Source organism: Vigna unguiculata, chromosome 1, assembly GCF_037176805.1.
Source record: "Vigna unguiculata cultivar grain cowpea cultivar isolate G323 ecotype 2 chromosome 1, ASM3717680v1, whole genome shotgun sequence".
Classification (NCBI taxonomy): Eukaryota; Viridiplantae; Streptophyta; class Magnoliopsida; order Fabales; family Fabaceae; genus Vigna; species Vigna unguiculata.
The window spans coordinates 38,777,887-38,833,404 of record NC_140792.1 but is presented as its reverse complement, the minus strand read 5'-3'; the positions used below and the strand labels follow the sequence as shown (position 1 = coordinate 38,833,404).

Here is a 55,518-nt window from a genome sequence, read left to right as displayed (position 1 = left end):
ATTGAAATTCATTCATTTTTAAAAATTTGATACATTTTGGTTTTTAAATTTTTTAAACTTTAAAAATAAATAAATATAATTCTTCTAACGTAATTGCGTTCAAAATTTTTATGTGTCAAATACATTTTAAGATTACATTTGAGTTATTTAAAAGAATTTTATATTCATTATTTTTTAAATATAAAAATCAAAATATTTCAAAATTTGAAAGAAAAACGCATTGAAAAATCGTATTCAAGTTTAAGAAATAAAATCATGTTTAATTCTTAATATTATATAGAGACATGTTATATCTCAAACATATTTCTAGTAAAAACTAAATATAGTAAAAAGAATATGTAGACATACAAAATATTTACTGCTAACAACCTAGTTTTAATTATTTTAAAAAATTATGATAACAAATTTTTTTAATTCCCATGTATAAACAAATTCTTCTACCAAACAATTTTTTTTTATACGAACTCTCGTTAATCATGTACCTAATCTACATAAAGCATATTCACTTTGGCTATTATTAGTTTAGAATTTATGCGTATACGTATACCATCTATTCAACTTTATATGAGAACGTTTTCCCTTGTAGTTAGGTTTTTAGTTGATTCATTGTCAATTCGAAGTTAAATATTTAAGTTGGGTAGTCCATGTCTTCTTTTAAAGAAATTAATGTTTGCCTTTATTATTTTTAATCTTTATATCAACTACTCATTTGTGCACATTTTTTTTATTACAGCTGGTTTCATATCTGTATTACATCAGTATTATAATATATATTATTTAAATAAATAAATAAATACTTTATACAACAACAGTCTAGGTCGTCGTCTTAGATTGACTGTTTTGATCGTTCAGTCAACGTATGAAACAGGTCAAATAGGATCAAAACGATAGTTGAGACGAACTGGGTCAAATGTTAAGACAGTTCAAGCAAACAGTCCAGAATACCGAACTTACGACCGAGATGGACCGACGAGGCATGACTTACTCGTCTCAACTGGTTCGTCTTGGCCATCGTCTAACCTGTCTCGGTTGTCGGCATGGTCAAGCCCAACCTATCTCAACCAACGTCTTGGCACGTGCCGACATACGATGCGACCACGATTGACAGGCTAGACGAGTCGTCTCAGGTCAACGACCAAGATAGGTCAGTCCGAGTCGACGGTCTACGTAGTGCGACCTGGGCTGACAGTAGAGACAGGTCGGGTCAACAACCAAGACGTGTCGATGGTCGAGATAGGTCAGCACGAGGCGAAGGCCGAGATGGTCCAGCTTAAGTAGGGATGACAACAGGGTGGCGACGAGTTTCACTATTCCATGCCTATCTCCATAGAAAAAATGCATTCATATCCCCATGCCTAATCCCAACGGGTATCAAACTTTTGTCTTATTCCCATTCCCACCGGATAACAGGTATATTCTCATACTCATACCCATACTCATTTTCTTACTATTTCAATATTAGTTAATTATTTTTTATAAAATAATAAAAAATTATGGCAAAGGAAACATAATATATCAAATATTCAATATTAAAAGATGGTTGTTTCTTTGATATAAAATATTTAGAAACAAATTATAATTGCATACATTTCGAATTAGAATACCAAATAAAATTCCATGAAAACCAAAACATTTATTAAATTTGAAAATATTAATGAAACATAGTTGATAAAATTTTAAAATAATTTTAAAAAAATATAAAAGGAAAACAAATATTCAAATTAAAATATATTTTAAATGTCTCTTTACTTAAATTTTTTAAATTTTAATGAATCTTTTTTTGTATACTAACAAAAATTATAATACATCACTTGATCAAAATCACACAAAGAACAACTATTAAACTAATAATAACAAAATTTTAACATAGATCTTATATATTTTGAAATTCAATATGTGTTGGATGGTGATAAAAAAAATTCAGGAAAATTACATTAAATTTTTATATTAGAGTAAATAAAATTTATTTATACAATTATAGTGACAAAATTACATCATGATTATAATGAGTTAGAAATTAAAAAATAATTATATAAAATATATCAAAATAATATTCTACATGATAAAAATTAAAAAATTAAAAAATTAAAAAATTAAAAAATTAAAAAATTAAAAAATTAAAAAATTAAAAAATTAAAAAATTAAAAAATTAAAAAATTAAAAAATTAAAAAATTAAAAAATTAAAAAATTAAAAAATTAAAAAATTAAAAAATTAAAAAATTATTAAATGTGTGTCTTAGAAACAATTTGAAAGACTATTGAATGAAATTGCACAAAGAAAAATAAATGTATAATTAAGGGTATGATAAGATGAAAAATACCTTAGAGATATAAGAAAACTTCAAATATCAACATAGTTAATGGTTGAGAAATAACGAAAATTATTTTAACGAAACAAAAAGGTTCTTCAAATGAAACAAAAATTAATAATAATAGAGTAAATAAGATAAATTTTTTATATTACCTAATAAAGGAAAGATTTATGCTATTAAACACTTAAATTGAGAGTCTTAAATATATATATATATATATATATATATATATATATATATATATATATATATATTGGAGATGCGAATGAATTTAATGACAAACGAAACAATTAGAAAAAATAAAAAAATAGAAAGTGTGCAGTAATATAAAAAACGAATTAGTTATTTTTTATCAATTAGTTTTGAAAAAATCAATTCTTTGTAATATGTCATTCAACACTATTTAAATGGGTTATTTGAATTTTGTTTAAAATTTATGAATATTATATGTTGTATTTTATTTAAAGTTACGATTAAAATATGTTGTTAAATATTTGTTTTTATTTTTTATAAATACCTGCGAGTATCCGTGGATATTAAAAACTTATATGGCCGCATAACGGATACCCGACAGATATGAGTACGAGTACAGAACGAATATTTATCTAACGAATAGGGTATAAAGGAGCTACTACCGCCCCATTAACATCTCTACCAGTAATAGTTAGGGATGGCAACGGGACGGGGCAGGGACGGGTTTCATTATCCCATACTCATCCCCGCATAAAAAATTCATCCCCATACCCAAACCCAACGGGTATCAAACTTTTGTCTCATCCCCATCCCCAACGGGTAACGGGTATAATCTCGTACCCATACCCGTACCCGTGTTCTAATTATTTCAATATTAATTTTTATAAAAAAAATTACGGTAAAGAAAAAATAATATTATCAAATATTCAATATTAGGAGGATGATTATTTCTTCCATATCAAATACTTTGAAATAAATTATAATTGTCTACATTTTAGATTAGAATACCAAATAAAATTTCATGAGAACCAAAACATTTATTAAATTTGCAAACTACAACATTGATGAAACTTAGTTGATAAAATTAAAAAATATTTCAAAAAAATATAAAAGGAAAACAAATATTCAAATTAAAATATATTTTAAATGTTTGTTTACTTCAATCTTTTAAATTCTAATGAATCTCTTTTTTATAGACTAATAAAAGTTATAATACATCACTTGATCAAAATGACACAAAGAACAAATAATAAACATAATAATAAATTTTTGACATGGATTTTGTATCTTTTGAACTTCAATATATGTTGGATAGTGACAAATAAATATTCATAGCAATTACATTAAATTTTTATATTGTAGTAAATAAAATTTATTTATACAATTAAAGTGAAAAAATTACAGTATGGTTAATAATGAGTTATAAAATAACAAATAATTAGATAGAATATATCGAAATATTATTTTACATGATGAAAATAAACAATAAATAAAAATATTAAAAAACTAACAAATGTGTGTTTTAGAAACAATTTGACAGACTATCGAAAGAAATTACACAAAGGAAATAAAATGTATAACTAAGGTATGATAAGATGAAAAATACCTTAGAGAACTAATTATTAAATTATGTTTGAAGTGGTTAAAATTAAATAGAAATATCATTAGTGACAAAAAAATTTGTCATTAAATTACAAATAAATTAGTAATTAAATTGGTCACTAAATCAAGTACCGATTCGATCATTAAATCGGTCACTAATTTAATCACTGATTCAGACAATAAATCAATTACTACCACCAACGACGAAAAATATTGACTGATATGGGTTAATGACTAAATCAGTCACTATTTCATGTTTTTCTTGTAGTGAATTATCATATATTATTCCTAAATATCATTATATATATATATATATATATATATATATATATATAACTTTAACCACTTCAAACATAATTTAAAGTGAAAAAACTACAGTATGATTAATAATGAATTATAAAATAAAAAATAATTAGATAGAATATATCAAAATATTTTTTTTACATGATGAAAATAAACAATAAATAAAAATATTAAAAAACTAACAAATGTGTGTTTTAGAAATAATTTGAGAGACTATCGAAAGAAATCGCACAAAGGAAATCAAATGTATAATTAAAGTATGATAAGATGAAAAATATCTTAGAGAACTAAAAAAACTTTTCAAATATCAACATATATACTCAATAGTTGAAAAATAACGAAAATTATTTTAATGAAACAAAAGAGTTATTCAGATTAAACAAAAATTAATAATAATAATAATAAGTAAATCATTTTTGTTATATTACCTTAAATTGAGAGTATAAACATTCTCATGTGAAAAAAATATATATAATAAATAAAAATATTAAAAAATAATAAAAATATTCAAATGTGAGGCATAATTTTTTTTTAATTAACATACATCATTTTAACATAATTACATAAAGGTTATGATAAGATCAAAAATATATTGGAGATGCAAATGAGTTTCATGACAAACCAAATAATTAAAAGAAATAAAAAATAGAATATATATATATATATATATATATATATATATATATATATATATATATATAGGGTTACTTCATTAATTGTGAATATTTTAATAATTTAAACGAGAATGGAGATATGGCGGGAACATGTATTATGACGGGGATATGTACATCCCCATACCCATCCCCATACCCAACTGAAAAAGTCGGGGATTCCCATACCCATACTCAGTCAATGCGGGGATTCCCCGTCAAAACGGGGACAGGTTCGGACAATACCTACGGGGACGGGTTTATTTGCCATCTCTATAATAGTTATATAAAACTTTCCTGTTTATTTAATCTATAATTATATGATATTGTAAGAATATTTCTATGCAAATCATTTTTGCTATTTTTAATATAGTTGAGGAGAATAAATATCATAAATTATTTTTTCACGTCAATATAAATGGTGTTAAATATCAATTTAAAAGTAGTCAATAATTATTTCCCGTAATACTTCTGCACTTTATATTTTGAAATATTAGAATTATGATGTTAAATTAAAATTTCCAATCATTTTTAAGAAGAATACATTTGATTAAATATAAGAAGAATATATTTATGTTTAATTTAGTATTATCATTTAACACAGAAATGCCATACCTTTCTTGACAAACAAATGCTATGCGAGGCCCCAAATATATAATGGGTTTAGCTAAAGGGTTTTTTTTCCTGCACCCCCAATTTTTCTTCCTACACCCCCAACATTTTTATAATTCCACTACCATTCTTTTGGTTTGTAGTTACCGACGTTGAGAAGCCGGAGTCACAGGCTTTCAGAAGCCGGAGTTACCGGCTTTCAGAACTCGGTGTTACCAGCTTTCAGAACCGGTGTTATCAATTTTCAGAATCCGATTTTATCGATTTTCAAGATAGAAACAATGGCAAAACATGAATATAAATTTTAGGAGTGCCAAATTTAATTTTTTTTTATATAAATTAATTTTCTAGTTAAATAAAAATTTATTCATTTTCTTTACTTAAACCATTTTTATACAGTGATTCACGTATGCACTTTTCAATTTCTAATATTTCTAAATCATTGAATTCACGCAACAAAGGTATTCTAATTTCTATTCCAAATCAAGGTTATCCAACTAATTCATTATGTGTAGCAGAATTTGTAATGCAACCCAATATATATCCATAAATTTTACCATTTCAGCAAAAAACACAACAACCTTTAAATTTCATAATTTAAGACTGTACTAATTTGGGTGAAAGTAGAATTAAGGTTCATGCCAATCTGATCAAAAAATTCCTAAAATCATAATTAGGGTTCATACTAATTTGGGTAAAACTTAATTTGGAATAAACATCATAGGAGAATCATAAATTTAAGATACATAAACCATACTAAAATATTAATGATTTATAACAAATATTGAGATAATCATTTATCTCTTCATTTTTCTTTTTTACTTTAATACTTTCTTGATAACTTATTGAGAAATAATTTTATTATGACCAGAGATAGAACTTTAATCGCTTTTATCAACCAACATCCATTAAATTAATTTTTATTTTTAAACAATAAAGATATACAACTAAATGATATATAAATAAAATTATTAGAAATTTTCTTAAACTTAATATATATAATATAATTATATATAAATATAATTTTAAAATATATAAAAATATATATAAAAAAAATTAAAAACAAAAATTGAGGTTACCGACTTTTAGAAACCGATGTTACCGGCTTTCAGAAACCGGTGTTACCGACTTTCAAAAACTGAAGTACCGAATTTCATTCTTGGGAGTACGAGCTGCGAAGATATTTAATTTATAATTTATTTTTATTTTTTTAAGGATATAATGGTCTTCACAGTTAAATGTGGAGCAGGAAGAAAAATTGGGGGTGCAGGAAGAAAAACCCTTAGCTAAATGACCCCACCATTAACTTCAAGACTATTATTGCTTCCTGCATCTTACCGTTACTAATTGCACCCTATAATAAAAGAAAAAGACTTCAACATCCTTCACTACTGTTGTAGAGAAAGAGTAAGAAGGGGAACACCGCAGAGAGGAAGAAGAAAGAAAGAAAATGCTGAAAAAGAAAACTTATTTGAGAAAAACCAAAGAAAAGCTATTTCCAGAACATATTTTATTTGATTTGGGTGTTCCTGTAAGACTAATTGGGAGAATCATTCCAGAAGATATCTGAGTTTCGGAATTTTCTTTTTAGAAATTTTATTTTGAAATAGATTACATATGTTTTATAAATTTTATTTCAAAAATAACTCTTAATAAGTAATAAATTTTAAATTCAATTGTATATTACACATTTACATTATTTATAATTGACGTGTGATATTTAATACATTTTATTTATATTGAGTTAAATGTGAAATTAAATATTAACTAATAGTTTGATAATAATTCGATAATAAATTACATGATAAGCCTAATAAATAATAAATGCCATTGAAACAAACTTTAAATGATTATAATATTAAGAAAAAATTTTAAATCTAACTTAATCTTAAAATCAACTAACTAATTTATAAGTTGTGGTTTTTGTCCATTAATACGTTACAAATTTATCTTACTTTTAGAATCCATCGCATTTCAAAAATTTTATTATAGAAATTATTTTTCACAAACTTTGTTTTAGAACATAATTTTGAAATTTTCAAAAAAAATTATTTCTGAAAATTTCTAAAATTATATAATTCAAAAGTCACTTTTCAAAATGATAAAATGGTAATTTTTGGAAATTTTAGGAGGTGAAGAAATTGTGGGGTGCAGAAGTAAAAGCGCAACCTTAATTCCTCATCGTCATCCAAGAGACCCAATAACATCATAAAATATTAAGGCAAGGATTTCCTGCACATATCAAATTTCTTGATGCAATCTATCAAATTGTTTTCATAATAAAGTGGGCTCACAAGAAAAAACTTTTGAATTTGTTTTAATATGTTACGGAAAATAGAATTGGGAATGATATGGTGTAGCCATATGGTGGGGGAATTATTAGCCAAATATTAAACTGGTGATTATCACAATAAATAAAATTTTGAGGTATTCGACTTGATTCATTTAACTTGTACTAATGAATAGACAAAAATAATGTTTTTTTTTTCATAAAACAAATAGTTTAACTGTGACCTCTAATTATTTTATCTTATATCTCTATCTTTTTTTTCTTTTGAAATATTCATTTTGTCCCTTTCTGATTTAAATCCCAAAACTCCATTTAGTATTTGCAAAATCTAAAACCTACCCAAAATTAAAATAATTGTTGATTGAAGGATTTGTTATATTTTAAATTATACCATCCAAAAATCATTTATCAATCAATTCAAAATCACCCTAATTAGTAAGGAAACTAATGTAAAAATAGGAGGAACTTGACAGATATGTATGAACAAAAATAAAAGAAAAATTTTATATTGTACCACTAAAAAAGGTGGCCGCAAAAAGTGACTTATTAATTTTATATTTTATTTAAGAGGTCATTTTACCTTTTACCACATCACATAATTAAGATGTAGAAAACAGTTATATAAACTTAGAAATAGAGGCACTCTAACCTAATTATATAAGTTTCTCGTAATCAATAAAATATACAATTCATCATACTAACTAAATCTACACCAATTTAAAGACTTTATTAATTGACTTATACTATGGAGGGCGGGGATTTCGTTGTTAAATAGAGGAGTTTATTCTTCCAAATTGTTTTTACATAAACAAAAGTTAGCATGTAAATACAAATATTTTATTCTAATTTTATTAAATTTTATATTTCTGGCTTCTTCAAATTTATATGCATGTTGTAATGTCCCATTTAATCAATAATCCTAATTAAAGGAAACATCACACAGGATAACATAGTAACGCGGTATTGGAACATAAGCATAACTCCTTACAACCCAAGGCACACCATGATGCCCAAAAAGAAACAGGTTATACAATTTAATGGAATCATATAGAAATATAAAAAGATGGACAAGTACATGGGTCATAGCCCTAAAGAAAAGCCCAAGAAAAACATGAAGTTCAGTCCAAGTATACTATGCAGCAGAATCATCTCTCCCCTGTTGATCACGAGTACCTCTCGCATCTGCTTCCATCAATAAATTGATGATCATCGCAAAGTTAAAAGAGCAACATACAAAGCAATCAAACAAGAAAAGGGTAAGATAGAGCCAAAAAGATTTTATCATACAATCAAATATACTTTCACAGTCCGATATACATACATCATCTAAGCATGTTATGACCTTCCAATCAATACACTAAGACTCGACTCGACTCATCTGGATACATATAATCTTGGTCGGATTCAGCGGATGCTTTCACACACCAGGTTAGCCCTTAATGAGTTGCTACTCTCACCACAGGAGTCAATCCGCTCTGAGTGAGACTAACTGACTCCTTAGAGTGTCAGGATGCAATCCTTACCTTGAATCCTTACCAAGTTATATAGATGGGACACCACCATAGACTCCTACTAACAGGGGCCATGGAATTACGTCCCGACCACTGAAGCACCACCAGGAAGTCTCACCTAGAGACTCATGGATTTACATACTGACAACATACCAATCACATTCCAAACAAACAAATAATATTGATCATGCATTTAACACCTCACACCATCCTTTGTAACCCATCCTCATTCATATTCCATGTTGATTTCATACCATCCCATTCTTCCCAATTCAGGGATATAGAACTTCACCTCATACCAATACCATGCCAATGTAACATTATTGTTCATACCGAATTCATGACCATATATATAACCAACCATTTCATTGAAATCGCATGCCAAGATTTATCCAAGTTTATCATTCACAATCCATGAATCACATCACCCATGCAAATTCATTCATCTCATACTTTATAAATGCATACCAAGACATACATATATCACAAAATAGTATTCATCCCAAATAAATGAGTGCCAACATTTAAGTACTTGCAATTCCATGCAATCAAGCATAGCCCACAACCATAATTCTTACACCAAAATTCTCAAGAAAATTTATTATCACAAAACCAAAATCATTGCAGTAATGTGTGACACATTTTTCAAGCTACAGACATCTAATCGACGATCCAACCGGTCAAACCATAAAATAGCATGTTATGAACCACATGTCAAAATTTGAGCTCAATTCAACAGTTAATGAGTCGGGAAAGTCAATTTTACTAAAACTGCGCATATAAGAAAAACACACAATTGCCCAGCGATCCAGGGCAGTCACCCAACGACTGTGCGACGCCATCAGAATACGAGAAATAACGTCAAATATCACAGTTTCATGAATATTTGAACCCCTAACTCAGAAATATACAAAAAACTAACGTTTCCCCCAATCTTTTCTCATATTTCACAAAACATTAACTGCATAAAATAGAAATAACGTGAAACCCTAGCTTCCCTTACCTGAAAAAGGGCTAATATTGGACTTTGACTCTTAAGCCAACGAAACTAGTAGCTCTAAGGACAGATCTATGAACTGAAACAGTGGCACGACAAAGGAGATTGAATTCACAGAGTGAGTCCCGACATAAACCACGAAAACAACGTAGAAAGACTAGGTTCGAGAACTAACTTACGTGAACGGGAGACAGAGGTTGAGCTCACTTGAACTTGGGTAGATCTCCAAACCCTAGCGGAGGTTCTGTGGAGAGAAAATGGGTGAGTTAGGACACTTATTTTTTAGAATGACTTGCAATTGAGGGACCTTGGCTGCTTTAGGGGCCTTGACACCCTATGGACCAGCCCTTTAGGCCCAACAGTGTGGCAGCCCTTAACATTAGGTCACTCAATAAAAGTGGGCCTTACACATGTATAAAAGAAAGTTTAGCTCTTTCAATGTATCTTCTCAACATTCGTCATTAATTATGTATAATCTATTGTTGAGTTAGGGACGGTTTGAATAAATTGATTACTCTATTCACTAAAAAATAAAATAAAAGGTTAGTAATAACTTTTTTTAATTAAATTTAATGTAAATCACTCTCTTAAATTGAGAGTTAGATTAATTTGATCAATATTTCAAAATACTTTCTTTAATAGAAAAATATAATTTTTAAGTATCAACCTAATTAAAAATAACACAAAATTTATAAAAATTGATTTAAATCTTGAATTGAGTCAATAAGTTAAGTGATAACAAATTTGTAAAAAACTAATTCAAAACATAAAAAGAAAATATTTGCATAATTCAAGTATTAGAGTGAGTCTTGGATTGAGTTTTAGATTACTCATACTACACTTATTCTCAAACTCAAATAAAACTGAACTAGTTTGGATTTTCTTGATTTTGACTCTATGTCGAATGAAATTTTGTTCAATTTAATTAGGTTGGACAACATGGTTCAATTGTTTTTTGAATGGCCATATATTCAATTTCAATTACCACAAGTTGATCATAATGGGTTGATCTAATTAAAACTAATTTTAAGTATATAGTTTTAAATATCACAAGTTTTTTTTTTTAAATAATAAAGTTAAGAACGTATACTTGTAGTCTAATTAGTGGCCAAATTGATTTAAATACTTGGTGTTTTCTTTATCTTAAATTGCAATACTAAGAACTAAACAAATAAAAAATTAGTGTTTTATTTATGAATAAATATAAAAGATAATGCACCTATTATCTGAAATTTTCAAAATAAAACGAACATGTTATCGGATTAAGCACAAACATTGATGTTCATATCTCACACTCATAAAGTTGACAACGAAAAACACAGAAAAAAAAAACATTAAAAAAAAAAAAAACTACATTGAGAAACATTATGTCGACCACCATTGACTGCCCCTAGCTATCACCCAACGGATGCTATTGATTTAGTGTAAATAGTGACCATTAAGGAAGCACTATGAGTGGTTGTGCCTTTAGGTTTAACATATTTTCATCGTACACAAATACCACCTTCCTACCTACGAAACCTTTTTAGTAAAATTGGGAAAACACAATAGTAATTTGTAAGAAAATAATATTTCAAATCGAAAATAATTTTATGAACTGTAATATTGATTTAAATATTTATTTGTTGAAGACATGATAAAATATACAGAGATTTGGCTGCACATGGTGCTGATATTTGACAATCGAGAGTCAAATCTTCTTTCATCTTTTTAACTAGAATGAAAACATCATGGTCTATCATCTTAATTATTTGTTTATTTATAGAAAATATAAAATTAGTCACGTATTTTCAAAACTAATAAATCAGATTTAATATAATTAAATTAATATTATTATTATAGTAAGTGTTTAAAGTAGTACATCATATTTTTTAAGGGCATAAGTACTCATATTACAGACTATATGTTGAGTTAACTTTAGGGTGAGTCCCTTGTTTTCATATGATATATTTTCTTTCAGGTGTATAAGTGATCCTTTTTTGTTATGGTTATGAGGTTAGTCATATCTTTTTCATATATATGATTTATAGTTATAGAGAGATTGTGATTCCATATAGTTATATGACATTAGTCTTACACATATAAGGCCTTTGACACCACTTTAATTCCAAAACCTTAAGACAATTGTGTTATGGATATTTATTCTTATATAGTGTTTAAATTTGTCTATTCTATCCAATATGAGACTTTGACTCACACTTAAAATATTCCTAACATTATACATGCAAATCGCCAACTTGAGCGTTGAAATATAAGAACCACTCGTCTTTAAATCATTGTTAAATTTCAACTTCATTCAACAGTGAACAATTTTGCAATTGAAAATTTATGGTGAATATCAAGTGTATGCATTTGAGTTGATATATCCTATTGGACAAGAAATTAGTGATATAAGTGGTCCGAACCAGTTACTGGATTAGAGATGTGATCGAATCAGAATAATTAACTTCGTATGAATAGACCAATTTTCTTATTAAATTGATAAATTGGTGTGGTTGAAACTGAATCATGATAATATACATTTTAAAAGAATGAAAAAGCAAAAGGAATTAAAAAGATTCTAGATATAATGGGTTTTCAATTTTTGAAGCTAGTTTTTCAACTACTGTGAGACACTTTAAATTTTTGAAAGCTTTTATAGACTGATATTCTAATGTTTAAGATATAATTTTTTACCTTAACTCAAGATTCTTCCAACTTGAAAAATACTCAATATGATTCAGTTCCTTGTGGAAAATAAATTGTTTACATTAAAAATTAATTACCATAGGCATGGAAATCTGTGAGATTGTTACCTTAACTAACAGTCACCAAAACCATGAAAAGAAGGGAAGACGTTGTTGACAACAATCTTCCAAATAAAATTATGAGAACCTCTTTATCAGAACAAAACATTAATTATATCTAAACAGATATTTTTAATTTTTCATTTCCATCATTTTCTATAAATCAAGTCTTTACCAAAACTTAGTCACAATATTACCCTTTTAAAACTAAGATGTGTTAGCAATTTGAGTGTTATATATATACAAAATTGGGTTTAAATAATGTTTTTGGTCTCTTAACTTTTACTTTTAGAATTAATTTCGTTTCGAAACTTTGAGCTAGTTTATTCTTTTACCTTTAAAATGCATGGATTAGTCATTTTAACCTTTTAATCATAGATTCAGTCATTTTAAGTAAATTTTTGTTAAGTTTATTTGACGTTTCAAACATGATTCTCAGTTAACATTGAAGTGAAAATTGTTAAACGGTATAAACAATTCAAATGTTATCATGAAACACATTTGAAACGTCAAATAAACTTAACAAACTTTGATTACAATGACTAAATCCACACATTTCTATAATTGAGAGACTAAATTAGACAAATTTTCGAAGATGGACTAGTTCAAATTTTTTCTAAACGTTAAGGGATCAAAAAAACATATATTTAATCCTATAAAATTAGATGTGTTAAGATCATTTTATTGTTAGTCAAAGTATTAAAGTGATCTAATTAATTAAATTTATGATTGAGAACATATATGTCATGAAATATTAAGTGTATACCATACAATATTCTAATTTGACGGGCCAAATTAGAAATATTGTTTTTTAGGAAAAAGTAACCGACAAAGAAAATCAAGACAAATTAGGTTACATAAAGAGTTTATGATACATACAAATATTTTTGTTTCTTTCTATTCATTCTCAATAGAAGAGAAAATCAAGAGAAAACTTAATTGCTCGATTAGATACCAATACTTTATCAACATTATTTTTAATGGTCAAGCCAAGTACACTTATTCTTAATATAATTTAAATAGTTTATTATGACAAATTTTTATTGCTCATCAATAATTGATCTGGTTCTGGTGCATAATCTGTTTCTAACAGTCACAATATTACCCTTTTAACACTAAGATGTCCCTCCATAATGTTCTTGCATTACTTTAATTATGACACTCTATCACACTAAAGATTGCACCACATGTTCCCTTGTCAACTCAAAGCCTATAGTATGTAGGATTTGGGGTTGCATAAATGAATTTTTCAATTCTTTACAACAAGCTTTCCTTCAACTCTCTGTGCTAATAAATTTCATAAATTGAATGATGAAAAAAGCTTTTAACTTTGGACCACTCAGTTTGAAGAGAAGAATAATATAAGTAATGGTGACGTAGGGCACAGTTTGTGCATGTTATAGAAGATGATTTTAGTGGGGGGTCCTTCAAAAAGCATGCGTTGCCATAACCTTATAACTCAATTATTGATCTAAATGGATTTCAGCCACAACACAGGGTCCCAGCTGCAGCAACATTGGAGCTATGATACAGTGCCCTCATATGATCCTTAGTCAATGTGTTACATTCTCATAACCGCCTAAGTTTATGTTCTTCTGCTATGTCTAGCTATACTATTTATAGCAAATTGGAAATTTATGTCGGTGCCATTATCATTACATGCATTTCTATGTTACCCAAAACTAGTCAAGCAATAATAATGCTGACAAAGGGAATCAAATCCATGTTCATCAAGTCAACGCCCACCTTTATTTGCACCCATACCTCACAGTGCAATGTATGTTTCTATGAAAAATCAAACAGACAAAAGTAACTTAGTTTTGGAAAAAAATTGATGAAATTAGTCATTTTTCACCACAAGTAAATCTAATTTGTATAACATGTTACGAGATTAACATCTAATCTAAAGTTGTCATCATTATATTACGACTTGTAAGATATTGTAGTGAAATCTAAAGTCATTACCATAGACAACTTTAATGTGCGTACCTAGATGAAACTTAAAGTCGTTTTTCACTTTATGTTTCCACCTTGCCCTAAAGTCTTGTTGACTTGACTTCTTTTACTGTGCAAGGCCACATGAGTCATGTCATATGTAACAAAACTTGCATAGGATTCCACTGGTTTTATCGTCTTCCCCTATAAAAACTCCTCATCCCTTCGATGTACCTCTACATTGATTCTTTTGACTGTGGAAATGTATAAGGATCAAAACTATATTGATTACATTACAAAGTTGTGTCATGCACATATAATATCGACTCTCTGCATGCAAACTTCAATCATGTGTGTGCAAAAGATTTCCTTCACAAATTGCACCAAAATTATTACCTGCCACATGAATTTGTTAATCTATGCACTGTGATAGAATTTACCAAATCTATGTTCGTGAGAAACAAAAAGTACCTCTTTGTACAGTAATTTGATGAAATTGGTCATTTGGAAAAAAAAATATGAAGGATCTTTCGAGATAGGTTATCGGAGATAAATAATTTTAATAAAAGCTATGTGTCAATTGATAAATAAAAGATTGAAACTATTTTTAATTTAAAATTTTAAGACAATTTATAAATGTTTATTTTTACTTAATACGAGACTTTTAAGTAAAAGGAGTAACGAACAAGAGAGTGATTTGCGATTTGTACATTGATTCATAAGTCTACATGGGCAGAAACTGAACCATATAAAGTGGTGGCCCAAACCCACCACACCGTTGAATTGGATTAATCCACAACCTCAACATTCACAAACTGCCTTTAGGAAACAAGGATTTGGTACGACATAGTATCACACAAGAGATGCCATTCTAGTTACAATTTTTTTGTGATTAAAACAAAAGTGGCACATTGCTAATCGAAGTTTTTTGGAGAAGAAATAGATACACATTTCGTGTCGGTGCAGATAGATTCTCCCAATCGAGTCAGGTTTTGTTGCCACTCATTATTTTCAAAAGCCTATCATACCATCCTAAACCAATTCTTCTCACACCAAAAGTCGATTCAGCTCAACGTCCAAAGTATAAAATAATTTGTATCATCATAGATAGTCAACCATATAACTTTTAAGATAATTAATGTGAAGATCTATACATTTATCACCCATATACATTATTTGTGATTAAAAGGCAATGCAAATCTCTTTTACACTATTATTACATAATTTATTCTCTCTTCGTTATATGGGTTTACTGAAATGAATTATTAAATTAAATGTGGTTATACTTACGAATTTGAGCTAAATTAGGTTAGAAAAAATTTAATTGTATTTAAGTGTGAGTTAAATTAAATCCAATTTATTTAATTTACCAGTTAAATGAGTTTACTAAGATCTAACAACAACCATTTATATTATTTATATTATTTTATTATATAATTATTTATTACTTTTCTAACCATTTGGTTGACAATTTTTTTATTTTAGTTTAAGAATATAATATTTTTAATAATTTTAAATAATTTTAATGCTTAATTTATTTATTTACATGATAAATACTTTGATTATATTAATACATTTTAATATAATAACAACATTTATTTAACAAAACTTGTTAAATTTATGGCATTGTTGACTATTAATTGATATATTATATTGGAAATGTGCCTATATATATAGAGAGAGGCTCAATTATATTAAAAAAGGTTCAAACTCACTTCACTTATTATAATAACAACATTTATTTAACAAAACTCTGTCTCCTCAATCCAAACAATTCACTTTCTTACTCTCCCTGAAACAGAAGCTGAACTATGGCCATTGCAAAATCCCCCTCCTGTGTAAGTAAAAGACTTCGAACCTCTGTCTGTTCTCTTTTACAGTTCTATAGTGTGGGTTTTGTCTTGAGGTCTTCCTTAGAACCTCATTTCGTTTATTAGTGTTTTTGTTTTCAGCTTTTTAAGTTGTTCCGGGTCTTGGTATTCATTCCATTTAAGGCCTTTTTCCCTCACAAGTAGTAGCGTTTTCGAGGTAAGGGAAGCTAGGGTTCAAAGTTTTTTTAAGAGTATTGCGTGTTTTTGGGTTCTGAATCATGTTTACAATGCATGTTTGATGTTTGTGTTGTATGGAAATGAGTTGGGTGTTGTTTTGCTTGTGTTTCTAGGTTCTAGGTTTGCATGCGTGAGTAGGTGAGGAACTTGCTATTCTCGCATAAGTAAGCAGCTATTGTCTAAGCAAGAATAGCAGAAACTCACATTTGTCTTTGTTCGAGTTGTTACTCAAGCGAGGAGCTTCCGTTTAAAGCGAAGAGCAATCTCGCTCAAGTGAGAAGCTCTCGCTTAAGTAAGAACTCGCAGAATCTCACAATGCTCACTTTTTGAGCTCTTGCCCAAGCGAGAATGCCTAGGTTAAGCGGGAGAACTTCTGTCGCTTAAGTGAAGACTTCTAGCTTAAGCGAGATTGGTTCATGGAAGTGTTTCATTATGTGATTTCTTCTATGATTGGTTATGTTACTTCTCAAGAGTATGATGTATGATGTTGTGCATGTATGATGTGGTGATTTAAGACTGTATTTCATATGATTAACATGGGATGATAATGTTCTAAGATAACATGCGGACTTGGTGTGGGAATTTCATGGAGAAATCCCTTTTGATGATAAAGTAGTGTGTGTAGTAACTTAAGAATTCAAGTAAGGTTGTATCCTGACACTCTAATGAACTAGTCAGAGTCATATAGAGTAGACTGGTTCATGTGGTGAGAGTAGTAAAAGGTCCTAGTCTTTGACAACATAATAGCCTTAGATGATCATAGACCAACCTTGTGTGGTAGGGTGAAACCCATTGGCAACGGTTCTGCAGAGCCATAGAGGTCACCACAAGTACAAGCAACTAGTGAATCTGATTTCATTACACGTATTCAGATAATTGATTTAGATGATTTGTTATGGTTGCTATCACATATTGCTTGTGTTTAATAATTTGCTTGCTCATTTATATGTTAAAATTATTTTTCTCTAGCTTACCCTTTTCCTTTTTGTGCTATGTTTTCTTGTGGTGTTTTTCTTTTTGCAATGATCACCAAGGTTGGTGTGAGCAGACATGGAGACTTGCTTGTAATCGTTCCGATAGTGAAGATGCAACTCTTTAGACTAAGTTTGTTATTGCTCTTTGGATCACCTTTTGAAAAATTGGTCTTATGTATTCCTTACTTTGTGAGCAATCTTTTGTAAACTGTTTCATGTTTAAGTTGTTTGTGGATTTTAGGATGTTGTTTTGTGCCTATAATATTTTTAGTTCAGTATATTTTGGATAATTGTAATGGTTAATTCTTACACACTTTATGTTACGTACTCTATCTTATTATAATATGTGATGTTTTGTTTATTAAAATTTATCTATTAAATGGGATGTCACGTTTTTATTATATATATGTATTATATATATAAACAAAAGTGAGTGTAAAAAAAATTGTAAAATTGGAATATGTTTAACATTTTTTTTAATAGTTATTATATTAATGTTTTAACTTAATTAATATCAAATTTTGTAAAATGAAAGTTCTGGGTACAAATTAGTTAAAGAATGTTACCTATTAAAATCAATAACTCATTTAAACTATACACTGAACAGAAAAAGACAAATGTAAAGAAAAAAGGCAAATATATGTTGTTTTGAAGATACTTTGAAGGATTACATTATAGAGTTATCTGCGATGAAGGTGACAGTGTTAGGAGTTTGAAATATCTAAATGTGATTAATTAAATCTTCTCCCATTAACACATGCATTTGGCATCTATTAGATGTGAGTTTCCATACACCCACAAATTCCAGCTAAGTAACCTATTTAGATCTGTCAATTTTGCTCACGATCTGAGAGACTTCGTTCTTATTACTATATATTGTTTTTTTAAATTAAGTTTCAGATTTTTTTCTTATTTTTAAATAACAATAGTATTAAATATTTAACAATTTTTTTGTTTTCATAGAGACATTGATTTGATCCAACCCTCTTATATTCCTCCCTATCCTCCCCTCTTTGTCGTAATGATCGTCTTATCCATTACAATAATTTAAACATACTCATTGTACCTTAAGCGCGTACTATTACACTGCATTCTAGGCTCCTAATTAATAATTGTTAATTTTAAATAATGATACGATTCTGAGAAAAAAATATATTAATTTTAATCTATCATCAAATTACTGTTTTTTTTTTCATAATTGCATTAACAGCATATTTAAAGTAATGTTTGGATATTGTAAAAATTTACATTATACAATTTATGAGAAATGCAAAATACTAGAAGAAATAAACAATGTAATTGCAATTAAATATGACGAAAAACTATAAGTGTATTATTATTTTTCGTTATTTTTTCTTCATTTGTAGATAAATTCCTCCTTATACTCGTCACTTTTGTTAACGCTATTAACTTTAAGAGTTAACATTGTATTTTTTTTTTTGTGTGGAATTTAAGATATTAAAAATCTATTTTTTTCTTGAATATTTATTACAAATTTCATCTTGAAAAACAGAATTAGTTACGTTTAAAAAGTTAATTAATTTTTTTTATCACATATGGACCGTTGATAAGACCTGTAAGTCAAGTCACGGGTACAAGATGTAACGAAGTCAACTTGAAGCTCGACTCTTTTCAAGATTAAAGATAAATAAATAAAATTAGATCTGTCACCTAGTTTCCATTTTATAACTTTTAATTTTTTATTTTTCAAATCAACATTTAAAATGTTGATAAATAAATCCTTGGTCTAATATAAAATGAGTGATATTTTAAAAAGAAAAGAAATCAAGTTAAAGTATTATTAATTATGATGGTAATTTAACTCTATTGTGCATGCATGTAGCTTAACAATTTGCATATACCATATAGTTAAGTGCAATTGTTAACTCCATGCAGCTAAAGTAATTCTATTTAATTAAAAGGGTATATCCGATAATATTGCATATTACAACACAGAGAGAAATTTTAATCATATGAAATTAATTAATCGTTCCTTTTATATTACACAGTGACGGTGTGAATCACGGAATTTGTTTCGTAAACTCTGCAATGAATGAGGTCACGTATTCACATTGCCCAAGTCTAATTAAAAAAATTATCATTATTTCATCAATTATTTCAACACTAGTTTTTCAGTTTTCCTTTTCCTTCGCATTACAAACTTAAATCACCAATTCCATCCAAATAACAACTTCTATAATTATTCATTTTTTTTCTTCAACTTGTCATGTTGGTCACGTGATCTTCTTGTATTAGTTTTCTGATCAAAACTGGTAGTGGAATTGTCTTACAATCAAACTAAATTTAATTGAAATGAATGTAAAGTACTTTCAATCCAAATACTATAATAAACACAACAGTTACTGAAATGTGTATTTAATACGGGCAATGGATTAACAAAGTAGTCATAGACAACTGTTTTGTTTAGTTATACAGAAAAAAGTTAAATTATTTCTTTAGTTTTTATATTCATATAATTCTTGTTTTAAAATACAGATAAAAGAATAGAAAATAAAATCATTCACGCACACATGTAAACTATATATATTACACAGTACCTCGATCCCGCTAGTATTAATAAATATAATAGTTAATTTACAAAAATACTATAATAATTCCTATGCATATATCGTTTCCTTTTAAATTTCTAATTGTCTAGTAATATTATGTTTTTTTTCACATAAATATTTTTTTAAGAATTAATGTTGAAAGTCTCAAATCAACCGAAATAAAATTAATTTAGAGTACTAATGCAAATTTTACCTTACAAGTTAAATTTGTAGAAAGTTTAAAATTTATTGTTAATATGATATTCATGTCATGAATTAGAATTGATTCTAACAAAATTTATTGTTCCATATATTATTTCATATATGATATTGAACCATCCATTAATTTTAATATCCTGTTTTATAAATGAATTCTGTAAGATTCAATTAAGCATATTTATCTGTATAAAGTGAAATTATACGTGTGCATGAAAAAACTTCTAACGCTTTAATCTCTGCCAAGAAAAACTGGAGTATGTATATTTAACTAAAAATAAATAAGATTATCTTCTTAAAGTTTAAGACAAGTTTGATTTTTATCAGCAGTAAAAAGCGACAAAATGTAGGGTAGCTGAAGCTATGAGAAGTGAAAAAGAAAAAAAGAAGAAGATAATGATATTGGTAACACGATCCTGGTGAGAAGGAAAAAAGGTAGATTCAATGATCTTAGTGTCGAGAGTATCTGAAGATGAGATAGGGAGTGAAGTCATAAGTCATTACCCATAAGAAGAAGATGCGTTTGAGCTTCCTTCCTTTTTCTTCTAACATGTGTTAGACAAAAATCACTAATGCACCTGGTGGTGCCCAACTTCAGCTAACACATAACATTAATTAATATTTTTCTCACACCTTAATGCTCGATTAGCATGTCGCCCTTCTCAACTGTTCACTGGGTCTCTTTCAACTTCTGAACATATCTCACAGTGAATTGCCAGTGAGAGAGTTAACTATATAGATATTTTTTATACACCAGAAGAGTTAAGTATATTGTACTAGATATGTTCCCATATAGTAGTGGTTAGAAAAAAGAAGAAAAAGTAGAAACAATATTAGAAGTGAAAGAAAGAACACACCTCAGCATTCCATCCCCGACCACACACATGACCAACATAACTGCCCTTAACTCTCTTTATATAAACCCATATCATTCACAAACTTCTACCACCAAACCTCACCCTTACCTCTTCTTCTTTCTTATATCATCCCCTCCTCAAAAACCTTACTCTAATGGGTAACGCAGACTATGAATACCCGAACGTGGAGAGTGTGCAACGAGTGGCTATTCCACCCCCTCAACCATTCTTCAAGTCTCTCAAGTACTCCTTGAAAGAGACCTTTTTCCCAGATGACCCGTTTAGGAAGTTCAAGAACCAAACATCCTCAGTCAAGTTCGTCCTCGGACTTCAGTACTTCTTCCCCATCTTTGAATGGGCACCCAAATACACCCTCCAGTTCTTGAAATCAGACCTCATATCTGGCATCACCATTGCCAGTTTGGCCATTCCTCAAGGCATCAGCTACGCCAAGCTCGCCAACCTCCCTCCAATTCTCGGACTTTGTCAGTACTCTCTCTCTCATCATGTCTTTTACTATCTTTTCCTCTTCATAACAACCTTTGCAGACATTAATACTCAAGAGAACATGTCTTCGTAACCAGACCAATAACATATTAAGATATAAACTATTTTAATTTCATAAAACTTGCCCTCAACTTCTTCTGCTCTGCAATATATACCGAGTTCTTTCAAGTTTTGACCTACTTAAAAACATGAAATTTAACAAAAGTGTTTCATGGTATATATCTTGTTTTGTTTGAATGGGGGAACACATATGAAAAAGGAATGAATGAATGCAGATTCGAGCTTCATACCCCCACTGATTTATGCTATGATGGGAAGCTCAAAGGATTTGGCGGTGGGAACTGTGGCGGTTGGATCACTTCTGATGGCTTCTATGTTGGGTCGAGTGGTGAACTACGTCGAGAATCCCAACCTTTTTCTCCATCTAGCTTTCACTGCTACATTCTTTGCTGGAGTTTTGCAGGCATCGCTGGGCTTCTTCAGGTAATATTATATTATTATACTATATACACTTCTACTTGTCCTATGTTTGAAAACATGTTCAAAAGAGAAAAATCATGTTTTGGAAAGTAGAACACATTTTATGCTCTAATTAACATACTGGTTTTTATTTCAAATAATAAGAACTTAATTATTAAATAAATACTTTAAGCTAGATGTAAGTTAAAATGCGAACAAAATGAAAGTGAGCCCAGCATGTTCTTGTCACTTGTCAGTGAGTAGTATAGTATACCTTTTATCTTTTAAAAATCTTAATTTAGAAGCAGCAAACTTGCGTATTTAAAAGGAAAAGTGAAAATATTGTGGGGAATGTTGTGTAGTTCGCTATGGGCTGGAGTTTTTTGTCTTTTGGCCATGATTTGTCTCGTGAAACCATTTTGTGTTTTGCAATTATGAGATTCAACACCACCCACCCCCATTCCCTAAAGCATATACATATTATTATTATTATTATAATAATAAAATGTTGAATTCTGGAATCAGCTCGGGCAGTGCGATTGGCTAGTATTGGCTACTGCATTCCCTTTCATGAATACTGGTTTGTATTGGATGGAGCATTTCTGTTTCAATAATGCCAACTTTTTTTAATTCAATTTTCACCCAAATACCATTGGATTTGAATAATTGCACTATTGAAAACTACAATTTTCGTTTCTTAAAATAATAACAATAAGAAAAAATGTGAGTTGATACACATGATTTGTGCTGTAATTTAAAGTGAGGACAAATGATTGAGTAGGAGAATTGGATTTTTTGCATAAAATATCATTTGTGGATTTTGTTGTTGTTGTGAGCAAGTGGAATGGTTGAGGAGTGCAGGTTAGGGTTCATCGTGGATTTTCTGTCACATGCAACCATAGTAGGGTTCATGGGGGGAGCAGCCACAGTGGTTTGTCTGCAACAGCTAAAATCAATTCTTGGTCTTGAACATTTTACTCACGAGGCTGATATAGTGTCAGTGATGCGCTCTGTTTTCAGCCAAACTCACCAGGTAATTACAAATTCAACACTTTCTCATATTTCTTCTGTATTTTTTTATCCGACACCGCACACGACAACACATTATTCACACCCAAACGCGCACTATCATCCACCACACCATCTATACACCTCCATGTTATCATTGCTCCATTTTTGTATTATTTAGTTAAATCCAAATCTTCAGTTTAATCAACTCAAATTTTACTTTAAAACACGTGCTTTTTCAATTGTTCAAAAATATAAGTTATTTATCTATTAACATATTTTTCGTTAGGCATAGCTTCATTAGTATTTGCTAATATTGCAGACTAACACTACTACCAAATTCGTGGAAGATTTTCTGAAATTAAAAAAAAGAAGAAAAGAATCTTCTCTTTCTCACTTGAAGTTATTGTTGGGTTGATGTTAGCATGATTTTGTTTTTCTTATTTGTTTATGCATATGCAGTGGAGGTGGGAAAGCGCTGTGTTGGGTTGTTGCTTTATTTTCTTTCTCCTTGTCACAAGATACTTCGTAAGTGATACCTAACCCTTACCTTAATTATTCTCCACATATGCTACATCCCACGTTTCACATATTGTGTTGCATTATTTGGTAGGTAAAAGTTTATATGTTACATTTAATCCTTCATTTTCTTTTGTTTTTGTTTTTATTCCTGAAGTAAGGTTGTAAAGTAAACCAAACAAAGAAAAAAGAAAAATACCCAAATGTTATTATACTAAGACCCATGACTTTAACTGTCAAGTGTCAATGGAAAACATCCTAATCCCTATATTAGTGGTCCTTTTTTTTCTAGGGTTCAGATTCTAAAAGGATCAACTTATTCTCTCGATAAACCTATTTTCAATCCTAACCTACCTTCCCCCTTTGATCCCTTATTGAAATTAGATAACAAGTTTTTCAGAGGTAATTGACTTATATATAATTTTTTTTATGTTCCCAACTACAGCCATGATCTTAATATTCGTTTTTTCTATTATGCTATTAGTTTTATAATACTATTGCAGTCAAACAAATCAAACTTGTTTCCATTCGATTCCCACTTCGGAGTTAATATTCGATGAACCTGACGGAAAAGGACATCAATCCCCTTCACAATTCTATTCCAATATAATATAATATAATATAATATAATATTTAAAAATAATGTGCAGTCAAAATATTAGGGCCTGTTTGTTTGATTTACCCTTTTAATTAAAGCTACACGCTTTAATAACTACTGCATGTTTATAAGTTTAAAAGTAGTTTTACGTTTAAAATAATTAACTATTATTTCTTTAGTTTGTAATTCAGAATTTGTAAATATTTATTGAAATTCTGAAAAATAAGCTATCAACTTTTATCCATTGATAACCTTTGCATCATGTGATGACAGAGCAAACGACAACCAAAGTTCTTCTGGGTGTCAGCAATGGCACCATTGACGTCGGTCATACTTGGAAGTCTACTGGTTTATCTCACACACGCTGAGAAACATGGAGTTCAAGTGGTGAGTGTTGCAACAAATTTATTATGCAAAAATATTCACTAATGTTATTAAATTATTTATGCATCAATAATACAATTTATAAATTTACGTACATATATTTAAAATAGACAAAAAAACAACAATAAATAACTAATAAATACGCATTTAAACTAGTAATACATTTAAATTTATTCCAAATCCAAGAATATAAAGACCCCATTTCGTGACGCACTACTATTCACCTTGGCACTCAAGCAAACACGGCACTAGTAGCTGCCTGATAGGGAATAGGACAGACACTGAGGCTCACATGTATTAAGGCCTTTTGGGTTCTTATCAATGGCCCAATCCCAAATTATTGTCCTACCCTACCACACAACCACCACTTGTGGGACCCATTTACACACCTTCACTATTGGGCCCCATTCACTTTAAACATCGGCCCGTTTAGTGAATAGCGGTTTCTTTCTAGTGATCCATATTCAAATTGTCTGATTGAGAAAACTGGGAGCTAGTTAAGGCTTTATTTTGTGATGTGAAGTGATAGTAATGTAATTTATTTAAATGTTGTTTCAGATAGGAAAATTGAAGAAGGGGCTGAATCCACCTTCCGTGACGAATTTGGTGTTGGTGTCACCTTACATGGGAACTGCCATAAAAACTGGACTTGTCACTGGCATTATAGCACTTGCGGTTAAGTATCTCTCTCTGTCTCATTTCCTTTGCTAGAGGGTAACCTTCGCCATGGTCCATCACTTAATGTCTGATTTGACCAAATCTCAACTCAAATAATTGATCACACCCTAATAATAAATGTTTGGACAAAATGTCAGACAAAAAATGTTTCAACTTCTACCGAGAAATACCATAAAAACTTGTATCATGTTGTTTCTTTGAGCATGTATAAATTAAGAGATAGTTTAGTTAAATAGTTGCTCAATATTTTGTATGAAATGAAAAAAAAAAAGCAAGTAATCAATCACATTGTCCTTCTTTCCTCATTTGATGAATTCGTTTTTGGTCTTTGAAAAACACTGTTCGTGACCAAGCACAATAATATACAGTCACATCAGATCACTTTCTTCTTTTCTTGTTGTCTATCTCTGGTCTCTGCTTTCTTCAATTGTCCTGATAAGATCATGTTCCAAATATCTTTTGTACTAAAATAATATGCTTCAACTAGGTTTTTAAATTTATTTTTTAATGGTACTATATAGTATATAGCCTTTGGAAAATAGATAAAAACTGGACGAAACATAACATTTGAAATCTGTTTTATATTAGGTTTATTTTGAAAGAAAACGAACAACATAATTGAACATTTTAGTCCAGTTTATAAAGAGTATTGAGAATAAATATGATTGATGATTGTGCAGGAAGGAATAGCAGTGGGTAGAAGCTTTGCAATGTTTAAAAATTATCATATTGATGGGAACAAAGAGATGATAGCTATTGGAACCATGAATATTTTTGGTTCCTTCACCTCCTGCTATCTCACCACAGGTAAAAAAAAAACCTTGATCCAGAAGAAAAATCACAGACTATAATCAAACAATTGCTAACAAAATGATGTTTGTTTCAGGACCATTTTCACGTTCAGCTGTGAACTATAATGCGGGGTGCAAGACTGCAGCATCAAACATTGTGATGGCAATAGCAGTGATGTTAACATTGTTATTCTTAACACCCTTGTTCCATTTCACTCCCCTGGTGGTGTTATCAGCCATAATTGTGTCAGCAATGCTCGGTCTCATTGATTATGAAGCAGCCATTCATTTGTGGAAAATCGACAAATTTGATTTCTTTGTGTGCTTCAGTGCTTATGTTGGCGTAGTCTTTGGCAGTGTTGAAATTGGCCTAGTCATAGCAGTATGTATCATCCACCTCCTAACTGTTTCTCATGGATATTCTTTGAAAAAATTGTTAAATTTAGCTTATTATTTAATTCATACAAGTTCCTTTTCTTCTTAAGAAGGGTTTTTCAAACAAAGGTCAAGGAAATTAATGTGTTGTTTTCTGTGAATATTCAGGTTGCAGTATCTCTACTTCGAGTACTTCTTTTTATTGCAAGGCCAAGAACATTTCTCTTAGGCAACATTCCAAATTCCACAGTATACAGAAACGTGGAACAATATCCAAATGCAAATCATGTTCCTGGAATCCTAATTCTAGAAATTGATGCTCCCATTTACTTTGCCAATGCAAGCTATTTACGAGAAAGGTAACAATCCACCAGTGATTTTGTTCCTCTTTGCATGCATGAAACTGTAAACTCACCTCAAAATTTTATTCTTAGAATCACAAGGTGGATAGATGAAGAGGAAGATAGGATAAAAGCTTCAGACCAAACCAGTTTACAGTATGTTATAATGAATATGACTGGTAAGTTTATTGATTAAAGAAATAAAGTAAATTTGATGACAATGTGATTAAAAGATCATTAATCAAATAACTTGCAACGTGATTTCATTGGCAGCTGTTGCAAACATTGATACAAGTGGAATAAGCATGCTTGAAGAGTGCAAGAAAACTGCTGACAGAAGAGGGTTACAAGTAATTATTTCTTTCTCCTCTTTTGAATTTTTGGGTAGGTAGTCTTACGTGTAAAAACACTTAATTTATGTATTAGTAATGATTCCTTTATCTGTGTTTAGCTTGTTTTGGTAAATCCTGGAAGCGAGGTGATGAAGAAGCTGAACAAATCGAAGTTCCTTGATGAACTAGGGCATAAATGGGTGTATCTGACAGTTGAAGAAGCTGTTGGTGCATGCAATTTCATGCTCAACTCATACAAACCGAACCCCATGAAGGATGATTCAGAACCTGATAAAAGCATTGTTTAGATATTAACCCTAAAGTATGTGCCATGAGAATCATGCTGCACAAGATTTAGAGTCATATGGGTATTTAAATTTCTCAAGATAATTAGTTGGAAGAAAGTTTTCAACATGAGCTGTGCTTAATTAATAATCTATCAAATAGAAAGTGGCTGCAATGGAATTGAGTTCCATGGAAATGTTATAGAGCTGATCAGTGACCATTGCAAAATTATAAATAAATATTTAGTTTCCTTCATATCTCTATCATTTTCACTTATTGAGTTCTGGTTTTTCGTTGTTATCAATTAAAATACATTAAAAATGCTGACCAAGGAGATTGTAGTTTTATGTCTAACTGGGTTGGTGCTATCAACAAGTGAGGTTGTGGTGTAAATCTGATGAACTTTTCTGAATTAAAAATGATTTCAAAACTTTATGCAGTTTCTTCATTATGCTATAGAAGGCATTATTGGGAGGGGTGGGGTCAAAGGCTGTTTAGTCAAAGTTAAATTAGGAAAAAGGTTATAGAGAAGAGGAAAAGAGAAAAAGAAAAGAAAAGCATAAACAGTTAGATGTTGTTATGTCTAAGAAATTTTTTAATAATTTAACTAAGTAAAAAAAATATATAATGTTTAGAAATTTTGAATACCATTCAAAATCCATACCAAGAAACTCTATTTTTTGTCGTTGGTAACACCAATTTTATATATCAAAAGAGAGGTATGACATACCATTTTTCATCACTTTTTTCCCTTAATTATATTCTTCAACATCCAACTTGGCCATATAAAATTTATACACGTGTCCATAACATTGAAGTCCCTTGTAAGTGTCATAGTTTTGTTAATTTGTGTTGACTCTAATAATAAGATTTTAAATGTAACAACAATCACCTTCTATTATTGATTAGAAATAATGTTACATTTTAATATATATTATTGATTAGAAATAACTTTACATTCAATATTTATATAGATACAATATCCCTCTTGTGTTTTTACCACATAAGGCTTTATCCTCTAAACTCCCAGTCCATTTTGTCGTGACGTAACAAAGAAGTGGGCTTAAGGCCCAAAGGGCCGATTATGTCATTCCACTCTCCTTGCTCCATCTTTTTCCACAAAAAAGAAAATATGACTCATGCACAATATATTTGTCCATGTTTTATTACTATTTATAAAAATACACAGGCTATCAGCATCTTGGTATTTACATTTTAAAAAATTTAAAAGATAATTTGAATCATTATTATCAGATATTGTAATTAAAATGTTATAAAACGATACATTATTTAAAATATATTTCAGTTTTTTTTTTTATTGTTCGATTTAAAAGATATTAAAGAAGAAAAATTGAATGAGGTGATGACAAGCAATTATATGATTTATTGCTAGAGAAAGTAATTAAATTAAAAAATAATTTTTGAAAAAGATGATGTATAAAAGAATCTCTTTTAAATATTATTATAGATTACATATGCTATAACTCTTGAAAACATGACCATCTAAATACATATTTGACACCAATTTTTTTCTTTTTATAGTTGGTACCCTCCTCCACTTGTCAATAAAGATCTTGCTATTGATACCTTTTGTGTATCTTCTATGTGTTTGAGAAAATAATTCTCTATATTATATTTTTCAGAATATCCCCTTTATTGGATTCCTCTAAAAACTAAGTAAAAGAGCTTTTTTTTTTTACTATAAAAATTCCTTGGTCTTGGTCATGGTCAGAACTTAGTATGACAACTGTGTTTTATTTTTAATTCATTGGAAAAGTATGAAATGTGCTTGTTCGCTATGGAAAGGAAATTTACAAAGAAGATTTTCAATTAATTTGTCCAAATTTTGAAAGGGTTTTGTTCTTCTGGGTATAGAAGCCCAAAGTTGCCATTTTTAAGAAATATAAAATCTTGAATTGGACAACAAAATTAAGTACCGAAGACAAAGATAGCGTGTACGCTTCCGAGTAACTTTCAGTTTCACTTCACTCTCTGTACTCTCCACTTCTTCTATCTCACCAAATAATCCTCCACACTTCTAAGTAAGGTTCTCCTGTCACTTGAAACAGTGAATTATTCGTCCTGTTGTTAATGTTCAATGGCACCCTTCCAGAAAAAATCCAAGACCAAAAAGAAGACTAAGAAGTTCAAAAAACACAAACAGGTGAGTCTTGTACCTGTTGAGCCCAGAACCAGTGAGACCGATTGGTGGGACTCTTTCTGGCACAAGAATTCTACTACCCCAGGTATCTTCTCCTTTCCCATAATTCCATTCCCCTTCAAAGTTTCGAACTTTAATGGTTTATCATTGATGTTGTTCTGGAATGAAACCCTTCAAAGTCATGCATGTTTTTCTCTAGTGTTATCACCTGATCAATTGTCAACAATTTTGTTGTTTATGTCTTGTTGGTAAAGAAATAAGGGGGTTTCCCCGCGTGGGTTTTCTTCCCACATCCTATTGTTTGAGGTGGTGATCTCATTCAAATTGCTTTGCTGTTTTTGGTGGTGTTACGGATATGATTGATTTGATTTGAAATTTTTTTATTTGAATGGGTATGCTTGATGAAATGTGCAGGATACTCTGTACCTATTGATGAGGCAGAAGGGTTTAAGTATTTCTTCAGGGTTTCAAAGAGTTCTTTTGAATACATATGTTCCCTTGTGAGGGAGGATCTCATATCAAGGCCTCCATCAGGGCTCATCAACATAGAGGGAAGGCTTCTGAGTGTTGAGAAGCAGGTTGCAATTGCCCTTAGAAGGTTGGCATCTGGTGAGTCTCAAGTCTCAGTTGGAGCTGCCTTTGGGGTTGGGCAATCAACAGTGTCTCAAGTGACTTGGAGATTCATAGAGGCACTTGAGGAACGTGCTAAACATCACCTCAATTGGCCAGATTTCAATAGAATACAGGAAATCAAGCGTGGTTTTGAAGCATCCTATGGGTTGCCTAATTGCTGTGGAGCCATTGATGCAACACACATCATGATGACCCTTCCGGCTGTCCAAACCTCAGATGACTGGTGTGATCAGGAGAAGAACTACAGCATGTTGTTGCAGGGAATTGTGGATCATGAAATGAGATTTATTGACATTATGACTGGTTTGCCTGGTGGCATGTCATTTTCCAGATTGTTGAAGTGTTCAGCATTTTTCAAGCTATCAGAGAATGGTGAGCGTTTAAACGGAAGTGTGAAAGCTTTGGCTGGAGATGTTATAAGAGAATATGTGGTTGGTGGGTGCAGTTATCCTCTTCTTCAATGGCTCATGACTCCTTATGAAACTAATGGAGCTAATGCCATATCAGTTTCACAGTCTACATTCAATCAGAAACATGGAGCTGGAAAGGTTCTTGCTGTGAAGGCATTCTCGTTGTTAAAGGGAAGTTGGAGAATCCTGAGTAAGGTTATGTGGAGACCTGATAAGAGGAAATTGCCCAGCATTATCTTGACATGCTGTTTGCTCCATAACATAATCATTGACTGTGGAGACTCCTTTCAACCAGACGTTGCCTTGTCTGGTCATCATGATTCTGGATATCAAGAACAGCATTGCAAGCAAGTTGACCCTTTGGGGAGGACCATGCGAGATATTTTGGCCAAGCATTTACAGCAATAATGTACTTAGATGTTCATGATACTTCTGATGTTACCTTTGTACATCTGATCTACAATTTGACTTTTGACCGCGGCATTCTGTCTTTGAAATTAAGAAACTGAGTTTTCTCTCCCCTTTGGTTGGGAATTGTGATTTATCCCCTTGATTTTGTTTAATGTTAATTATTCTCGAAATATATGTTGCTGAACAGTTAGCTAGATTTTTATTAGCCTTCAGTCTTGTAGGATAATTTGTCCATGAGCCACTGTATCGCAGTAACTAGTCCTATTCTCTCTTGTAACAAATGAAATGATGCTTAAGACGCAAACATGACAGAAAAAAGTTCCATCATAGCTTCTTCTGAGAGAACATTACATAAATTTACAGCAGGATCTCTACACTACAAGAACCGTAGATCCTCTATATTGAAAAACAAGTACGGTCTTGAACCATCTCTAGATTACAAAGAAAAAAGGTAAACGTCTAATGTAATTTAAACTAAGTTAAAAATCCGGCTGACTTAATCTCCCTTAGTGGGAGGCTGCATGCATGCACAAAAGGGTGCTTTCTTCTTCTTTTTCTGGTAGTTTCTTCTCGTCCCATCATAGAGATAGTCTCGCAAAAGGACTTTTGAATTTCGTTCATCTATCATTGTCTTTCCTTTGCCTTCTTTTTCATCATTCAACTTCAGAAGTAAAAATTGCAGTCTTTGCACCTCCAACTGCAGCCGACCTATCTTTTCAGACCCTCTCCGAGCCTGTTCTGAAACTCTCCTCCTGCTGGCACTTCCACTCTCATTTGATTCTGCTGTATACTTCGCAGCAAAGGATGAAGTACCCTCTTCTACATTCTTCTTCAACTTGTCGTTGGCATCAAACAACTTTGTGATGGCTTCCTGGGTAGTTTCAAGCTGCCCTTTCACCGTATCCAACTCAATACCTTTTCCCTTTGTGGTCTCAGTAATTTCTAGCTTGCTCATCAAATCTTGCACGGTAATTTCAAGGTTGGTCAACTTTTGAGCATCAGAATCTAGTCTTTCTAAAATCTTCCTCCTGTTGCCTTCTTCATGTGAATGTGGCAGTGTCAATCTTCTTGAGATCTCTAATTTGTCCACACTCAACTCCTTCTCAATCAAGGACTCTACGGATGGATATTTGTTTCTCAGTTCCTTGGTTGCTCTCTTTTGTTGGTATCCAGTAGGCACAATGGCTGTCTTCTGCGCCTTTCCAACTGTCAGTCCAATAACGCCATCCTTGTTAGCAGTTTCCCACAATTCGAGCATCTGATCATCAGTCTCAAGAGTTCCTCTCCTACCTATCCCATATGAACATTCAGACGTTTGATCAAGCATGATGTCTTTTGGCAGAACTTCAATTTCTGCTACAGGGACATCTGACACTGATCTCTTTGATTTCAGTTCATCAGAAGGTCCACCCCGATGCCCCTTCGTATCATGCATTTCAGTAGCATACTTACTTGCTTGAATATTTCCTTGGCGCCAGCTGAATCCAGATTTTAACACTTGAATCTCTCTCATTTCATCCTTAGTTTTGAAACTTTCATTCATCTGTTTAACAGCCGTTTCAATTACGTTGATTCTTTTCTGCATGTCTTGGAAATCTGGAAGTGCATCTATTGCCGCAGCATTCTGATGTTCACCTGTTTGTTGACCACCTTCATTGTACTTGTGAAACGCCAAACCTTTAACCTGGAAACAATGATTTAAAAAAAAAAAAAAAAAACTTCATTTTGTCAATGTAACCAATGCAATAGTAGCTGGTTCCCAGTTGAAGATAGCATGTAAATTACCTTTGATACTTTGTCTTCATGTGGTTTTGCATGCCCAAGTGTTTGCATCTCCAAGGATGTTATGCAGTCATTCAGAGCACTGGCAGCAGGGACATAAGCAGCCAACTGAACCCGAAGCTTCCCGTTTTCACCTTCCAACTTGCAAACTCTTTCTTTCAGCATTTCACTTTCCATATCTTTGAAGTTCCTTCTGCGTTCAAGATCTTCACATGCATGAGCTAGCTCGCGCACCTTCTCTTCAAATAATGTTTCATTGACGGCAGAAATCTGCAGTCTAGTATAGAGTGTGGCTGCCTGAGTTTCCCATTGTTTAATCTCATTTGTTCCCTTGAGTAGTTCATGACTTAGCTTCTCTTCCCTCACTTTAATTTCTCCAAGTTCTTGGCGCAGGTGCTTCATTTCTGCCTCCAACTTCTGATTCACTTCACCAAGGCATCCAAGCTCTTCATTTTGTCGATCCTTGTCGGAGGATAATTTTAAAATTTGACTAGCTTGTTCTTCAAGTATCACCCTGGCTTCATCATACTTACTCTTCAGAACTTCCACCAATCTTTGTAATTCTGTTTTCTCATCATGTAAAGTGCTAAGCATCTCTGCTGCTTCCAAAAACTCATTTTCCTTTTGAGACAACAATTGTTTTCCATTCCTAATCTGACAATTTAACTGATCATTGACCGATTGAACCAATTTTAGTTCAATGCTTGACGCTGCAAAGGACTCTCTAAGATCGGAATTTTCCATTTGTACATCTTCTATTTTGTTCATCAGTATTTTTAGTTTCTCCTCGATGTTGGTATTTACAGAACAAAGTCTATCGAGATTGTTGCTTAGCTCTTTAAGTGCCAGGAGTTTTTCGAAGACAATGTTCTGGTAGACCAGCGAGAGATTAGATTGTGTGATTGTCTCATGAATCATAATGCAGATTTCATCTTCCATCTTACTTTTCTCTTCACCCAGGTCCATAAATCTTCTCATCAAGGAATTTTTCTCTTCAAAGGTTTTGCAACTTTCTTCCTTTATGTTTTGGTGATCCTCTTTCAAATCTAACAGCTGTTTGCATAAATTGTCTATTTCAGTAGCCATTACTTCCATTTTTTCTTCTCCTTTCCTTATTGTCAACTTCAACTCCTGATTCTTCTCCATTATCTTTTGTACTTCTGCCTGCATTGTCAAGAACTGTGTAGACTGGGTTCTCAACTCCTTGTCTAGGGAATTTCTTTCCGTCAAAAGATTTTCAGCCTCTAATTTCAACTGGCCAAGGAATGTAACAAGAACTGAATTTTCAATGGCCACTTGCTGGCTTTCATTGAAAATTGTGACAAAAGAACTTTGTGTCTCTTGAATTTTGCCATGTACGTGGTTCAGAAGCTCCTGGTCCTTTTCAATCATATTTTCACACCAAGGCTCGCTGTTAACATCAAGAGCCTTCAACACCTGAAGGAGCCCGATCCTGAGTATTTTAATTTTCTCAGACAATGAATTAACATCAACTTGCTTCTGAGTGTTGTCATTCTCCAATTTAGATATCAATCTATCAGACAGTTTGGAAGCCTCCAAGAGTCCCTGACACTCAACTAGAAGGGAGAAGTTCTTTTGCTCCAAATCCTGGATACATCTCTGCAAGATGAATATTTCCATTTGAGCATGTACAGATCTGTCCATTTCCTCTTCATACTCTTTTGTCTGGTAATCTGCATCTTCTTGGAGAACAAAGATTTGTAATTCCTTCTCAGCCAAGTGACATTCATGCAATTGCACAATTCTGGAATGTTCTTCCCTCTCAGCATATAAGGAAACAAGTAGCTCTTCCAACTTTAGAAGTGCAGATTCCCTTTCTGCTTTCAGTTCAGAATGCTTCAGTTCCAATTCACTGTGTTGTTTCCCAAGATCTTTCAGAGTTTGATGAGTGATGTTGAATTGTGAAACCAAGGTTTCTTTGTCAGAGTTTAGACTGGACTTCTCATGATCTAGCAACATACAAGAGTCTTCTAAAATCTTTGACTTTATCCTTAATCCTTCGAGCTCAGCATTCACGTCACATAGTGAATTTTCTAAAAGGTTGTTTTTTTCTGAGAGCTTCTCCAGCTGCTTAGCTGTGGTTTGTAACTGAGAAAACAGGGTGGCTTTCTCAGCAGCAAGAGTGGCTTGCTCCCCAAGAAAAGATTCGCAAGTTTGTTCCAATACCTTTACCCTTCCTCTAGCATTCTCAAGCTCCACAGTCAAATCTGAAAGAGACCTCTCCAAAACAGCATTCTTCTCTAAAAGATTCTCCATGGTCTCCACTTTTTCCTTTAGATCTGCTTTCTCATCTTTGTAGGTTTCACATCTTTCCTTCAGCTTCGAGTTCTCATCTTGCAAGTTCTTCACAGAAGAGGCAAAGCACTGCGGATCTAAGTCAGTTGATCTGACATCCTCCATCATGGATTCATGTATTTTCTTCACATCATTAAGCTCTTCTTTAAGATGGTAAATTTCTTGCTGGAGAGCATTTCTTTCATCTACCTGCAGTCCAACCTCCAGTTCAAGTTTCTTTATTATCTCCCTCAAATTTATTATCTCATCCTTCATTTTTTTTATAGACAAAGATGAAGATAATTTAAGCTCATTTAGAGTTTTGTTTTCCACTTTGACCTTGTGAGCTTCATCCTCTAAAGCCTGCTTATGGGATTCCATATTCTCCAGAATCTCAGCCTTACCATGAAGCTTGGTGGCAAGAGATCTTAGTTCTTCCTGAGATTGAGAATGCAAATTCTGCAGAGTTTGGAAAGCAGCTTCAGCCTCGATAAACCGCAATCTCTCCTCTTGTATGCAAGTCCAGAGTCTACCCAATTCTTTCTGCTTCTCACTAAGTTCTTCACCCTGAGATCCCAACTTCTGTGCAAAAGACTGCAATTCAGATTGCAAAGTCTGATTAGATGTTTCCAAGAGAAAACACTTCTGTTCAGAACTATGTAACTTTTCAACCCCATCATTTATCTTGCAGTTTAGCTTATACACCTCCGCTTGGGCACAAGAGAGTTTATGCTCCAAACTGGAAATTATCTCTAAGCATTGTTGATAGCTGTGAGCTGCATCTTGCTTCTCTGCAGTAAGTTTAGCAATTTCTAACTTCATGCTTTCAATTTCATTTTTTGCATCATCAGCTTGTTCTTTAATTATCCTTGCGTTCTCTTCAGCTTGTACGAGTTTCTCCTCTAGTTTTGACAACAACTCCAAGGACTGTTTATACTGAGCAAGGGCAGCTTCCTTTTCAGCTTCTACTCTAGCAAGGTCTTGATTTAAGGATCCAGCTTTAGTTTCAGCTCTACTAGCTCGTTCATTGAGTTCTCCTACATCCTTTTGGGCAGAAGAAATATGATTCTCCAGATTATATATTTTCTCCAAGCATTGCTGGTACTGAAGAAGACTAACTTCTCTTTCGGCCTCTAATTCATCAAGGGCTTCCTTCAAGGTTTGAACTTCAGCTTCAGCTATGTTTGCTCGTTCATTAAGTCCTTGAGAATTCTCTCTTGCACGAGACATTTCTGATTCCAGATTAGACAATCTCTCCAAACTCTGCTGATACTGAAGCAAGCCAGCCTCCTTTTCACTTTCTAAGTTAGACAGGGCTTTCTTTAAGGCCAAAATTTCTGTCTCAGCTTTTGTCATCCGTTCAGACTCAGATAAGACTTGAGTCCTACTATCTTGGCTTTCATTGTCTTGCGCATTAATCTCTTCTACGTCAAGAAAATTGAGCCCCCTTCGAACGCGCCCTTCTGAAGACTTTGCATGATCTCCTGACATAAATAGATCGTTGAGCTGTTTCAAACCCTTTCTGCTTATACCACAATCAGTTTCATCAGTATAAGATCCATTTCTTTTTATGGATTGGAAATGAGTTGAAGCATCCTTTTGCAATTCATCTGAGTCAAGAAATGAACGGGAGAAGGTGAATGTCTCTGGTGTATGTGGCTCAGTCTCCATGTAAGAAACTCCGGGTGAATCATCTGCTGATGCAGGAGGCACTTGATTAGGAAATGCTTCAGCCATGGTCCGATGGGCCTGACGAATCACTCCAGTTGCATGATCATATCTCTCCGCCAATGCCCGATATGCACGATAAAACTCTTCAACTAATTTCATCAGCTCTGGCCGTTTCTTATAATACATTTCTGCCCTCCTTGCAAAGGAATCTGCATCTTCTTCAATAAGCTTGATCATATGTTTCACCTTGGAATCCATATCTGTTCAGGAGAAGGTATCGATGAGATAAATTAACGAGTTTCAGGGAACGTACAAGGAAGTTAATCCACAAAACTGATACTTGTGACTTTTAGATAGAAATGTAATTTTAATTTTAATGAAGATACACCAACATAGAAGATTCTGAAAGATGTATCAAAATACAATACTGCAGTTTCATTAAATGTCCTTGCATTGCAAAGTTTCTACTAAAGTGCATCATGACTGTAAGTAAATTTGGAAGTAAAACCGGAAACTGGTTTAAACCAGAGTAAATCTTTTTGCCATATACTCCCAAAGGGTGAATATACATTGACGATTACATATGATAAACCAGAGCACTTTGTAGCCAGTCCAATAATCTTAAGATGTTATCAACAATTATTTTAAAAACCCAAATTTTACAAGGTCTTACATCAGCATAAGCAATTATCTTTTATCAAACAAATACTATAACTAGAATTAAAATTACCAGTCAGATTCTCTTGGAGCCATTTCGAGTTCTTGGGGCTAATGTGACTGTCCCACCACCATGAATACATTCTTCTAGAATCAGCATGGGACAGAGCCGCCATCGCTCCCGCCAAGTAAACCAACACCAACACTGTGTCTTCTGGTGTTCAAAATACTTAATCCACAAAAGTTCAAGGGAAGAGTAACCAGGACCACGCTAACACTGTTACACAGCTGATGAAATACTAGTCTCTCTTGCTGCTACCATATAGTCATTGGAATAAACAAAAAATACAAAGGAATGCAAATGATTCAGTTTCAGATAAATCATAGACGCACTTTTTCTCTCATCAAAGCAAAAGTAAATTTCAAAAACAGCACCAAAAACAAAAGTAAGAGAAAGAAAATACCAGTTCAGTTAAACTCTCAAGTTCCAAGACTGAATGAATCAACAAGCATCTGAAACACCAGAACCAGTGCTGATCAAACACAAAATTTCAATTAGAACCACAGAAAGAAAGTTAACAGAATTAGGCTAGTACACAAAAAGCATAAATTATGTGCATGTCAGGAAATACAAAAAAAAATGTTATAAATTATTTCTCCGTGAAAATCATCCATGAACATGAGATGGCTACACCATATATTCAAAACACATGACAGGTCAAGAAGGTTGCACTCATAGTTAAGAGATCAAGGCTCAAAACCTGCAACATGAAGCTCATAATTCAGGTAACAAGTTACTCACCAAATAAAAACAAAATTCAAACGTAGGACATTCGGTTCCAATCAGCAGCAACGGCAATGAACAACTTCAACTGTTTTTCTTGACTTTTTCTTTTTTATTCCATTTTTCAGAGTCACCCCATGTTGCTTAGATCTCTCTATTTTGCGGACAATGTTGTTTCTGTTCTGTGCTTCTCTCTCTCTTTCTTTCTCAGCTTTGCTTTTTATGCAGTATAGGTTGGTGGTACTGTCTCCCAGCGTCTCAGAACTGTTAAAGTGGAAAAGAAAACAAAATCATAACAAGTTGGCAAAGAAAGAAAAAATAAAGGCAAACATGGCTCTTATAAGGAAAAAAAAAAACAATTAAAGGTTAGCATAATAAAATCACATTAATAAGTACTAATTTAGAATCTCAGGCTCGATCACATTAATTTGGAACATTGAAGATGAAAACGGGAGATTGTGATATTAGTAACCGCAATTGTATTTCTTTCCGTTACTAATAATAACCATGATTATACTAAAAATAAAAATATAGAATATGTAATGAGGATGAAATTATTCGTTATATTAAAACATTAAAAAAAAAAGTATCTAAGTACTCCTTAAGCATTCATGTATCAAAACTATGATAAAAAAGTAGTACGAAACTTAGTTGCGTGTATTTTACGAGGAGAGGTATAATGTGGTTTTGTTAGCGTTACCAAAAATTTCAAACATGTCGCGGACTTTAGGGTGAACTTATTCCTATGTAATGCAGTGTAATAATAACATTTTGTTGCCGTTGCAGAATGGTGCATCACTGTGTGAACAATGAAAATGTGTAAAAAGCAACACTATTATTGTTATTGCGTGTCAAAAAGTAATGGTTGTACCAAACAAAAGTCATACGCTCCCACATTTAAAATATACAAAAATACGTAGTTCCTTTTTTTGTTTTTATTTACTCACTCCATAAATATTTTTTAAATATAATCAAATTTATTCATTCAAGAGGTCTTGGTTGAATCGATGCCTTACTTGTTCTGAACTTTCTTTATTTCATGTTTATATAGATAAAAAAAATTATTTGTTTGAAACTGGTTAGTCTTCACAACTCACAGACCAATATTGATCTTTGTTTGAAAAAACAAAATGTCCACATTTAATATTCAATAGAGGACACTCAAACATGATTAACTCCAAAAAGATGAGGTGTGAATAAAAAAGGATATTTTATTTTATTTTCCGTTTAAGATATGGAATATTTCAATATTAAAGCTATTTAAGTCTATTATTTAAAAGGAATATTTGTGAATTTAATAAACGGATAGTACTAAAGTAATTACCGACCTTACCAAAATTGCCAAATGTCCTTGAGACAATCTATCATTTTATCATACTTATTTGTTATGTAAAATAGTTAAAATGAAAATCACGTAAAAAACACACAACCCTATTGTATTTTTAGTGAAGGTATAAGTTATACATAAACCATATAACCAATTAATACATACATATATATATATATATATATATATATATATATATATATATATTGAATATATGAATAATATTAATTTTTGTCATTTAAGTCAAACTTGTTTTTCATCTATATATTTTAATTTAATAAATTTAGTCTTTTAATTTTTAAAAGTATGTGAATTTAATTACTCCATAAATTTTGATTTGCACTCTGTGGTGATTTCTTATTTTATTTTTTCATTTGCAAAATAAAAATATTGACAATGCATTCTTTAAAAAAATTATATTTCCATATAATTTTTCTTAATTGTATTCTTAATATTTCATATTCCCATGTACTAAATGCAATTATTATAAACAATTTTTTTGTAAATTTAATGAAACTTTTAGATCATTATATTTAAAAAAAAAAATCAGTTTTTCTATCAATAATATTTATTTTCAAAATTGTCAACGAGTGTAGTTTCTAAAAAATAAATTACTTTTAAACAATCAAATTAAATTGTAGTTTTTCGCACTCTAAAAAACAATTGTATACCACAGACAATGTAACGTCCCATTTAATTATTAAACGAAATTAAAGGAAACGTCACGTGATAACAACATAACAACGCAGTCCTGGGGTTCTCAACCTCACCCCTACAAAACTAGGCACACCACGATGCCAACAAAAGCAGGATAGTTGTTTAACTAAAAGTTTACAATCTAATAACCACGAATACAGGGGCCATAGCCCTAAAGAAACATGAAAGAAAGACGTTCAAGATCTAGCCCAGATGGCTAAGTAGCAGAGTCGTCATTCCCTGGTTGACCACGAGAGCCTCGCCCATCTGCTCCCATCAACCAAGTTGATGATCATCGCAAGAAAGAACAGCCACATACATCACAACCATGCAACAAAACGGGTAAGCTAGAGCCAACAACATATTCAACATGCAATCAAATATATTTTCATCATCTCATCCACATAGCAACCAAACATGTTATGACTCCTCATTCAATACACTACGACTCGACTCGACTCATCCGGATACGTATAACTCGGTCGGATTCAGCGGATGCTTGCACTTGTGGTGGATACCTCTGCTCGACCCTGAGCTGCTCGATCCTGAGCCATGTGTTACCAGTGTTACGATGAATCAAAATCTCTCCCACCACAAGGTTAGCCCTTAATGAGTTTTAGGCCTCCTGCTACTCCCACTACCAGAGTCAGTCCGCTCTAAGTGAGACTAACTGGCTCCTCGGAGCGTCAGGATGCAACCTTACCTTGAATCCTTACCTAGTTATACAGATGGGGCACCACCATGAACACCCACTAACAGGGGTCATGGGATTACGTCCCGACCACTGAAGCACGACCCTGGGAATCTCACCTAGAGATCCCAAGGACTTACGCACTGACACAGACCAAGCTTTCTAAAATCAATCAAACAGATTCGGCATGCTTACAAACAATATACTTTTACATACACATCTCATACAATTTCTCACTGTTCACGTCTTTCGTATTCCCCACCAAATCTTACCAACTCGTTATTCTCGAGCCCAGAATATGGAGCTCCGTCTCATACCATTACCATGTCACATTGATGCCAACCCTTTCATATCTCATGTTGAACTCATACCAACTCGTCATTTCAATTTCATGAAGCATCTCATACAATCATCATGCTCACATCACGTTAAAGCCCACAAATCATAACTCATACATCACCTCATTCACAAAGGCCATCCAGTTCATAAACTTAAAAGAATACTCATACAAGCAGGTTATCCACTTTTGAAACCCAAGAAAATATCAATACCCACAACTTTCTCGCCCAGCATCTCGCTCAGACAGAAGGGTCTCGCCCAGGCGAGGAGGACTCTCGCTCAGGCGAGCTCCCTTCGCCTAGGCGAGAGCTCGACCTCCAGAATTAGAACCCTGCGCGCGTTCTCGCTTAGGCGAGATCCTCCTCGCCTAAGCGAGACACTCGCTCGCCCAAAAATGCAGTAGGTCGCCTGGGCGACCCTTCGTGGAGAAATACACTTACAAATCCCTGTTAATCTCGCCTAGGCGAGGCAGGCTCGCTTGGGCGAGTTTAACAGACTTCGCCACTGTTCCTCGCTACTATCAACACAGTTCATGCTCAAACACCACACAAATCATGCCATACAATCACAACCACCTATAAGCACAAAACATCACAGAGCACTACCAAACCACTATCATTTCACTAGACAAAAGAGTTCTAGCTTCCCTTACCTGGAATAAGCTAGCAAACGACCCAACACGCCCTCGATACCGAACGCACGAGCACAACAACTCAAGGAGCGAACGAAGAAATGGAGTAGAGCACAGCTTCGAGCTAGTTTGAAGATGGCGAAAAACCTAACCCTAGCAGAGCTCTTTGTGAGAAGGAGAAAGGGTTGACGGCTGCTGCGTTTCTGTGAGAGTGAAAGTGAGAGTGGAATTAAGGCAGACCTTAGGACCTTATACGTTGGGCCGGCCTTAGGCCCACTTACAAGGGTGGCCCACTAACTTTAGGACAGAAAAGTTAACAGATTTTAAATGGGCCTTACAGACAATTTATATAAGTAAAAAATAAAAATAAAGTTGACATAAATAATAAAATAATAGAAAATGTTTGAAAGTGACAAGTGTGAATAAGATTGAGAAAAACAGTTGTAAAATTTCGCAACAGCACTCGTGTTACACGTGCCCCAGCAAATTCCTTTGTCCCATTAGGAAAACCATACGAGTTTGTCGTGCGAGAAAATAATATACTTTCAACATTAGATAAAATTGCATAAACTCACTAATAATTAATATACTTAAATATTATTTGAATAAAAGATCTATTAAATTTTCTTGTAATACTGTAATTGTTGTTGTATTAGAAAATTTCAAACACTACGAGAATAGAACGTTATACTGATCATTTTTATTAATTAACTTTCGATCACCGGTAGATATTACAATTTAACTATATATGGACGTGTTTGTAGCGTACGTGAGAATTAAATAATTAAATTTTCAATCTTTTTTAAAAGGGTTTTTCAAAATAATTAGCTGTGGTTAAAAAAAAACCTACTTTAACAGAAAAAACGTGTGTATAGTTGAAAAGAATTTTTTTAAAATTAATGATAAATTAAAAAATTTCATGTAAAAAAAAAAGAAAATTTTCTTTATAAATTTTAGTTATTATTCCAAATATAGGGTTTATTTTCAAAAACTTTTGAAATACAATATAATATGAATGAAATATTAAATGAGAACCAATACTAGATATTTTATAGTTATTTAGAAAGTCATTCATCCTAAGCTGTCATTTTCTAGGGATCGAATGAGTTGATAGATGAAATATTGTTTATCTAAGTTGACCCATTGATTTTGTTAGAAGTCTCACATCGACTATATATAAGACAATTTCACAATTTCATAGTATATAAGTGAACTGCAAACCTCACCGTACAAGCTGGTTTTGTGAGATTGAGTTAGGCTTAAAATTCATTTCTAACATGGTATCAGCTTCAAGAAAAGCCTTATCCTAGCGAGATGTTTTGGACATGTTAGAAGTCCCACATCGACTAGAGATAAGGCAAGTTGGTGCAAATCTCACCTTACAAGCCAACACATTTTAATTTTAATTATGAATTGTAAGGTTTATTTTAAAATGTTTAATCATATTATAAACACATTAATTATTTTAAAATTTATTTTGTTAATTTTTTAAATTATTTTTATGCTTTAATATTAAAATTTATCATTATCTCAAATCTCAATGACTTTGTTTTAAAAATATATCTTCTATTACGTTGCTTTCAAAATATCCATTTTCACTTTTTAAAAATCTAAATACTTGTCTAATCTTACTGAACTAATTGCGTATATTCACCCTAAAAAAATAATTTTTCTGTCTTAATTATTTTCAGCACTATTTGAAATATGAAAAAAAAAGCCACACATTGCACGAGATAGTCCTTAGCTTTGAAATAATCATATCATCTATGTGAGTCAAAATTGGGGTGTGAGATTGGTTTGGTTTAATTTAGTTTGAAAGGAAAAGATGTTAGTCAAACAAACAAAAATACATAAACTTGAATAGTTTTTCTCTCTTTCCCCGTGTATATTTTTTAAAATATCATGCTATTTGTTAAATAAAAAGACTCTCAAAAGCAATAAATTATTAACTATATATTCTGTCTATAAATTTATAAAGTTTTGTGATTCCAACACTATTTATTAATTTATAAAGTTGCTGCTTTTATATGTTATGACATGAAGTGTGCATGTGTGCCTGTGAGCTCAATGGCACGCGTAGACCATATAATAATCACACTCTTCAAACTTTTGATGCTGTTGTTGAAAATAATCTTCTAACTTCATCTTAACGTTTGTACTATGATTTTCCTTCTATAGGATGTGGTAACTGTTCTACGTTGTCTACAAATCTGCACATGCTATACTAAAACAAGCTTTTCACTGTTTTTGGTGACAACGTCAATATCAGCACCACACATTAAGTACTTGTATGGTTCACTCTTAAAACCCACCTACAACCTACAACAAAACTTGCTTCATCAAGAGCCCAAACAAACAGGGCGTAGTCTTGGGGTCATCTTTTACATTATTTAAACAATATTACTAACTAAAGTAAGATACCAAGTATGAGGTGTTTGACCTTATCACACCATCACATGACCGATACATGCAGCTATTTAAAGTTCAGACATTTCCTTATTATTATTTTACCAAAACTTGATCCTTAAATTAAACAAATAAATTCGACAGTTGGCTTATCTTGAAAGTAGACTAAAAATGATAACCATGTGTGACTTGTGAATAAAATGAGCTGTCTCATAACATAAATGTTCACTTTTTTTTATAATCAAAAAGATTGAGTTAATAGGGAAACTAATGCATATATATGGTCGAAGATTATCACAAATAAAATAAAAATAAGGTTTAGTTTGCAATGTTTGAAAGAATGAAGGGCATGTAGCTACATATATAAACACCCAAAACAAGGTTGTTGGATATAATCAGTTTAAGTAAATGCAAGTAAACCTAACCTTCCAAAATTGACATCTTTGAGTTTAGAAAAACAAAAAAAAAAAAAATTCATTACTTGGCTCCACCCTTCCATAACTCCCTGTACCATTAACATTCACTTAAGTCCACATTTTAATTTTAAGAGTTTGATACATATTTTATTAAAATGCGGACTTATGAATTTTATAAGTCATATTACAATATAAAATATTATATGTCATATAATTACAATATCAAATATTATGTGTTGGAAATTTTTAGAAATTATGAAAATATAAAAGATAAGATATATATAAGAGATAAAATATATGTTTCAGGAGAAACTTATTATTTTATTTTATTCATATGAGTGAGTTTAAAGATTATCCTTATTTATCATTGAATTAGTTAAATCAAGTTAAGGAGGTGCTTTTCACCCATTTTCGCATCTTACACAATGATCAATCCACAACCACATGTGAATTTTTTTTTAAAATAATTGTCAAATAATTTTACGTGATTTTTTAAAAAAATAAAATTACAGATCCAAAAATTTTCATTTTTAAAATACATATTTAGATGGGATATAAATTTAAATGATTATGAATTTAAGCAAATAATTAATGTTGGTGAAAACTTATGAATTAATACTCCAAAAGATTAGTATGATTGAATGACATTTTTTGTTTATCTAGTAATTTTTATTTAGGGTATGTTTGTTTTTAGGGATGTATTTTTTAAAAGGAGTGAAATAAGAAGACGTCTCTAATTTGTTTCAAGAGATTTGTACGGTTTTGTGATGATTAATTTGGAAGAAATCCTTATAATAGAAAAGATTTGCAGAAATTTACAAAAAAAGTCACATCATCGATATTATTCTACCAATTTATTGCTAACTTTTAATTAATGATATGTTTATTATTATAATCTCATTTACCTATTAGAATTAATAAAAATGTATTAAATGCTTTAACATTTACAAGTTATAAATTAAATTAGACATAAAATTTAACTATTTTTCATATATTAATAATAACAAATAATAATACTTTATTTTAATAACTACTAATAATATAAGTTTTATTACTAACTAATAAATTTTATTAATAACAATAATCATAATAATATATATTTAATTAATAATAATAATGATAATATAAAAATATTAATCTTAATTTAAACAAATAAAAAAGATACATATTAAAATATTCCATCAGTTTTAAATTGACGATAAATATAATATAAATTATAATTTTCTGTTGACATAATGCCACTTTGTTAAAATTGTCTTGTTTGTTTAATTGAACCTATGACCATGTGTTGATAGAGATTTATTTTGTCGGGAAAACAACTTCACTCGTTTTGTTCTTGGTTGTTGTTTCAAAGATTCATGACCATCCAATAAGTGTAAAGTGTGCACATATTTCATGGTGGATCAAAGTTTTTGCCCCTATACACGGCTAATGATTCATGAGTGAAAATGAAATAAAAATATAATAAAATTAATTAGTTAAATTTAAAAATTCTCACAAAACTAATTAATAAACATTAAAATAATTGACTTTGTAAAAAAACATCATAATCCAAATTAGTTTAGTTTATTTTATTTTAATTCTTTATTATATTATAATAAAAACATAAATATTTTATTATATTTTTGTAAACATAAATAATTTTTTTAAAAATTAATCACTCATATCTGTAAATATTTATTTAATATAATTGGTTATGTTTGACTTTTTTTTACAAATTTTCGTGTAGAATTATGTTTATATTTCTTTCGATTTTTCTTTGTAGTTTTTGTTTTTTCATGTTTCCATTATTGGAATGAAACAAAGTAAAAGGAAGAGATACTGAGATCATGAAAGAGTGTAAATATGATAAAAAAAATTAAAAGTACCACATTGTCTTCCCTTGTACCCTTTTTAATCTATTCAAAACAGTTTTTTCTTCTTCTTTTTTCCAAACTGAAGTGACAATCATCTGTCTAATCAGTGCAGAACCAAGTTTACCCACCTCTTGTAACAAGTAGGAGGAATAAGTAGCTTTGTAGGACATTAATAAAATGTTTCATAGTTATTTAGTTTTATGCGAATATTTTTAGTATGTTCATATAATTTTTAAATTTGTTAATATTTATTTTGTTCATTATTTTAATATTTTTAAATTTACTTCCTTAATTTACTTGATTTGAGTAAATTAAATTGCAAGTGTTCACAATTATAAATGAATTTAACTATTATTTTTAGGGTTAAATATGTTTTTGTCCTCATGTTTCAGTAAATTTTAGAATTAGTCTCTTTTGAAATTTGATACCAATTTAATCGTTCTTCTTTAGAAATGTGTGGATTTGGTTCTTTTTACCAAATTTTGTTAAGTTTATTTGACATTTTAAATGCATTTTATGATAATATTTAAGTTAACATTGAACCGAAAGTGTGTCAAACAGTGTAAACAATTCAAATATTATTATGAAATGCGCTTGAAACGTAATAAACTTAACGAAATTTGACAAGAAGGACTAAATTCATATATTTCTAAATATGAAAGACTAAATTGGTATCAAATTTTGAAGAAAAATTAATTCTAAAATTCACTTAAACTTGAAGAACCAAAAACATATTTAACCTTTATTTAAAAAAAGAAAAAGCAAATTGAGTTAAAAAATAAAATCTGTACCTGAAACTATTGAACCACTTTTTAATTGATAAATATAGATGGATGGTGTAGGTGATAGAAAGATGTGAATGGTGCAGCAAAAGAGGGAAGAGATTCTCAACTTTATAAAAGTAGATCCAACCACAAATCTTGTTACTGCTTCCTTTTCTAAGGCTTACAGTAACAAACTACTCATACTTATATCTAACATGTCTGTTCATAACTTGAGTTTTTTTTTTAAAACATATTCAGAATTTTCTCTATATATTTGATAATATCATATAATTGAAACATTTAGAAAGGGTAACTGAAATGGAACCGCAGCAGTGGGGACTGGGAAGATGAGGCGCTAATGACGGCAAAGTATTATTGATGTGTAAAATTTTGTTCGTGGTTGGGGCATTTCATCATACACCTTTTAACGTCAATTCGCAGATCTAACTGTCTCTTATGATTCGTTACGATTGTCAACTATAATGTTTTTCTTTAGATTAGAAATGAATCAGAAACAGAATAAAAATGCAATTTTAGACGAATAAAAAAGAAATAGATCTGAGTGAGATCCACACTCCAAGTTCTCTGTGCTTTTGAAAACTCCATTTAGTGTGTGGCTTTAATATTCATCTGCGTTTTTGTTTTTGTTAAAGCTGCTCTTAAATGCAACAAACACAGTGCAGAATGGGAGCCTGCGATGGTCCCACGCTGGTCCTTGTCGGGTTGAAACCGATGTAAATACAAACTTAAGGTTGTAGGTTGTGTGGTGTCCCCATTTAAACTTGTGAAGATGTGATTCTACATATAATTTGTGATGATGTTGTTAGGTTAAATGAGGAACATAGGCGAAGGAGAATCCCCTTCTCCTTTTCCACCCCATGTGAACACATTCAAACACTCCACATCACTTTATTACTTTCCATGTTCTTCAGTCCACATTGGTTAAAATTAATCCAGTTTTGGTTACATTAATTTGTTGCATGATAGGCTAAGATCTTGCTAAGCACAATGGATTAAAAGAACGTTTTGGTTTTCGTGAAATTAGGTAAAACTACTTTTACTACCATAATTTTACTACGTTTTGATTTTTGGAGAAAGACGAGACATTCTAGAAGTACTGTTGTACCAGCAAAACGATGGAAACACTTTTACTGTGCAGCAAAGAATGTCGGTCATGAATGATTTACCGTAGCAGAGTGGACATATATCAACATTGATGAAATAATTTTTAGTGATTTAAACTCCTTTAAGATAAACCAATGAATCTGTCACTTAAGACCCCAACTCACTCATAAACTAAAAAATTCTATAAGAAAATATTATTTTCTTCAATTTTAATTATTGCTACATCATATGTTACACACTCAAGATTAGAATTTAAAAAAAAAAATCTATTTGGTTGTGACTTATAAGATTAGACTAATAAAGAGAATAATAATCTTAAACTATCTACTGTGTACTTGTGTATGGCTCACTAAAATTAGGTAAAGACAAGCAATATATTACTTCGATATGACACACTTAAAAATATAAATAATATTTTTAAAATTAGTGACCTAATTTAGCTTATTCAGTTCAACCTAATTGAAGTTTTTTTTTTCTTTTTGATCGAGAATGAATTTTCGGACACAATTTAAGATGATGCGTATATTTATGAAAAAAAAAACAAGTTATGTTAAAAAATTGAATAATGTAATCAACAAAAAAGTTACATGAAAATTCATAAAATCTGTCAAGTGTTACAGTATTTTAATACTACTCGTTGTTGAACATCCAAAAAAACAAAGCACAAAAAAGTAGAAGAAACCGAGAAAAAAGATATATTGTACCAGAGTACTTCAATATAATTGTGTTTATTATAGAAGTTCCCACCAATAGAAAAGGTTGGAAGTATTTCGCCTGCAACTGATTTAATTCATATCTAGATTCGGTCGCAAAGCATAGTACCAAAACAAAGATATTGCAAAACAAAATTTATAAAAGTGCACGAGGCGGAGATTTAACTTTAAATTAAAAATCATTAAATAAAAATTGGATTTTCAAGATAAGTGAGTTAGGAAAAAGCCATTATACAAGATACTCTCATAGTAGACTCTTTAATTTTTAAGAAACCGAATGGTCTCATAGTAGACTCTTTAATTTTTAGGAGATTGAATGTTCCCATAGTATATATTTTTATTTTAGGATATTGGTTGGTCCCATAGTAGATTCTTAGTTTTCTGAGATAGGTTGTTCCTATAATAAATTTTTTGGTTTTAGGAGATTGGTTGCTTACATCGGAGATTTTTAGGAGACTGATTGTTCCCATAGTATATTCTTTCATTGTTGTCTCATTAAAATTCTCACACATTGTTAGGAAAAAATTGTATAACCATACAATGTAAAAGATAGAAAAAGAAAATAGGGAAATAAAAAACGTTTCAAAAGACAAACATTAGTCAAACCTTAGATTTCTAATGTTCCAAGTTTTGGGGAAGGTATCACCATCTAATGTTTGTAGCTCATACGTCCATTTTCCTAACACTCATCGAACTTGGCATGGTCTTACCCATCCATATGATAGATCATCTTTCATTTATGGATGTGTGGCCATTTTTAACACCATATCTCCTTGCACAAATGTATGTGGATTAACTCTGCTTGTGTACTTCGTCTATATTATTCTCTTTGTTGTCAACGTCTGGATATGTGCAATCTCTCTTATCTCCTCAGTCGTGTCCAACATTACCTATCTGCCTCCTTCATTTGTTGACTAAAAAAAAATGTCTACTCGTGGTGACAAAAAATGTATCTTAATGGGAAGCACCAAAGAAGAAGGGGTCTCTTGCATAGTTGATTGTTCAGTCGTATGATAGACCTTCGACCATTTGCCTTTGTGACCAGTCACCTTTTTCTTTCTGTCACCTTAGGTTGGCGATAATCATTTTCATTAACTACTCCATTGTGGGAGGAGTGAATCCCTATCCCCTTTTATTTATTTATTTATTTTGTTTTCAAATTTGTAACACATGACTAGTTTTTATTTGCTTGTGGACGTTGCCAAAAAGATTGGTATTTGATTAGTCAAAGCATTTAAATTGTTTATTCTTTCTTTCCTGTCGTGAAACCCTATTTATCTTGTATTCCCTCAATCTCTTAAGCTCTTTTGTCTCCTTAACGCTTTCTTAATGTCTCTTTTATGAATTTAATGCCTCTTTAATTCTCTAATTTATCCTTATATGATATCTTAAGTCGATTTACTCTTTCTCCTTATCAAATTTTCGATCTCGTATTGGACCGATTGGTTGAGCCTACCATCACAAAAGTCTATCCTAACGATATTTGTGTTTGTTGGACATATAATTTCACTCGTTATCGGATCCTTATCGAACCAAAATAATTTTATAATATAAAAGTGAATACAAACCTTGCCTTAGAAGACGATTTTGTTAAGTTTTGAATATAATGGATTTGTAAGTTGCTATAGTTATACATGGTTTATCTGAAACTTCTATCATGTGAATATCAACTCCAATTAGGGATGGCAACGGGGCGGGACGGGGACGGGTTTCCCTATCCCATATCCATCCCCGCATAAAAAATTCATCCCTATCCCCATATCCAAACCCAACGGGTATCAAACTTTTGTCTCATCCCCATTCTTAACGGGTAACGGGTATAATCTCGTACCCATACCTGTGACCCCCCGACTACTATACTAAATAATTATTATTTGATAAAAAGATATGGAATTAATTATTATTTTTTTTACCATAAGATTATCCTTGAGAGAACATTAATAATAACATAACTTCATATTTATATAGTTTACATCTCTATAATTGTTCATGAAATATTACAAAAATATATATTTGTAAAATATTAAGAGTTCTACTTCAGAATAGAAGATTATCTATATTTTTAATATCTCCTAAACATATTAATAGAAATTATCCATGAGTCAATCTTCAGAAGATCCACCAATAATATCCCGAACAACTCTCATTGAGCAGGTTCCTCTTCTGCTCATGCAACGGGTACATATGAAAGAAAAAAAAATGAAAGGAGTGAGGTCTTTATAAGCCTTAAATATCAATCTTAATAAACTCAACAAACAATGCAGACACCAGGGGCCTAGATTTGGACCTATAACCACCAAACTTGATCTTGTTTTACCAGACATATGGATCTATATTCCACTTCTGATGATCCAATCTGAACATCAAAAGTTGCTTTGGGAAGTGATTAGGTAGTTGAGTATTTCTCATAAAACATTGGTACAATCATAATTATTTCTTTCTCGAGAATATCAGCCATTCATCGGTTCACAAAAGAGATATATACTCACTACCTAACCTTGGCGATGCCGAGCAGGTATCGGATAGTCCCAAGTTTGGCCTATGAATATCCTAGTCCAGGGCGCTATTCTGAACTATCCAGATATTCACCTACTTGGAAAAACTTCCTTAGACCCCACCATGGTCCCTGCCTTTCATCCCGCAGTGTACCAAACTGTGACTTCCCAAATACAAACACTTTGACACTGGTTTAATCTCAACTTATTGAAACCAGACTTAACTCTTACTTAACCGACATACTCTTGGATATTTTCAAAGGTCATTAAATGTGATGACTATCAATTCATGTCATCGTATAAACTATACAAAGAATATAAAATAACAATAAAATGTACATACAATTTTCTTATATCCAAGCTCACTAAATAAATAATATATACTTTCACTTCACATTTATTTATTTTTAATTGTAAAAATAATGATAAAATAAGAATCAAAGCAAGAACTTTAAATAAATAATTAGATAAGGGTAAGAACGTTATAAATAAACAAAAATATAAATTAAACAGGAGCAGTACGTAATTGGAGATTAAATAAAATAAATAAACAGGACCAGTGCATAACTGGAGATAAATTAAATTAAATAAAATAAATAAATAGGACCAGTGCGTAACTGGAGATAAAAATAAAATAAAATAAATAAATAGGACCAGTGCGTAACTGGAGATAAATAAAATAAATAAATAGGACCAGTGCATAACTGGAGGTAAATAAAATAAAATAAATAAATAGGACCAGTGCGTAACTGGAGGTAAATAAAATAAAATAAATAAATAAATAGGACCAGTGCGTAACTGGAGATAAAAATAAAATAAAATAAATAAATAGGACCTGGAGATAAATAAAATAAAATAAATAAACAGGACAAGTGCGTAACTAGAGATAAATAAAAAATAAAATAAATAAATAGGACCAGTGCGTAACTGGAGATAAAAATAAAATAAAATAAATAAATAGGACAAGTGCGTAACTGGAGATAAAAATAAAATAAATAAATAGGACCAGTGCGTAACTGGATATAAATAAAATAAAATAAAATAAATAAATAGGATCAATGCGTAACTAAAGATTAAATAAAATAAATAAACAGGATCAATACATATTTGGAGATTAAATAAAATAAATAAATAAACAGGATCAGTATATAATTGGAGATTAAATAAAATAAATATAAGAGGATAATAAATGAAAATAAGTTAAATGAAAGTAAAAAGAATAATATATGAGTCAAAATAAATAAAAGATTAATATAAAACCCATGAACTTATCAAGATTAATATATAAGAGCTTAACCTCACTCCCCCTTACCTTATTGATTGAAGAGCACACTAATAATAGTTGTAAAAGACTAGGATCTCTTTGAATCTTTGCTCTAAACTTTCTTTCCTTATTTTCTCCTTATCTCTCTTATTTCTCTTTCTCTTTCTCTCTCTCTCCTTTCTTCTTTCTTTCTCTCTCTTCTTTCTTTCTTTCTTTCTTTCTTTCTTTCTCACTTTCTCACTTTTTCTCCTTTTCTTTTTCTCTCCCCTAACTTCTCATCTCATACGTATATATAAGCCTATACATGCTTATCTTTCTCAAATCATCATTACCTACATTAATTAATGTTTATCTCTTAGGTTTTTTTTTTTTTCCTTCTTCTTATCTTTTCTCATCTTATCTTCTTTTTTTTTTTCTTTTCTTCTTATCTTTTCTACTTATCTTTTCTTCTTATATTCTTATCTCTTTTTTTTTATATATTTTTTTTACACACCTATTTAATAAAATTTAAATTAATATATATATATATATATATATATATATATTTACGTAATATTTTTTTTAATATATATATATATATACATACATATTTATTAGTTTTGTTTTTTTCTTATTGTTATTCTTAATAAGTAAAAACATGATAAAATATATTTTTAATGTTTAAACTACATCATAATAAAATATGAAACATTAGTAAAAATAGAAGATTTTCTAATTGTTTTATTTAAAATAAATAACACAGTTTATAAAAAAAAGGATGTTACAATACCCGTACCCGTGTGCTAACTATTTCAATATTAATTTTTAAAAAAGAAAAAAAATTACGGTAAAGAAAACATAATATTATCAAATATTCAATATTAGGAGGATGATTATTTCTTCCATATCAAATACTTTGAAATAAATTATAATTGTCTACATTTTAGATTAGAATACCAAATAAAATTTCATGAGAACCAAAAAATTTATTAAATTTGCAAACTACAACATTGATGAAACTTAGTTGATAAAATTAAAAAATATTTCAAAAAAATATAAAAGGAAAACAAATATTCAAATTAAAAGATATTTTAAATGTTTGTTTACTTCAATCTTTTAAATTCTAATGAATATCTTTTTTATAGACTAATAAAAGTTATAATACATCACTTGATCAAAATGACATAAAGAACAAATAATAAACATAATAATAAAATTTTGACATAGATTTTGTATCTTTTGAACTTTAATATATGTTGGATAGTGACAAATAAATATTCATAGCAATTACATTAAATTTTTATATTGTATTAAATAAAATTTATTTATACAATTAAAGTGAAAAATTTACAGTATGATTAATAATGAGTTATAAAATAACAAATAATTAAATAGAATATATCGAAATATTATTTTACATGATGAAAATAAACAATAAATAAAAATATTAAAAAACTAACAAATGTGTGTTTTAGAAATAATTTGAGAGACTATTGAAAGAAATTGCACAAAGGAAATCAAATGTATAATTAAGGTATGATAAGATGAAAAATACCTTAGAGAACTAATTATTAAATTATGTTTGAAGTGGTTAAAATTAAATAAAAATATCATTAGTGACAAAAAAATTTGTCATTAAATTACAAATAAATTAGTAATTAAATTGGTCACTAAATCAAGTACCGATTCGATCATTGAATCGATCACTAATTTAATCACTGATTCAGACAATAAATCAATTACTACCACCAATGACGAAAAATAGTGACTGATATGGGTTAGTGACTAAATCAATATATATATATATATATATAACTTTAATCACTTCAAACATAATTTAAAGTGAAAAAATTACAGTATGATTAATAATGAATTATAAAATAAAAAAATAATTAGATAGAATATATCAAAATATTTTTTTACATGATAAAAATAAACAATAAATAAAAATATTAAAAAACTAACAAATGTGTGTTTTAGAAATAATTTGAGAGACTATCGAAAGAAATTACACAAAGGAAATCAAATGTATAATTAAAGTATGATAAGATGAAAAATATCTCAGAGAACTAAGAAAAGTTTTCAAACATCAACATATATACTCAATGGTTGAAAAATA

The 55,518-nt window shown here is 30.9% G+C and overlaps 3 protein-coding genes across 6 annotated transcripts; 2 read left to right on the top strand and 1 right to left on the bottom strand.

The window, feature by feature from the left end:
- The first annotated feature begins 21,691 nt into the window (after positions 1-21,691).
- LOC114193202 (sulfate transporter 3.1-like) lies at positions 21,692-28,148 on the top strand. The gene is made up of 12 exons (XM_028082924.2): positions 21,692-22,101; positions 22,399-22,606; positions 23,444-23,615; positions 24,053-24,118; positions 24,981-25,094; positions 25,650-25,766; positions 26,450-26,576; positions 26,656-26,942; positions 27,104-27,294; positions 27,370-27,455; positions 27,550-27,626; positions 27,728-28,148. Exons 1-12 carry the CDS (start codon positions 21,771-21,773, stop codon positions 27,914-27,916), a joined length of 1,965 nt encoding a protein of 654 aa, XP_027938725.2. The 5' UTR covers positions 21,692-21,770; the 3' UTR covers positions 27,917-28,148.
- Positions 28,149-29,750: 1,602 nt separating this feature from the next.
- Positions 29,751-31,641, top strand: LOC114168319 (protein ANTAGONIST OF LIKE HETEROCHROMATIN PROTEIN 1-like). The gene is made up of 2 exons (XM_028053129.2): positions 29,751-30,139; positions 30,469-31,641. Exons 1-2 carry the CDS (start codon positions 29,992-29,994, stop codon positions 31,503-31,505), a joined length of 1,185 nt encoding a protein of 394 aa, XP_027908930.1. The 5' UTR covers positions 29,751-29,991; the 3' UTR covers positions 31,506-31,641.
- A 173-nt stretch (positions 31,642-31,814) lies between these two features.
- On the bottom strand, positions 31,815-38,970 carry LOC114168018 (protein NETWORKED 1D). Of its 4 annotated transcripts, none has more exons than XM_028052836.2 (5): positions 38,716-38,970; positions 38,378-38,446; positions 37,987-38,228; positions 33,294-37,516; positions 31,815-33,192 (listed from the first exon to the last, which is right to left on the bottom strand). In XM_028052836.2, the coding sequence occupies exons 3-5, from the start codon at positions 38,087-38,089 to the stop codon at positions 32,005-32,007; spliced, it is 5,514 nt and encodes a 1,837-aa protein (XP_027908637.2). In that variant the 5' UTR covers positions 38,090-38,228; positions 38,378-38,446; positions 38,716-38,970; the 3' UTR covers positions 31,815-32,004. The 4 variants fall into 4 exon arrangements, with proteins under 4 accessions (XP_027908637.2, XP_027908748.2, XP_027908684.2 ...); XM_028052947.2 differs by having other exon boundaries at positions 37,987-38,225; XM_028052883.2 differs by having other exon boundaries at positions 38,378-38,426.
- Positions 38,971-55,518: the final 16,548 nt, after the last annotated feature.

Bases quoted from the DNA above. Each gene is read 5' to 3' on its own strand.
- LOC114193202 (XM_028082924.2), top strand. From the start codon at position 21,771: ATGGGTAACGCAGACTATGAATACCCGAACGTGGAGAGTGTGCAACGA. The intron at 27,456-27,549 runs GTAAGTTTATTG...TTTCATTGGCAG, and splicing joins TGTTATAATGAATATGACTG to CTGTTGCAAACATTGATACA. The intron at 27,627-27,727 runs GTAATTATTTCT...ATCTGTGTTTAG, and splicing joins CTGACAGAAGAGGGTTACAA to CTTGTTTTGGTAAATCCTGG.
- LOC114168319 (XM_028053129.2), top strand. From the start codon at position 29,992: ATGGCACCCTTCCAGAAAAAATCCAAGACCAAAAAGAAGACTAAGAAG. The intron at 30,140-30,468 runs GTATCTTCTCCT...TGAAATGTGCAG, and splicing joins CAAGAATTCTACTACCCCAG to GATACTCTGTACCTATTGAT.
- LOC114168018 (XM_028052836.2), bottom strand. From the start codon at position 38,089: ATGGCGGCTCTGTCCCATGCTGATTCTAGAAGAATGTATTCATGGTGG. The intron at 37,517-37,986 runs GTAATTTTAATT...TCTCCTGAACAG, and splicing joins GCTCCAAGAGAATCTGACTG to ATATGGATTCCAAGGTGAAA. The intron at 33,193-33,293 runs GTAATTTACATG...CATTGTTTCCAG, and splicing joins ATGAAGACAAAGTATCAAAG to GTTAAAGGTTTGGCGTTTCA.